Below are 60948 nucleotides of genomic sequence, written 5' to 3'. Positions count from 1 at the left end.
CTTCAGACCTCTGCCCTCCTGCCTCCAGAATCTGCAGCTGGGCCCCCAGCCCCTGTATGGGGCACTGGGGAGTGCTGGTCTGGCCGCTGCCCTGATGGCTGGTGACCGGTGAGCCTGCCATTGTCCACGAGAGGGCGCTGACAGCCCGCCCATGGAGGCTGGGAGGCTGGGTGGCGCAGGGAAGGGGCGGGAGGAGCCTGAGCAGGTTCTCGGGGCCTGAGCGGGATGTGCAGGTATGCGCTTGTCTACACAGATATGGGGGTCTGAGGGCGGTGGGCCAGGGCAGCCAAGGTGGTCCATGATGGGCACAGGTCAGGAGTGGGGTGGGCCCGGGGCAGGCGGCCCCCTCGGCACTGCCCTCTGCATGGCTTTAGTCAGGGACCCCACCGGCCTCCGTGCTCTGTGCGTGGGCCTGTGCTCCCTGGGCTCTGCCTCTGCCCCGCATCCCTCAGCCCCAGCACTCAGGGGCACGGCCCTGCTGCTTGTGGAAACCCCAGTTCCTGGGCCCTGGGGACCCTGCATCTGTGTTTGGGGCTCTCCTGGGAAGACTTGCGGCCACTCCTGGACATCCTACCAGGTCCCCGAGCCATCTGATCCCCGGGGATGCGGGGTGTCAGGCAGGGGAGGCAGTGGGAGCAGGGTCGAGGTTTAGCGGTGGTTGACCTGGGGCACAGAGACTGGCATCTGGAGGTGGTCCAGGCTGAGAAGTGCTGGTGGTGGGTGGGGTGGAGGAGGCTAGGGGGCACAGGGGCATCATTCCCAAGCCGAGTCTAAAGTCCTCCAGGAGCAAAGGAAACCCGAGGATGAGGGTGCAGAGGAGGTCCAGGGTGTGGGTCGGAGCGAGTCTGTGGGTGAGACAGACAGTGGGGTCCTCCTGGAAGCAGGTGCGGGGGCAGGTCGGGAGCCGGCACTGGATGTGGGGGCACCCAGGAGATGGGCCTGGGGTCACAGACTCTGGGGCAGCTCAGGGCCCCACGGTGCAGAAGGCCCAAGGTGGATGGCGGGTGAAGCACTCAGCACGCTGTCAAGCTGAGCACTCGGGAGGGGCCACCACCTGGGGGGTGGGCAGGGATGGGTCCTCGCCCTCCACCACCAACCTGTCCCCAGGGTGCGCCCCTAGCACATCTGTCCTCTTGTCCCTGGTCACACTGCCACTTAGTCTAGGTCAAGGGTGTCTGCGTCCCCCTACACCTGGTCCCTTCCTGGTGCAGCAGCCGCTGCGCTCCCCTGGCCACAGGCCACTCCGAGACCCCATCCTGGCTGTCGCCCCCATCCTGGCTGTTGCCGCCCAGTGTCTGCCTGCACCATGTCCATGTGCCTCGGCCCTCCCTGTGCCTGCTGGCCTCTCCGGCCTCCGGGGCTCGTGCTGTCTCTCTGTCACTCTCCTGGGGGCAGTTTCTCGGCCTCAGGATGGGCTTAGATCCAGGCCCATCTGCTTTGCCCGTACCTGGCATTTCTCCCTGTGGCCTCCATGTAATTACAGAGCTGTGCATGCGCTCCCCGTGCTGGCTGCCCCCCTGCCCCTGATGCAGTCTACGGGGTGGGGGTGGGGCCGTCTGCTCTACCCAGCCCCAGCCCAGCCCCCAGCCCCAGCCCCCAGCCCCAGCCCCCAGGCCCTAGCTCCCAGCCCTCAGCCCCAGTCCCCAGGTCCCCCAGCCCACAGGCCCCCCCGGCCCCCAGCCCCAGCCCCCAGGACTCCCAGCCTCCAGCCCCTAGCCCCCAGGCCCCAACCCCCAGCCCTCAGCCCCCAGTCTCTGGCTCCCAGCCCCAGTCCCAACCCTGGACGAGGTCTGTAGGCCCACAGAAAGATCTGTTGAACGAATGAACGGAGAAGCTCCCAGCGCGGTCAGCTCTCTGAGCCTCAGTGTCCCCACCTGTGAAGCTATGAGAATGTCATTTGTTGTGAGGGCCGAACAGTGATCCGGGTGGAGGCTTATGGCAGTGCCTGACCCTCAGTGCTCAGCAGCGTGGCCGCTGCCACCGTGACCTCTCCCACCGCCAGCACCGGCTCCCGCCATGGCCCGAGCTAGGAGTGCTGACCACGTGCCAGCTACTCGCTGGGCTGTCCTGGGGACGAGGCACCTCTAGGAGGCGGGGAGGGCCATCCCACAGTGTGAGCCCTCGTGGCCGTGGGCAGAGTGGGGACAGAGCTCCTGGGAGGGGCTGAGGGCCCCCGCTGGGATGGGCCCTGGCCCCGCCCCACGTGTCCCTGCTCTGTGCTTGAGCCAGAAGTGTGTCGCTCCCTAAAAACTGACTTGGCACCGGGCAAGCTAGAATAAGACAGCGCCTGCCTTCCCCACTGGGCTGGATTCCTTCCGAATGGAAGACAAATGCATTTTAATTTGTTCCAACTTGACACAACTTCCACCCCACCCCCACCTTGAGAAATTGGGTCACCAAGCAAAGAAGTCCTTAGCTGGCTCAAACTCACAATTTTTTCCCCCATGAAATGGCCCTTGTGCCTTTTATTACACAGAAGGCTCCTGTGGGGCTGACCCTCTGGACACTTGGTCCTGGGCTCAGAGAGTTCTAGAAATGGATGGGCTTTGGGGAGCTGTAGGGCAGCTCAGGAGCTCGTTACCCCGGGAGCTGGAAGAGGCCTCAGACAGGGCTTCACCTCTGCTCGTGCACTTAAGGGGAGTGGAGGACGGGGTGCAGAGCAGGGGCTCACCCCGGGTCCCTGGGTGTGGTGTCGCTTCCGGTGCGAGGTGCTTGGTCAGGAGGCTTCGGTGCCAGGGCTGGGAGTGGCTCTCGCCTCCTTTTCCTCATCACACCTTAATGAAGACAGGGCTGCTGGGGCCTGGGGGTCGCGCACGCAGGCTTAGTGACTCCGGGCTCCCACTCGGCCTCCCGGGGCGTCCAGGCCCCGGCCTCTTGCCCTGGCTCCAGGCCTAGGATTATCCCTCGGCTGATGTGCCGTGGTCTCCAGCCACCAGTCGAAGCAGCCATATACCTTTCCGCCCGTTGATCCCCCATCCATCCATCCTTCTGTCCACACTTCTGTCTGTCGGCTGGTCTGCCCACTATCCATCATCCATGTGCTCATCCGGCCCTGCACCCACCCACTCGCCCGCCCACCGCTCCCTCCTCCGTCGCCCCCATCCATCCATCTGTCCCTCTGTCCCCTCGTTCTATAAATGTTTCCCTTGGGCCAGTCACGATGCCACTTCAGGGCCGTGAGCAGGGAGGGAGGGACCCCGGGGGGACAGCCAGGGACCTGCCCTCACAGAGACAGAGGCTGGTGTGGACAGCGAGCCAAGTGGCTGCACCCGGAGGGGTCGGGGAGGGGCCTGGCGGAGTGAGGAGCCATGCCCACGAACCGGAGGGCTTCCCGGAGGACAGACAGCTGCGCGGAGATCCTGGAGGCCCGTCTCCCGGGCCACGCCGGTTCTCCCCACGGCGTCTCCCAGTATGTGTGGAGGAGGCAGCAAGGAGACGTCTGTGTCGCCCGCCCGCACGGGTGGCGCCACCAGCCTGCCCACAAGCCATCTGCCTCTTTCCTCTCCCGGGTGAGTGCGCTGGAGCCCGTGGGCTGCCTGCCTCCTGGCACAGTCGCCAGCTGCTCACGTGGGCCCTGGATCCCACCCCACGGAGCAGGGAGGGGGTCTCTCTTCCCGGTTGGGACGGGGCTGGGCCTGCAGAGCCCAGCGGCACCAGCGGGCTGCTCTTCCCGGGGGCACCGCACTTCACAGTTTAGGAGGTTCGCTTTTGTGACAGTCCGGGGAGAGGGCAAGGCAGTGACTGCGGCGGCCTGATGCAAGTGGAAACTGAGGATCTAGGAGGTTGGCGGCTTGCGGCCAGCACAGAGTCCCCAGGGACAGGCCGGAGGCTTCTTCTCCACGGGATGTGTGATCTGTGCAGCCCGGGCTGGGGGTGGGGCTTGGGGGAGGGCGAGGGGCACAGAGCTTCGGCGGGAGGGTGGCCTGGGGTAGGAGCGATGAGCCCTACCCTCTGGTGAGCTTCTCACACGTGTGTGTGTGTGTGTGTGTGTGTGTGTGTGTGTGTGGTCACAGGGACCCTGCCCGTAGCAGGAGGCCATCACTCAGCACTCAGTGAGGGTCGGCTCAGTCATTCACCACTTGAGCTCCTGCTGTGTACTTGGTCCCGGGTGGCCAGGCTCTAGCAGATTTCTCCCCCTCGGCTCTGTTGCTCTTGGGGGCTGGTCCTTCCTGGTCGTGGTTCCTGTGTATTGTAGGGGGGTGAGCAGCATCCCTAGATGCCAGGACATGGCCGAGTGTCCCTGGTGGTGAGCAGGGTCCCCGTTGAAAACTGCTGGTCTATGGCGGTGAATACCACAGAGCCCCGGCTGCCTTCCTGGAGCTCGCAGGCCGTGGCGGATATGGGAACACTCAGCTCGAGCTGCAGGGGGGCCCCTCAGTGGTCGGGCCTGAGGGCTAGCAGGTGGTGGGGCAGGGAGCTCTGGATACAGGGTCGGGGTGTCTGGAGAACAGAGCCTCTGCTGAGCCGGGGAGGCCAGGGGAGGTGCCAGGGTGTCGTGCACGGTATCCTGCATGTGGAGGTTCCTGAGTCCAGGGGGCAGGGCCTCTCCTTTTCCCTCTCTTGCCAGGTCACCTCTGCTCTGGGATGCCCCTGCCCTGTCTGCACAGGTGGGAGGCTGTGGAGGGGGGCAGCCGACTGCCCAGGGATCACTGAAGGTGGTGATCAGAGGCTCAGACCCAGAGCCTCATTAAAAAGGACACACAGCAGAAAGGCCCTCCCTGGGGAGCGTGATGAGCCTCCCGCCTCACGGCCCGGTCCCCGGATAAGGGCCACTGCCACAGTGGGCGGGCAGCAGGCAGGCTGGTCTGCTGGGCTGGGGTCCACCAGGCCTCAGGGGCATCTCAACACCTCAGGCTCCTCTGAGGAGCCTGGAGGGGTGTGGAGGGGGCAGAGAGAAGTATAAGGCAGGCCCCAGCTGAGAAGGAGCCAGGGGGAGGCTGGGCTGCAGGTCGTGGAGACCAGGGGCCCCTTCTGGTCCTGGTGATGTGATATCCCCTTCTGAGCTGCCGTCCCATCCCTCAGGGCTGTCCAGTGGAGATAGGGCAGGGCCAGCGGACTTTGGGGGACACCGAGCATTGGGGTTGTCCACCGCAGTGGAGACCAGATCGCCTCATTCTGCCTCCCGTCTTCCCTCCCGAGAGGACACAGGGTTTGCACAGGAGGGCTGCTCTGGGATCATGGCCTGGATCCTGGGTGGGGAGCATGGGAGGAAGGAGATGAGGGCAGGACACAGGTCGGGCGCCTGTCTCAGATGCCCCATGTCCTTACGCGCAGAGGGACAGAGGTGGGCAGAGCAGCAACCAGACATGGAGGCAGCGCGGTCGAGGTGCCAGGGGTCGGTGTGGGGGTGGGGCTGGACTCTGAGAGGGGACGGGTTTGGGGCACCGGGCTCTGGAGTTGTGGCAGAAAACTGATTTGGGTCAGTTCAATCTTTTCTAAGTATAAATAAAAGTCAGAATTTCTTCTCTTAATTAATTTTGGCTGTTGGACTGTGAGTCTTTGAGCGTGACTCTAGCCGAGACGGGCTGCCTGGGTCTCACAGCGAGTGTACAGCAGAGGGAAAACCTCGGCCAGGCCCAGGGCCTCCGGGAAGGGCTGCTCGCTTGGGAAGGGAGACACGGGCCTGAGCCACGTCTGCAGGGGGTGCTCTGCTTGGTCTGGGGAGGGCTTTCCTTGGTGGGAGTTGGTGTCTGGCGGGCACCAACACTTGGAAGGAGCTCAGGATTGGGGCCCCCCAAGCTGGGCCCAGCACTGTGTGCATTCAACCCCTGAGTGGGGCCCTGTGCCCCCCAAGCCCCCAGGCCAGAGGGGAGGTCTCCTGCTAAGGCCCCCCTGCTGGCAAGTGGCCTCAGCAGGATTTGAACTCAGCTCTGCCACAGTCCCTGCCCTCCACTAGTGGCCATGCCAGAGCTGTGGGCCGGCCACCCCGTTTCCACCTTCACGGCTGCCCGCCAGGGGTTAGGCAGTCTGCCTCCTCTTCCCCAGCCCCTGCCTAAAGCACCACCCATTGCTCCCTGACCACTCTGTGACCCTGCATGGGTCACCTCTCAACACTCCCATCTCTCACCTTTTCTGAGCCTGCCCTCGTGGCTGGGAAGAAGGCCGAAACCTTCCCAGAGGCCCTGGCTTGCTGCTGGGTGGTGCAGGGGCTTGGGAAGGATATCCTTCCTTGCTGGGTGCCGGGACGGGGGTCCAAGGCAGAAGGAAAGCAGGGCCCTTTGTTCACAATTATGAAGGAGTTCAGCATGCAAGAGCAAGACATGGCCCTGGGTGCAGGGACGCATGGCTGCCTGCCTCCCGGACCTGCCCGGCCCTCGCTCACACTCCCCAGGACGGCCTCTGGGGCCTCTTCCAGGGGTAGAAGGGCAGCACGGGACCCATCCTGCAGTCAGCACGGGCCCCACTGCTCCTGAAACCACACACAAAGGGTTTGGACCAACGGCCATTAGGGTGATGCTCAGTGGACCCACAGGTGGGAAGAAGGGTGGGGCCGGGGCCAACTTTTCCTCTGCCTCACCCACAAGGCTGGGGGTCCCCGCTGTGCTGACACAGGGGCTGAGACATGTGAGGCAGGAGCAGGGTTTGAGTTCACACACATTCAAGCCCGTCTCTGCCACCGAGAGCAGTGGGGCCTTGGGCAAGTCATGGGGGCTCTTGGGACCTCAGGCTTTTCATCAGGGAATCAGAAGCTGGACTGGTCCTGTGTGTTGGGAGGCACTGAGGATGACCCAGGAGCCAGGTTGGGTCAGAGCCCTGGAGCCCTAGAGGTTCAGAGCCAAGTCTGTACGAGGAGGGGGCTGACTTCCAGGCCGCCCCTCCCTCGGCCTCTGCTCCCTCTGTGGTCCCAGCTCCACAGGAGCTCTTCCCCGGACAGGACCTCCTGCTCCTCATGGCTCGATGGTCATATTTATTTTATTCTAGGCTTTGATCTATAAAATGCCTGTGTGTACCCAGAAAAATCTCCAGAAGGTGCTGGCTCCTGCCTCACATTTTAGTAGTGAAATATGGGGTTTAAACATTTTACAGGCTGGCGGTAACATTTTACTAGAGAGACCCATTGGCTGGAGGTCAGTGGCTCGGTGTGTCTCTCCTGGGACTCAGGGAGAGGCAGAGCCAGGGGGATGTGGCTGGCTCCGTGTCCAGAGACAGCCGCCGGGGGCCCCACCCCGCAGACCCGGGAGGGGTGGAGGTTGGGTGGATGACACACAGAAGGGCTGGCTGGGACAGCAGCAAGCTACTCATGATGATGCCTGTGATGAGAATATCACTGTGGGGACCTGGGGTTCCTCCCTGCACCAGGGCAGATGCCCCCCTCCCTTCTCTTTGGGGCTATCAGACCCTTCTCCTGGCCCCTGTCTAGCAGGTGCTGGGCATAGGATGGATGCTCAGCTCCACCATGGGGCTCTGTCTTCATGGTGGGACTGTGTACTCCCTCGCTCTGAGCCTGCCTGGCAGTCGGCTCCTTCCTCTGAGCGGCCTCAGAGACATGGGAGCGGTCCCCTGGTTCACCCTGTGCCATTCACCCTCTCAAGAGCACCAAGAGGTGAGGATGGGCCAGACATCATGCGTGAAGGCACAATTTTCAGGACACTGGACGCTGGGCAACAAAGGACAGTGATTTCTGGGGAGTGGAAGCAAACAGGGGAGCCCCTGACAGTGCCCACTCACACCCTGGATGGAGTTTTCAGGCCGTGACACAGGAGGAGCCTGCCCAAAGCCTTGAGTTGAGGAGGGGGCCCTGCAAGCCCAGGGAGACCAGGGTAGCTGGAGCAGATGAAGCAGAGCCCCGGAGGAGAGAGCACGTCCACAGAGGAGGTTTGCGGGGTCTCGGGGCCTTCATCTGAGTGCCAGTCACTGCGTGTGAGTGACGGCAGCTCCTGGGGCCGAGGAGAAGTCCACCACCTGAAGGATGGGAGCAAACAGCCTTGGGAGCCGACCCAGGGAGGAGCGGGGAAGGAGCGCGCCTTCCCACCAGCCAGACGGAAAGCCTCGCAGTTCCTGAGTCCCCAGGCACGCGCTCAGAAGGGTCTCGCCTCAGTTGCCGGGAATAATTAGACCTGATGGAGCATCGTTCTGGTCCTGCATACGAAAGCTTAAAAGGAAGACCAAAGGGTTCAAAGTGTTTCAAAATAAATGCATCCTGAAACAAAGCTCGAGACTGTGGATATGGATAAAAAGGATTCGGCACCCAAAAAGGTCAACGACACGATGCTGGGGGTTCAACAGGAAATGACCAGGCACACAGGAAGCAGGAAAACGTGACCCCCAAGGAGGAGAACCCCAATCATGAAAACCCCTCCCCATCCAGTGTTAGAGTTGGCGGGTGGGTGTGAAATCCACTGCCGGGATGGCTTTCCAGCCATCCGAAAAGCCAGAGGAGAAGCAGCAGCATCATAAGTAGAGTCATGGAAGCTATGAAAGGCCTGAATCAGACTCCCAGAGACAAAACCTGCAAAGTCCGGTGTCTGAGATGAAAAACACACTGAGGAATGAAACATCATGGAGAAAAGATTAGTGAACTTGAAGATGTATCGGTAGCATTGATCCGGACAAATGAAGAGCCATCTGAAATACGAGCAGCCCCTGAGGGGATTTTTGTCAAGTAGCAGAATACACACTCCACGGGGTCCTGGGGGGAGAGGGGAGCGAGGGGGCAGGACACATTTGGAGAAATCACAGCCCACAAATGTCCACGTTTGACCTCACAGATTCGGGGAGCTCGGTGAGCCCCAGGCACAGGAGCATGAAGGCCCCCAGCGAAGCAAATCACGAGCCCTCCTCAGCCCTGGGACACAGGGACGTCTGACAGGTAGTCCATGGGAAGTACGGGGACGAGAAGGGATCTGTCGTGGGAACCAGGAGGGACAGCAGAAGCGGCTTGGAAGCAAGACAGAAGGCTCATAGCCAGGAGTCTCTACCCAGTGAGGCTCCATCAGAGACGAAGGCGGGAGGAGGCCCATCTGGGAGCACAGTGCAGAGGGGGCTGGCCACCAAGAAGCCAACCGCAGGGAGCCCTGAGGCGACTGTCAGGAAGAGGGCCGGTGCCGGGTGGGACCGCAGGCCCAGCCCAAGGAGCCAGGACCGTGATATGGCGACAGCGAGGGTGAGCATCCACGTGTACAAAACGCACAGTGTGTATGGACACCGTCCTCATGGTTCAGGTCAGCAGAGTGCTGCCAGGGGCCCAGCCCCTCACATTCCAATTTCCACAAAACCCTGACAGGGCAGGTTGCAGTTCCTGTCTCCATCCTGCTGCTAAGGAAACTGAGGCTGGAGCGGTCAGGTGCTCTGGACGCCCAGCAGAACAGGCACCGGCCCAGGGATGAATCCAGCCCCCAGCCACCCTGTTCTCTGCTCCTCTTGCATCAATCTGGTCCCTTCTGTCCCCCGGCGCCCCCCATCTCGGGCAGTGTCCCCCCATCCCCCACCATGCTCACAGGCCCCTGGGGCTGGCCAGGGAAAGGCGGGATGCTGGGCCCTTTCCCTCTAGGCCCCACACTCTGTGGCACCGCCAGAGCCCCAGCTCTCCTGAACCTCCAGGATATGAAGTAGGGGCGGGCTGTTGCCATGGCAACCACTCATCACTTATTGATGACCTAAGGAAGCACTTGCTCCAAAGGTGGAGGGCGATTTGCAGGTGCTGCCTCCCTCTGGGCGGCTCCACTGGGGGCCAGCTCTGCTCGCAGGCCCTTCTGGGCTCAGGGTAGGCCCCAGGTGGGTGGAGGGCTGGGGTGGGGGGAGGTCGGAGACCCTGCTCTTGGCTCCTCCTTTCTGCTTCTCCTCCCAGTGCTTGGTCACACAGTGGGTCCCTCGGGATGGGTCAGACCCCCACCTGCGGGCCTGGGTGCACTCAGTACCCCAGGGTCCATGTCTGAGCCCCCCAGACCATCTGTCCATCTGCACCCCACCCGTTCCACGGGGGTGGGGGTGGGCTCACGCGCCTTTGTCCGTTTCCAGCTTAGAGAACGTGTGCTCATGTGGAAAACCAAGAAACAGGCAATTGAGTTGGAGAAGTGATAGTGGCCGGCCGTCAGCACCGGGCCAGAAATAAGCGTGCCCTCATTCGGCACACACGCTTCCAGGGAAGTTTTGACAAAAATAAGTACATGTGTAATGGGTTTATATAATTTTTTAAATTGTGGAAGAATGCAGATAACACGAAGTACACCACTCCAGCTATTTTTAAGTGTGTAGTTCTGTGGCATTGGGCCCGTTCACATGGTTGTGTAACCCTGTCCCCGTGACACGAGGCCCCCGCCACCCCCAGCCCCACCCCCACCCTCCTGCTCCTGCGTCTGCGGATCCCACTCCTTTGGATAACTCCTATAAATGGAATCCTGCAGGATCTGTCCTCTGGAGACTGGCTTCCTTCATTGAGCATGACGTCCTCCGGTCCTTCCATGCTGTACCGGGATGGCCTTCCTTTTAGAGGCTCCGTCACATTCCACCATACAGATCTGCCACATTGTGCTTATCCATCGTCCCCGGGGTGGATGCCTGGGCTCGTGATGGTCTTATTGGAAGAGCCGGACAGGGGAGGTGGGCCTCTTGTGCCTTCCCACCCTTTCCAGGCCAACTTACTCCCTCAGATACTCCTCTCCTTGCCCTGACGTCTCTCGCGTTGTCTGGCCCCATAGTCACACACCTCCAGACACTCATCCGACGTCAAGCCCTTGCTTTTTGGGCTGAGGTCCCTCTGGGCGGGGTGCAGTTGCTTCCAGGGGGCTGTCAGCTGATTCTCCAAGCCCTGCCTGGTCTCCCCGGCACCCAGCTCCAGCAGAGTCCAAGAGAGGCAAGGGGCAGAAAGGTGCCCTGGATGGGTGTACCTGTTGCCGGGGGCCCTCGTGTGGGTGCTAGAGAGACCACCTCTGAGGGTCTCTCACCTGTGGGGGATCTCTCCTTGACATGGGGAAGCCCCCTCCTGAGGTCACCTGGCCACTCCAAGTGGTCCTCATGGGAAGGGCCTCTTTCAAGATGACCCAAGCCCAGCTCCCCTCCTGGAGAAGCCCATTTGAGTCCTTGCCCCCAAACAGGGCCATGCGGTCCTGCCACAAGCAGTGAGGACTCTTTGCTCTCTGTCACAGGGGTGCTCCAGACACAGCCCCTGGCCTGGGATAGCTCGCGTGTGGGTGCCCAGCCCGGGGGTCCCCCAGCTTGACTCACAGTGACAGGAGGAGTACCTACCTCCCTGCCTAAGGTGGGGGGTGCAGGACACAGCACATGGTGATGTTTCCTGCAGGGACATGCCCATCCTATTCTCCTAACCCTTGGCAGGCTCCTGATGTCCTCTTACAGGGTCGGAGGTGTGGGAGGGTGGCAGGTGTAGGCCCCTGGCTCGAGGATGTGTGGATCACTTGGAACCTGTTACACAGGGGTTTCAGATGAATGCTCAGGCGATGGTTCCCATGTCCAGGTGCATGTGGAGAGGTCACATCCAGCCAGGAATGGGGTCATGGCACTAGCCAGCCTTGGAGAGAGCCTCACTCAAGAGTGGGTAGGACTCCTGGGGGCCGCAGTGGAGGCTGTGTTCAGGAGACAGCAAGGGTCACACTGTAGTCACCACGCAGGGAAACAGGTGAGTATTTCAGGAGCAGCAAAGGGCTGGCATGGCTGCAAAAGCCCTGGGGTCAGGAGATTAACTGGGGACGCTGGCCGCTCAGACTCTGCCTTTGGCGCTGTTTGCCTGAGTGGGACTAGCTGTCGGGCACACAGGGTGTTTGTGAGCAGAGGAGAGTCCGTGTGCCGGGGCCACAGGGCGGCTGGGGCTGAGCTCCAGCAGGCTTCCCGGCCAGCCCCGGGTGGGGAAGAAGACGGCCACCCTGTGCTGTGCTCAGTAGCCGGATGACAAATGAATCTGCAGAAGGGAAGTTAAGGGTCTTCAGGGAACCCACCAGATTTTTTTTTTTGCAAGGAAAGAGCCATAAATTGAGGCTGTAGTTTAGAGCTATTAGGGCCTAACTCCTGCCCTGGTAGGCACATGTGCCCATTCAGGGGGCCGGCTGCGGGTGGGGAGGAGGTGGAGGGGCCGAACAGGAGATGGAGATCCTATGCAGGAGTGGAGGCTGCACACCCTCCTGTCCTACGTGGAACCGAAGGTGAACACCAGGGCCGCTGCCCTCAGGTGACTGTGGCAGGGGGGTGGGCGTGGGGATCCCAGACCCAGATATGTACATACAGCCACACGGGGAGCCCCCAGGGATGCCCTCCATCCTAGATTGGCCGCTCTGCAGACCTGCAGAGGCACACAGTCTGGTGCGGAGACCCAGGGGAGCCAGGACCAGGGGGCACAGGCTGCAGCCCCAGGGCCTGGGGGTCCTTCTGGCTCACTGGGGGCCACGATGGGGTTGGGGGACCCCCGACCTGGCCAAGTAGCTTGGGTCAGTTACTTGTGCTGCCAGTTCTTTGCTCTCTTCCTATTCATAGGTGGTGTCAAATCCCTAGCCCCTGGGAATCTGGGTTGGTCCCCCTGACTTGCTTGGCCACCAGAAGGCAGAGGAGGCCAGGTTGTGGGACTTCAGAGGCAAGGTCCTCGGAAGCCCCGAGCTCCACCCGGCCTGCGGGCATCCTGCTCTCGTGGCCTGGGCCAGGCCCTAAGACTCATGGGGAGAGGCACCCACAGGTGAGCCGCCCTGTGGCTCACCCAGAGGAGGGCTTCGAAAGGCAGGAGTGAGGGAAGATCCTCCATGAGTGGAATTGGGCACTGCATCTGCTCATCCTCTGTGTAGGAAGACAAGTGGCCCAAAGAGGCTTACAGACAGCGGCAAATGGCCTGGCTGGTTTGCCTGTGGCCTGAGGGAAAAGACTGGGGGGTGGGGATGATGTGTCAGCCTGGCGGGCCAGCTGGCACCCAGGTATTTGGTTAAACACCATGCTAGGTGTGTCTGTGAGGGGTTTCGGGATGGGATTAACTAATTCGAATACATAGACTGAGTGGATCACCCTCCCCAGTGCAGGTGGGCCTCGTCCAATCAGTTGAAGACCTGGCTAGAACAGAAGGTGGGGTAAGGGAGAACTTGCTCTCGATCTGACTGTTTGAGCCGGGACATGGGTCTGGTCCTGCGCTCAGGTTGGAACTTATGCCACTGGCTCTCTGAGGCTCGTGGGACTTCTCGGCCTCCATAACCTCACGGGCCAATCCTTATCTATCAATCTATCAATCATCTGTCTCTCTGTCATCCATCTCTCCACCTGTCCTATTGGTTCTGTTTCTCTGGAGAAGCCTGTCCAGTACGACTGGGTCCTAGGAAGTCTGGGGTACGGGCATGTGGGGAGAAGATTTGGCAGTGGCCCCGCGGTCACAGGTTGAAGCCAGCAGAGGAGCCTCAGTATCCAGGAAGACAATGTGACTCAGCTGGGGGATGTCACGCAGCTTCGGTCATCAGCCATTCCAGCATTAGCACAGGGAACGCGAGGACCAGTGGCCGCCATGGTGGAGAGGGAGGCTACCCATGGGCCCTGGAAATATTTAGCTGCCGCCACCCCTGAATGTCCAACCAGCCTGCAATAAAGGTGGGGAGGAGCCCTGGGGTGACACCTGCTCCCTGGGAGGCTGACTGGCCACAGGGCTCGAGTTGACTCTTGGGAGCTCAGCTGAGCTGCGGGGTCACGAGTTCAGAGAGAGGAGCCAGAAGGAGGGAAGTGGCCCCGAGCTTACTGGCTCCTGGCCAGGGTATAAGGAGGGGCTGAACCAGAGAAAGCACCTAGTGGACAGGTGCACCCAGGGAAGCTCAAGCCGGGCCTTGGGGGGAGAACTGGGAGGTGGGAAGGCCTCAAGTCTCAGTGGATGGCAGTGTCCTCCAGGCCCCCAGAGGAGATCTGGGCACAGGGGCCTGGGAGGACCCATGCCCGAGGCCCACTGAGGAGCGTCCTGAGGGGAGGTGGGCAGAGGCAGGAATGTGCAGGAACAGGCCTTGCTGGCCGGCAGAGTCCTGGCCCGCAGCCCCCTCTGAAACCGTGGTGTCTGGCCTATCACCTGGTGTGGTGGTCCCTGGTCCAGCCCCTGTGGTCACCTGCGGTCGGGCCCGGAGAGTCACAGGGAAGGGATGGAGTTCCTTTCTCAATAGCAACAGAGCCCTGTTCCAGGCCTGGGGTCGCCTCATCCACCTACAAGGCCCTGCCAGCATCGCTGTCTGAGGATGTTGGAGTTGGTGGCCCACGGGCACAGGACCCCACATAATGTCCTGTCTGACCCGGTGCCCGTTTAACAGCAAAGGAGGTAGAGTGGGCAGGTACTCATGGCCCCTCGGGGATGAGGTCCGGATCACATCGCTGGCAGAGGGGTGGTGGAGGGTGAGGGGATGACGAACAGAGGGTGGGGAGGGGGAGACCCTGAGACCAGCTCCAGTGCTGTGGGCTGTGGTCCGGTCCTCCAGAGCCTCCTAAACCAGCGACTGGTGGAAGGAGGCTTGGGGAGTTAGAGGCCCCCTCGGCTTCTTCCTCTAGGTGCCTCCAATCTTTCCCTGAGCTAGAAAAACCCAGGCTGAGATCCCAGACTGACCGTCCTGACCCTAAGGTGGACTGTGCCTGCTGCCCAGTCACAGCGAGGCTCCCCCTCCCGGCTCCCAAGGAGGGGAGCTAACTGGCTGCCAGCAGGTGTGGCTGCAAGTGGATTTCAGGGTTTATGGCGCTGAATCCCCTCCCTGACCTACCTGACCCAGAGCCTCCCTTAACCCCCAGCTGTCCTGCTCTGATGGAGGTAAGCACAGGTCCGTGTGCCGTGAATTGGAGAACTGGCAGCAGGTGACTTGATGTCCTGGTGCAGACCATCGAGAACTCGCTGCTGTCACCCACGCTGGCAGGCGGGAGGGTGTATTCCGGGCCCTGAGATGCTCCAGGCCTCCAGGGTGACTCCCCAGGTCATCTCCAGCCTCTGACTTCACCCACCAACTCCCCTGTTGTGGGGGGAGCATCCAACTTTGACACCACTGGATGCACATTTCAGTAATGACCCAGGTTATGAGGCTTCAGAGCCTTACAATTGCATTATTAAAAAGAACTCTCTGAAGGCGCCTAAAATGCATCAAAGTACTCAATATTCCACATCTGATCATAATTAAAAGTAAAAAATACGGCCCAGAAGGGGGCTGCTTGTGACAGATTTGCTGCATGGGGCTAATGGGAGCATTATTAACGCGCGGAAATTGCCGGAGACAGGCCTGGCAGGACGCCCGGTTTCATTGTACGTGTGGAGGCGAGAGGCCGGTGGCGATGAGGACGGCTGACCCCCCGCCCCCCCGAGGCTGGGCGGAGTGGCAGCTCTGTCCCTCGAGCTCTGCCCGGCTCCCATTCTGGGGACCCAGGACCTCTGTGCTGACCGGGAATGGGGGTCACCGTAGTGGTAGGCCGTGCATCTCCTGGGAGGGTACCTGGATGAAGGTGGGAGGTGGGCGCTGGTGGGCAATGGTGGGTGCTTGCGGGTGCTGGCAGATGCTGAGCCATGCCGCCTGGGGTCCCCCTGTTGCTGCAGTGCCGGTACTCAACAGCGGCCCTCGGGGGTCCCTCTGCAGACTCGCCCTTGGCTAAAGAGAACAGCCTGGCCCAGTACCTGCCTTCTTCTGAGGGCAGCCAGCATCCAGCCTGGTGGACGTGGGGTGCGGACAGTCTGGGCCCCTCGCCCGGGCCTAGGATGGCTCTGAGCCCTTGCAGGGTGAGCTGCTGCCTGGGTCGAGATTGTGCCTTGAGCAGATTATGCTGCCTGCTCCATTCTCTGCCCGATCCTGCCTCCTGCCCCCCAGGGGCTCATCCTCGGGCGCCCCTGCCGACCCTCCTGCACACCCGCCTCTGACTCATGGACAGTGGCCGGGCAGCTGACCTGTGGCGGGGGAGTAGAGCCATCCTGGGCCCCGGTGGGAACGGTATCTGGGCAGTGGCTCGGGATGGCCAGAGGGAGTAGGGGTCAGGAGACCCTGGCAGGGGCCTGCCTTACCTGATCTCAGCCTCTGACAACAGGCCAGGGGGGCGAGTGGCTCGTTTCCGTGGGCCCCACCTTAGGCACCTGGTGCTCAGAATGAGCTTGCATCACTCCTCATAAGCCCAGCACGGCTGCCTGATTTCGGCTTCCCCGTCCCAGCTCCCAGAAGCCGAACCAACAGTGCCGACGCCGAGACGGGTGGCCTTGTGACCCCCCCTTCCCCCACCCCCATGCCCTGTGCACAAGGGCCTGGCACGTGCACAGATCCTAAAGCCAGAGTCCCGGTTCAAGTCCCACCTCAGCCACGTGCCAGTTGTGTGCTCCTGGCCCAGGTATGTTACTTCCAGCCTCAGTTTCCCAGTCTGGGGTATTATACGGGATTAAATGGTGAGGATGAGGAGGGTCATATGGGGAAGGGGGAGACACACGGTGAGTGCAAGGTCCTGGTGTCAGCTGCTATTGCTGTCAGCACAGAACTGAGGCCCGCATCCTGCTCTGCCTGGAGGTGCCCGGGCACCAGACAACCCTCGCCCGCACCCTGGGACCCGGGGGTCTTGTTAACACTCAGATTCTGATTCAGGGGATGGGTTGGTTTCCTGGGGCCACAGTAAGCTTGGCACACTAGGAATTGGAGATTTATTCTCCCTGTTGTGAGGCCACCAGTCGGAACTCAAGGCGTCACTGGGACTGTGCTCCGCTGGAGGCTCCAGGGAAGGGTCCCTCCTTGTCCCCTGCAGCTGCTGGTGGCTTGGGGTGTCCCTTGACTGGGGGCTGCAACCCCGCACTCCCTGGCCTCTCTCTGCTCCATCCTCTCGTGGCTTCTCCTCTCTGGTGTCACGTCTCCCTCTGCTCCCCGCCCCCCCAACCCGTTAGAAGGACACTGGTGGTGGCAGCCAGGAGTCACAGTCACAGGAGGACAGGACTGCGTGGGGCGGGGACTCTGTGATGGGAATCAGATGCAAAGATACACAGTGGCACTGTGCCCTCTGAAAATCGGGGGGGAGATGATTTACGACCACGGCTTTCCTGGCGGCTTGTGTCTTTGCTGAGGCTCCTGGAAGTGGATAAACAGGAAGAGGATTTAATTAGGTGCCAGGAGCTGAGGAGTGGTGATTAGCACACGGACCCTGTAATGCCTGGTGTTACATGCAGTTAATTACACAGATTGCAGGGGAATTAATGTCGGGCCTTGCTAATGATTTTTTTTTTTTGGAAGAATAATTTTATTTACACAACATGGGCTGAAAGACTTATTGAAAGGAGAGGACTGGGGACAGCGGGGGGCCAGCTGCTCCCAGGGAAGCGGTTCTGCGGTCAGACAGGGCTGGTGTCCTCTCAGCTCGGCCACACCTGGCAGAGACAAGGTGGCCCCAGGTAGATGCCTGCCTGACTGGTGGGCGATGCTGCTCACCGTCCTGGGTTTCTCCAGGAGCTGCCCAACTCAGGTCCCTCCGTCCTGCCCCCTCTTGCCACTAGCGGGCATGTGTCCTGGGCGCCAGCACCTGCAGGATGCTGGGGAGACCAGGGTGGGAGAGCTGCGGTCCTGCTCGCAGGGCATTTGTTTTGTAGCCAGAAAGATACAGAGAGATACGCTGCTCGGTACGGGTGATACGGAGCGGTAGAGACAGAAGCAGGTCTGTGCGGGCAGATGTCTCAGGGGAGGGTGGGGTGGGGGGCGTGGGGTGTCTGGGTCCGCAGGGCCCTGCATCAGCGGAGCTCAGTCAGCCAGGCCTTGTCCCCAGGGAGCCCGTGGGTGAAAAGGCCGCCTCAGTGTGCAGCGGTCCCCAGCCCCGGCCTTCCCTACAAGAGGCACAAGAGGGTCTGTCTCTGCTGCTCGGGATGGGCTGGGGTCTGCAGGCTGAGGGGTTCCTAGGAATGAGGAGGAGCCCAGGGCCAGGAACCGACCCAGGCTTGGTTACACTCCCGCCAGAGTCAAACAGAGCACCAGGGTCACCCTTGGGCAGGACAGGCCACAGACCTGGGGCAGGGTGGCAGGAGAGGGGCAACACCAGGGCCAGAACCTGGCGCCCAGAGGTCCAGACAGGCACGTGTCCTGCATCCCTGAGAAACAGCCTTCCCAGGGGTGCAGTGGGGCCAGGCTGGGAAGCTAACACCCTGTGGTCTGGGCCAGTCCTGCCTGGGGTGTGGCCTGTGGCCATGAGCACATCCACGGAGCTGGAGCCGGCCGCTGTGATGTTCTTGCCTCCAAAGGGAGCAGAGACGCAGGGAGGAGGAGACGCTGGCTGGAGCCAGAGCTGGGAGCACCTGCCAGAGCCCATCCAGTCCCCGGCCCTGCTGGCCAGTGCTCCTGCCTATCCCAGCTCTGGCAGGTTGGGTGTGAAGGCCTGAGCAGGTGGGTGTTCACCCCTCCTTCCTCTCTGTGTTCTCTGTCCCTCCTCCCCTCCCTCCATCCTCCCCCTTCCCTTCTCCCTCCTCCCAGCATCCAGCCCACTATATGGACACTGACGGGACCAGGATTCTCTCTTCACTCACCCCACCGGGGTCCCCCCACGCTGACTTTCCCCCACGCAACCTGGCCCCGTGACCACTACCGCCCTCTGCCCTGGAGCTCTGAGCGGGGTGTGTGTTCCGTGTCTCAAGTGGCATGCTCTGAGCCATAGCACCCACCCAGGCAAGTTGGGTGGGCCACCTGGAGGGGCATCTGGTGTGTCCTGGAGTGCAGGCTGCACCACCCCTGGACTCGCCTGGTGTGGTTGTGGTGCATCCCTCAGTGGCAGTGGCAGGAGGGGGACCCAGCAGCTGTGACGCCCTGCCAGGTACCCCTCCAAGGGTTGGAAGGAGTACCCCTGGGGGCGGCTCCTGCCTGGGGGACCCTCTTCCTCCTCGGAGCCTTCCTGGGTCTGGCTTGCCTTGTCTCTGCCCAAGTACGAGGTGGAGGCATTGCTCAGGAGCAAGCCGAGAAACACAAATCAGGTCATTTCTGTGGTTTTACATGTGAGTAAGACGCTCGGATATAACAATCGGAGAAGAAAGAAGGAAGAATGGTCAAAACTCATGCTAGTAATTTACATTTAGGATTTTTCTCAGAATGACATTAAATAGCAAAACACATTGTGTGGAAACCAAACAAAACTCTGGATTTCAGCCCCACTAATGGCCCATTTTCCCACTTTGTTGGGCTGGAACCCTGCATTTTCATTTTGCTCTGGGCCCCTGCACATAGGCCTGACCCATGTCCCCACCCTGGGCTCACCCCTGTCTTCATCCCTCCCCACTCTGCCTCTTTCCTCCTTAGGCTCCTGCTCCATAACCTTTCATGGTTCCTCCCACTGTCTGGCCTCACTGTGAGCCCTCGAGGATACCTTCCAACAACACTGTGCTCCACTTCCCGCCGCCTCCCTGTTGACCCCTGGACCCCACAATTTATAAGGGAGAAGGGCCCCTTTGTCCTCCTCATCTCCCAGACAGGGTGGGATTTGGCAAAGCAGAGAAGGGAGCCCGGGACCTGCCTGGTGGTGCTGATTCCTGGCTCGTGTCCCTTCTCTGCACACATCATGGAGGAGCCCCTGCGGTATTGGGGCCTGGCAGTCTCTGCACATCTCCACTGTGTGACCCAGGGAGCCTCCCCCAGGACACTTAGCCTGCTCCGTGAACGCCCTCCTCCCAGGACCACTCTGGGGCCTCCAGATCTCGTGGGAGGCCGCACATGGTGCCCCTGGCTGCCCCTTGGGGACCTCTACTACTGGCAAGAAAAGAGAAACTGGTAATCGGTGCTCCCAATGTGCATGGCAATGCCACTGGCTGGCCAGGACCTGCTCCCGGCGTTTGAAAGGTCCCCTGAGCTCATCTGCTTGTTCATTTGCACTGTCTATGGAGAAAGCAAATGTCAACTTGTGCTGCCCAGACCGCTGCTTGCACTCCCCTCATTAGTGGTGTCTGAAATCATAGAGTTTCTCTGTGTTCTCGTTATGTGCAAATGACCTCCCAAAAGCACTTCCGAGGGGCATGTAGACCCAAGACGGCCCCTTCTAGAGGGGCTTTGGTTCTTGGGACGAGGGTGCCTCTGCCTTGGGGAGGGACTTCCAATGGATCGAAACTGGAGGGAGGGACCCAGCGGGGGGTGCCTAGGATCCCGAGTTTGGGAGACCCTTGTGGGCACACCTGCCTTGAAGGGCCGGGACCTAGGGGTTCCCACGCAGCTGTGAGGGGAGACAGAGGTGGCAGGTGCAGGCTGATTCCCACCCCGGGGAAGCTCATTGTGGAGGCACACGTAGCTCACCGTAGCCCCTGCTGCTCAGCTACGCTGGATATGCCCAGTCTGCGCAGGGCACTTCTCGCTCTCCACTTAAAAGGATGCGTTTGGCAAACCTCAGGATGTCGTTAAAATTTCATGGGCTCCCCCTAAGCGGAGGACCATCGGCCGTAACCTCGATCGAGTCAGATCTGTGCCTGGTCCAGGTGTGTCTCCTGTTGGCGAGCACATCTCTCCTCGATGTCACAGAAATGAGACACCATCCCGGAGCTGGCAGGACAGGTTGGCCGGGCCCTGACTTGCTGGCGGGGACACTGTCAGAATGAATTCATTTCCAAATAAAGCATTGTTAACACTGCTATTAAATGCCTGATGACTCTTTTTTCCTTCTCCAAACTATATTTCAGGGCCAGGCGTATGCCAGCCATGATGAATATTTCATTGTAAAGTGAGCTCTCGCCGCTCCTGCAGCAGTGTGCACATCATGAGGCGTGGGGAGGCCACGCCAGCTGGTCCTGCTCCCGCTGCCCTGAGTGGGGGGCCACCGGCCCACAGCCCGCATGATCTAGATGCGGAGGCCCCCACCAGCCCCCTGACTCTGTGGCCGCCAGCCTGCACCGGCCACCTGAAGGGCTCACTGTCATAGGTGCCTGGGCTCTGCTTGCCACCGGGGGTGCCATCCACCAATCCTAGGGCCGGTCCCAGCCTCCCCATCCTGGAGTGCAGAGCCCCCTCTTCAAGAAGCACTCCCAGACCCTCCCGACCCTCCCACAGCTCAGTCCCTCTGAGCCCCAAGTGAGCAGTGGAATTGAACACACGTGAGTGCCTGAAGTCTGTGGATGCGTTGATTCATAAATAAGCGTGTGGGCTCATTACGAAGGTGCTTGGCGCATAGCAGACGTTCATTAAACACTTGAAAAATGCACCCATGGCCGATGAATGAATGCACGAATATGAATTAGTTAATTAAAAGGCATGGATGAGCAACTGGATGTCTGTTTGTCCTCTGCAGGCAGTGGTCACCAGTAAACAGTGTTATGGGCTGGGATGAATGCCAGCTGACCAGGCCCGTGACCCCCGCCACTGCCGAGCCGCCCCTGCTCCAGCTGGTGGACCCACTCCTGGAGGTGTTCTGATGGGTGCCAGTGCCCGGGGAAGGCCAGGGGCTGCCCCTCCTGGGGGCTGCTTGCCTAATTGACCTGCTCCGGGCTGCTCCTCTGAGCAAGAAGCACCTTCCTGGCAGGTGGTGGCCCTGCCCACTGTACTGCAGACAGCTTCTCTGAAATATTTCCCCAGTAATGAGAATCTGCAAAACCTCATTAATCCTGACAGCCATAATTAGGGTTCACAGACATCGTGTCTGGGCCTAGCTCAAGCCACTATTTGCTTGCTTCTCAGACAGGAAAGGGCTGACTGCAGGAGTCTGTGAATCAAGGCCAGGCACTCGGCCGGCGGGTGCTCCGTCAACGCTCTGAGAGAAGGAGCATGCTCGGGTGCCTGGGCACCGACTAGGGAGGTAAGTGAAGTCCTTGGAGAGCTGTGTGGTGGCTCTCGGGTCCTCTCACCTGGGTCCCCAGCCCTCCCATGGTCCTCACGGGAGACTGCTTGATGGAAGACATTCCAGGCCCACCTGGGTGGCACCAGTCTTGGGCAGTGCAGAGGGCCAGTCACCCACCTGCTGCCTGAAGTGTCACCCCTCTGGCTTCTTTCTTTTGGCTTCTTTCCTACAATTTAATTTAATAGACTTGTGTGTGTGTGTGTGTGTGTGTGTGTGTGTGTTAAGCAGTCTTGAGTTCACAGAAACATGAAGGCACATTTATAGACGGTTGTATGGCGACATGCACCTGTCACGACACATCACAGGGATGGCTTCTCTGTCCTAAACACCCTTGGTGCTCCATCTATCTACCCCTGGAAACTCCTAATCCTTTCACTGTCTCCAAAATGTGGCCTTTCCCAGAATGCTGTAGAGCCACCAACACACATGCTTGGCCTTCCCATGCTGGTGTCTCAACAATACACTCGTGAGTTTCCCCCATGTCTTTTCGCGGACTAATCGCTCGTTTCTTTTTAGCGCTGAGTACTATTCCACTCTCTGGATGGACCACGCTGTATTTATTCACTCACCTTCTCAGGGACATCTTGGCCACATCCAAATTTGGGAAATTGTAAGCAAAACTACCATCAAATTCCACGAATGGGGTTTTTTGGCAGATATGAATTTTCAACTAATTTGGGTGAGTGCCAAGGCGAATGGTACGGGAATAACACTGTCCAATTTTGTGAGAAATTGCCAACTCGTGTTGCAGAGTGCTGGAGAGTGCTGGCCAGGCTCCGCGGGCGCCCCACGCTGACCGTTTGCCCCTCGCAGCCAGCATTCTGGAAGCTGGCTGTTCTCAGAGGTGCATGGTGGGGTCTCGCTGTTGTTCTGGTTTGCGTTTCCCTGAGGATGGTGACGTGGAGCATCTCTCCGCGGGCTTGTTGGCCACCTGTGTATCTTCTTCACTGTCTGCTCAGATGTTTTGCCCATTTTAATTGGGTTTTCTGTTTTTCCTCATTGTTGAGTTTGAAGAGCACTTTATCAGACACTCTGTGGGTATTTTTCCCATCTGTGGCTTATCTTCTCATGTCCTAACATCGTCTTTTGCAGAGCAGAAGGTTTTAATTTTAACAAGGTCCCGCTTTCATGCAGAGGCGGTGCCTCTCATGCTGTCGCTGAGAAGTCATTGATGCGCCCAGGGTCTTCTGGGTTTTTCTTCTCTGATCTAGAAGTTTTCAGACCTTACGTTGAAATCTGTGATCCATTTCAAGTTGACTTTTATGAAAGGTGTTAGGTCTGTGTCTAACTTTCACTGTTTTGCATGTGGGTGTCCAGGGCTCTCCTTTTAAAATGTGGTCCTTGCCCTGCCTGCACACGGCCATCCTGCTCCCGGCCCAGCCTGGAGGCCGGGGAGGGGGCATGGGTCACAGCCTTCCCTGGGGGGCACGCCTGCACCCTGGTGCCTGGTCTCTGCCCCTCAAGATGAGAAAAAAGCCCAATCACCAGCCCTGTGCTCAGTCCTCGTGCACACATGTGGCTGGGGCAGTGGACCCACAGAAGCCGGTGTTTCGTTCCTGTTCCCTTCCAGGCAGGTGCCCGTGGGCTGTGCAGGCCCTCATGCTGATGATGCTGGCTGGTGGGGTCCAGGCTGCCAGCCACTCTTCCCTGGGCCAGGCCCCTGCTTCAGGCCACAATGGGTCTGCGGAGGAGACACTCAGCTGTGGCATAGCCTGCTGGGGACCCCGAGAGGGCTCAAGGATGTGGGGGCGCAGACACAGATAGGAAGCCATTTGGGGGGGTAGGGAAGGAGGAGGAGGTACCATCCAAGGGAGACTTATGGGCCAGAAAAAAATTAGTTGAAAGTATCGGTGAGAAGAGAGGGGGACACGGAGACATCTCAGTACTTCCCTGGAGGAGGGTCCGGCAGGAGCACATGTGGCAGTGCCACAGGATATGGTGTTGTTGGCTGCTTCTGCCAAGGGCCACCAGGGGTTGTACAGCTCTGGCTCATACTGGCATTCACAGTGAAGAACCCACATGCCGGGGGCCTCTGGGGCGTCCCCGCACAGGGTGTCAGAAAGGGCTAGTAGTGGGACTCAGGCTTGTGTTAAGTGATTCTGGGAGGTTCAAGGAAAGTGGGGTTTACTCTGCATTGGGTGCCATCAGAAGGCAGGTGTGGGGGGGGTTTTGCTTGCAAGGCAGTGTTGGGAAAGGCCAGGGGGCCTGGGATGCCTCTGGGTGGTTGGGGGGACCCCGAGGGCCTCAGTAGAGCTGACCAGGGGCAGGGAGCACCAGAAGCCCCCTCACTCTGGGGTGGAGTCCCTGTGTCTAGGTTCTGGGAGCTGTAAGGAGGAGAGGCTCTCGGGGCCTGCCTAAAAGCAGCCACCTGGGGCCTTGCTCTCTGGGACCAGCTATGCAGCGTCAGGTGCTGGAGACACAGTGGGGAGCTGGACAGAGCCTGAGCCCTGGGCTGAGGCTCTGCGTGGACACTTCAGCCTTCAATTCCGGCATAATTTTATTTATTTTTATCTTAATGCATTTTTTTTCATGGTTGAAAACACAGTCTCATATCGCCCACCATGAATTGGCCCAGCAGGTGTGGTCATCGGCCTCTCTGGGGTCTCCTCTCCTGGAAGCTCAGGGGCACAGTCAGGCAGGCTGGGCAGCTGGGTCCCAGGGTGGCCATCCTCACCCTTCCATCGCCAGGTTCCCCAGTTCTCACTATCCCTCCCCCACCCCCGTGTGCCTGGAACCCAGGACCGGATGGTTCCACACTCACATCCCGCACCCCTTCCTTTCTTGTAAAAACCAACAGTGATTGGGGCTGAATGGAACTGCACTGGGCACTGCGTGTGACATCCTTGCTGTTCCTGCGAAGGTAGGTGATGCCTTCCCCACCTTACAGATGAGAACACGGAGGGTCGGGGTCGAGAGTTGGTGCCCAGGGCTCTCTTTCCTCTCTGCACTGCCTCTTGGGCACAACTGGTGCTTTGATCGTACCTGAGGCGGGACGAGGGGGGCACCCTGTCCACCCCAGAATCCCTGGTGTCCCGTTTTTCCCGCATCGGGGGGCACTCCTGGGGACTTGCTTCATGGCTTCCAGAGCTCAGCTGCAGGGGGGTGAGGGCTGTGGGGGGGTGAGGGCCACGGGAAGGCAGCCCTGACTCCGGGCGGCTGGCAGCAGTTCCCTCCAATTAGCAGGAACGAGCAAGCGTGGCACACGAGGGACCTCCGTGGTTAGGAGGTCATTATCTTGTTCCTTCTTTTAATTACCTGTGGGCAAGGGCTGTGGCAGCAACACCAGGGAGGGCTCTCTGCTCTGAGGCAGGCCACATGGAGCGAGATCTGCGGGCTCAAACCTAGGTGGCGCTCTACTGTCTCCCAATGTGGTCTGGGTGGGGGAGGACACAGCTGGGCACCTCGGGGCCACTTGAGGCCTGAGCCTCAGGGCTGTGGTTGTGAGACCCTGGCTGGGCCGTGGCCTGATGAGGCCTCAGAGGCCCCTTAATGCTCCTCTTGCAATGACCTGTCCATCCAGGCCCTGTTCTCAAGGAAGCTCCTGAGCTAAGGCGAGCATGAGTGTCTGGGGAACATGTGGGCCTGGAATCATGTGGATGCCTGTTTGGAACCCAGCCTGTGCCCGGTGCTTCCACACGTGGACACTTGTCTTGCCAAGACTCAACAAGCTGGCATCGTTGTCATACTTGCCCAGAGTCACCCAGTTATTGACTGTGGAGGACCAGATTCCAGCCCACGTCTGTGTGGCCCCTTGAGCCTGTGTTGCACGCGGTGCCACCCACAAGTGAGGGCAGTCCTGTTTGTTCCACTGGCTTTGGGACCCCGGGCAAGGAAGCCCCTCCTTGGGCGCTATGGCTGACAGTTGCTCCCAGGGATACTGGCTGGGACTTGATCTTGGGGCCTACAGGGACCTCAAGAGCTGGTGTAGGGACCCAATGACTCACCCTAACAGGGTCTGCAGGGCTACACCCAGGCCACGCCCCCCCCCCCCCAATTCTACTCCTTGGTGTTACTGAACCCAGGAAAGCCAGCACTTCTACTCACGAGGTCACATGCAAGGTCAGTGCCGAAGTCTGGCCCACCCATCGCGGGGTGGGGCCCCAGTAGGGCTGCTCTGGGGACGCCGTGGCTACCCCGCTGAGGCCCGAGTGAGTTGCCCAGGGCAGTGGGTCAGCCCTGTGCTGACTCTCCCCACCCCGTTGGCTGATGGAGTTGGCTAAGCAAACAGCGGCCCCAGAGAACCCTCTGGAGTTCGGAAATTCCGATAGCATTTCTGTAAAGTGTCATAGCTGATGCAGCAGGTGCCTCTGATGGTTTCAGGGGGAGGAGAAAGTAATTTGGAGCAGAGAAATAGCTATTGATTGAGGCCAGAAGTTACCACCGCCAGCCATCTCCGGGTCCCTGGCTCAGTCTCCCGCTGCAACACCCCCATCCAAGGGTGTTCCCAACACAGGCACGGCTGTGAGGTCGGCACATGCCGTGCCAGCCCCACTTCTTAGGCGAGGAATCCAAGGCCCGGTGGGCTCTGCTCTCCCCGCACCTACCTCTCGGGTCCTCTTGCGCCAGAGACGTGTTGACCCGATGCACCCGGCAGGTCTCGGAAGTTTGACACTTGAACTGGAAAGGCTGGCGTCCGTCTGTGTGCACGGACAGCAGGCAGTGGGCAGCACAGCAGCCCAGTCTCTTCCCGTAATGTTCTCCACATATGCAAACCACAGGTGGGTCCAGGGTAGGGGGGTGGCATGGAAGCCTCAGCAGGTTCTCTGCTGGGTGGGGGGTGTGGGGAGCCCCAGTTTCTGCTCTGCACAAGTTCAAGTTTGCATGATGAGCTGAAATATCTTCATCAAGAGCAAAGGCCGTGTTCTTGGCCCATGAGGGGGTCTCTCAGGGTCTGTGCTGCCCTGGCCGTGGGTGGGGAGGGGCAAGGGGCGCTGGGCTGGGGGCAGCGAGGAAGGGTGTGTCAGGTCCCCCTGCTGCCTCTGCATTGGCTCCTTTAAACAAGCATGACCCAGAGGCAGGAGGCACCACAGACCACACGGGACACTCAGGAGGGCAATTGCAGCTGGGAGTGCAGTAGGGAGGCACTGGGGCGGGGGGGGGGGGGGGGGGGGGGGGGGTGGCACCCAGGACTAGGAGGTGCTTGTTTCAGGGCCCTGGCAGAAGGGAGCTGCTGTGGGGGCATCACCTTGACCCTGGCCTCCTCCGGGCAGGATGGGGGTCCCTATAGGCTCATGGTGATGCCAGGGTGTCCACCCAGATTTCCTCTCTGGGCCCCAGCACCCCCCCCCCCCAGCTGCAGGGCAACACCTGCTGACACTCCTGGTCCAAGGTCACTACCCTCTTGGGTCGGGGGGATGGCAGTCTGTGCCAATGATGCACGGGGCACAGAGGCCTGTCCGCCTTGCCTCAATTCGGGGTGAGTCTGGGGGGGCCTAGCTCCAGAGACTGCCCTGGGCCTGTGTAGGTTGGCTGCAGGCCAGCTCAGCCCTCTGCCTGCCCTGCCTCCCCTAGCTCCTAGCAGGTGAGCCTCCAAGGACCTTCTCCCCCAGGAGCCTGCTTCTTGGGAAACCAAGAGGGGACAGGCCCTCCGCCAATGGGCAGGCTCCACTTGTCCTCTCCTCCCCAGAGGGCGCAGGCCCAGCTGGGAGCCTCTGCCTGTCACCCAGGAGCTTCTGCACACCCCAGGCTGCCCTGGGCTGTGCCCTCGGACTCTGCCTCCCTGCTCTATCAGACTGTCAGAGGAATCCCCTTCCCTGCCTCGCCGGGGGACATCTGCAGGGGTCTGGAAGCCTGTGGCCCAGGGTGGAAGTCCCATACTCAGCCATCCGGGACCATTTGCCACGTGCCTGGGAAGGCAGGGTGGCTGGTGTGCGGGGCACAGCTCTGCAGATGACACCTTCCCGGGTCTCAGTGCCCCCATCTATAAAGGAGGGACGCCTGACTGGTGCAGGGGTAAAGGCAAAGGTCCCCCTGAGCAATCAGTAAGCGCTCAGTTAACGTCAATGATGTTGCTCTACTTGCTGCTGTCGCTGGCCCTCAGTGTAGTCTGCGTTGCCATCAGGATGGAGCACCCCGGCCTCATCCCCCTGCCCGACCCGGGGCTGCTGTCTAGGTGGCAGGTCCTGACTCTGTCCCTTGCAGTCTCCTTGGCAGGGCCATAGAGGGGAGGTGGGCCTGGGGCTCGGGCTGGCGAGGAGGGTGCCCCAGCTCAGGCCGGGCCCCGGGTGTTGAACGGGGCTCTGTGCCTGCTCCCAGTGCTTCGCGCTCCTCGGGAGGAAGCAGATGGGGCTGTCAGCTTTGCTTATGCCCAGCCTTCCCAAAACCAGCCAAGCGTGCCCCGGAACAGGGGAGCGGCTCCTCAGAGCAGCTGGTGGGGCTCCAGGCTGGCATCTCTTGGGGCCCAGTGACGCTGATTAGCAGGAAATAATGTGCAGGCAGAGGGAGCGGGCCCAGCGAGGACCTGCTGGCCCGGGGCCCAGAGCTGTCATCAGGGCCGGTGTGCCCAGGAGGCCGGGGGGGTGCGCAGCCGGCTTCCCTCACCCACAGCTGGCCCCTTCCATCAGCGTCTGCCTCGGGCCCGCTGGGGCTCAGCCCCAGACCTGGGATTCCAGGAGGGATTTATCACTTACATTTTGTCCATGACGGAGGCCCCGAGAGGCAGGCCTCGCCGGGGGCCCCACGCCAAGTGTGTTCTGCTCAGCTCTGCTCACCCGGAGCTCACTTTGTGTGCTCAAAACAAAGCCACGTTTCTGTGCGCTCCGGCACTTACCTGTCTTCCCCTCCTGTCTCCTGCAAAATGTAACTCACTCCAGTTTGATGTACCGGTCACACAGGTCATGACACAAAAACCAGAGAATCCTCAGAATTGGAAAAAAAAAAGAGGAAGGAATCCTCCCGAATCTCTTGTCTGGAAGGGGACCTTGTGTATGATGTGGTGACCTAGCTTCCATGCACGTGAGGCAGGTGACTTTATGGCACCCCCACGTGCTGTTTGGTACTCGCTGATATCACAGCAGTTTATCAGGAGCCCCACACCCGCTCCACAGGAGCGTCTCCACCACATGGCTCGGCCTGAGCAGCGTTCCGGGAGTGCATACGTGTGTGCCCACATGTGTTCGAACCTCTCTCCTTCGACATTTAAAGTGGTTTTTAAAGCATTAAACAGCTGTGTGCACAGCCTTAATTATTTCCTTGTGAACAATTCCTAGAAGTGAAATTGCTAGGTCAGAGAGGGTACACATATGTGTGTGTTTTCTGGAATAAAGTGTTATTGTATGGGGTTTGTTTTAAAAATGGTTTTATTAAAAAAAAAACGGTTTTATTGGGACACCTGGGTGGCTCAGCAGTTGAGCATCTGCCTTTGGCCCCGGGTGTGATTCTGGGGTCCCGGGATGGGGTCCCGGGATTGAATCCCGCATTGGGCTCCCTGCATGGAGCCTGCTTCTCCCTCTGCCTGTGTCTCTGCCTCTCTCTGTGTGTCTCTCATGAATAAATACATAGTATCTTTAAAAAAAAAAACCAGTTTTATTGAGATAGGATTCATGTGCACATGGTTCTGTGATTTTTAGTGTCTTCACGGGGTTGTGTGACCACAATCACAATCAATGTGAAGACATTTTCATTGCCCCCAAAAGGGAACTCCCATCCCCACTGGACTGCCTTGAACCCCCGTGCCCGCCGCCCCCTGCTGTGCCATCCATCTCTGTGAACCTGCCTGTTCTGTACGTTCCTATGAATGGCATTCTGCAACATGTGGTCCTGCGTGCCATTCTTGAGCTCATCCGTGTCATAGTGTGAACCAGAACCCCGTGCCCTGGTGTTGCCTGGAATCTCCTCTGGAGGTGGCACAAATGTTTTTCAGGCTTCATGGTGCTCCCCAAAAGCTGCATCTCCTCCAACGGCTAGCGGGAGATGGGGGTGTCCACTGGGCCTTGGTCCTGTTGGGCTTTCTGCGCTGGCGTGCAGACAGGGTCCCAGCTAGGGTCACATAGAGCCCCGGGAAGGCCATCACTCTCTCCACACTGTCACAGCAGTCTTTAGAAAAATCTTCAAACCAGAGAAATTTTAATTCACTTTAATTTTAAAAAATGCCGTGGGATAGAGCAGCCCTTTTTGGGGGGGTTGGCATTGGAAAAATTGACATCAATCTCATCACACTTAACACAATAGAAGGTGGGATACTTTTTTAAAAACTGTGGTTGCTATGACAACATGGGAGGAGGCCAGTTGCATTTGCTGCCTCCGAGGGACTCAGACACTGCCCCTCCTTTGAGGCCATCCAGCGCTCGAGGGACTCAGACACTGCCCCTCCTTTGAGGCCATCCAGCGCTCGGCAGCCTTAGGGGGGCAGGGACTGCCCCTTGGAGGCCGTCATCCTCTGCCGGTGCTGAGGCCCGCATCGCCCCCCTCACCAGCCTGCACGCTGATGGTCAGCTCTGCAGCAGCCTTACATGTGACTCTGTGCCTCTCGCGTTGTCAGGCCAGCAGTTCACAGGCAGGGAATGAGGCCTGAGGAATGGCGTTCCCACCCCGGAACCCTGACCCCACCTGGAGCTGGCCTACCTGGACTCCTCCTGGCCCCAGAAAGACAGGCTCCTGGGCCCCAGTCAGTGGAGACGAGACATCAGCCCTGGCGGGGGCTGGCCACTGCACCTGGAACCATCCCATCCTGCATGCCACCGTGACTGGAGCTGGCTGGAGGAGGGGAGCACGTGGGTTGCCAGCTGAATGAAAGGAAGAGAATGGTCAAGTGCTGGAGGGCTGCTCTTGGGGTCTGGAACGTTCCAGGCTATGGAACAGGCCGTCTGCGTGGGCACCTCGCAACAGAAAAGGCAGCCTCGAGCCCCACCTCCCAGGACACAGGACCCCCCCTGGATGGAGACCCATGAGAATGGGTGCTGAGCTCCCCTACACTTACAGGGATCTCCCTCTTCTCTGGAAGTGGACTGGGAGAGGAGCCGCAGTGTAAGCCAGCCGCAGCCAGAGGGCCAGGGCCCCAGGGAGCAGGGGGCTCTGACCTCGTCGCAGGGACAGGAGTCTCACCGGTCACTCGGCCACGTGAGAGAAGGTGCAAACAAACCTCTGTCTCTGGTCGGGGCCTGGGTGCGATTAATATTTCATACCCCAAGAAGGCGCTGACATTTTGCTGGATGGCTTCAATTAGCTCCCGAGCCTCGTTCCCGTGCTGATAATCAGCCTGCTTATCATAATGGTTTATTAATCTGTTTCGCAGTGTGAACCAGTCACGCGGCATGCTTCGCGGGTCCCTCCTGCTGCCGCCTGGAGTGGACAGAAATGGCTTGGGCCCGCGGTTGCTTGTTAAGGGCGGGGGTCCCATTCTTGGAGGGCTGGGCCAGGGAGCGGGTATGCAGGAGGCTCACAGCATTGGGGAGGGGGCTGCCCCCGTGTCCCTGAGCTCAGGGGGCCCTTCTGGACCAAGTGCAGGGGTGGGAGATCCAGGCCATGGTGTACCCCTCTCTTTTCTGCCTCTGCCCCTTGCTGCCACCCCTTGACCCTCAGGGGAATGCTCTGGAAGAAATCTCTACATGGGAAATTTGAGATGGGGTGAAGTAGAAGGGGAAAACAGGAGACAGTGGGATCATTTGAGTGGGCAGCTTTTTGGTTCTAGAAAGGATTTTTATGCAGAGGCTGTCACATTCTGTGTTCTGTGGACCTGCTATCCCGGCCAGGGTGGGCCGCATGACCCCAAGGAGCCCCTGCTAGACACGCCTCGAGGGCTGGAAGCAGGGCCTCCCGGGGCAGTGGGTGTTGGGCTCCCCCTTATGCCGCGTGGCCAGGCAGGGGGGTGAGGGTCCTTCCTCCTGTGTCTCCCTGGAGCACCTGTGAATGAGCTGCTTGCGGAGGGACAGAGGGCCAGAGGGACGGTCAGAGAGCTCTGCTCAGTACCGGTGGGGGGCTCAGGGCGTGGGGGAAGGGCTGGGAAAGGCAGAGGCAGGGCTGAGCCACTCGGGGAGCGGGCGGGGGCCAGGGGGGCCAGGCCAGAGTCCAAAACAAAGTGTGGCTAAGGAGGTGCTTTCTTCACTTGGAGTGATTTCAAAATAAAAACAGAAGTTGTAAAGCAGGACGGGGATGCTCTGTATGGCTCCCCTGTCATGTCACAGTCCTAGGAAGCACGAGTAAGAACTGAGTTGGTGTGTGACAGTCTGGAGGCCTCTGAGGTCGGGGGTGGGGGTGGGGGTGGGAGGGGCTCACCTGCTGGGTGCCGGGTCCCTTCCAGCCGGACCACCTCCCGCCCTAGTCCCACCTGGCCTTCCTTTGGGGCAGCGCCGGTCCCTTGTTCTATAGAATGTCTCACAAACTGGGTTTGTCAAACACTCTTTCACGACTGGATGGACACTCTATGTTTCCGCAGGAGGACGGGGTGGGTCGGGGTGGGGGGAAGCCAGGGGTCCTTCTCGGGGTGGGGGAGACGCCGGGGCCATGTGTCTGTGTGCCATTCCTTAAGCTGCTGCCTTCTGGGCTTCTCCACTGCAACTTTTTCTCTTGAAAAATTATTTCAAAATATTTTCTCTTAAAAAATACTTTTATTTTTCTCCTTATAATTAATGAAGGGTTTGAGGGAGATGCTTCAAGCCTATACAAATGCATGGCTCCTTCCCAAACCTTCATTTGTTGTTTGGGGTGCCCGTAGGTGGATCTTGCTGGTGGCCAGTCTTACCGTGATGCTTGGATGCTGTTCTGCTCCCTTGTCCCCTCCACATTTAGTAATTAGAATCTTCTCTAAGGAAGAGCCATCCCTTCCCCTTGGTTAATTATTCAGGGGTTTGTTTCTGCCAGGATCGGACCAGTGGACGTGTATTTTGCTGTGGGGTAAAATGTACCATTCTCCATATTTCCGTTCTTGCCAGGATCGCTCCAGCCTTGGCCGCAGCAGCTCCATGGCTCTGGCTCCCGTGCCCCAGCAGCACGCCTGCACCGGATTTGTGCACAGATTCCCCGACATCACAGGATGCTCCGAGCTTGGCTCCACCCCTGGAACCTGCCTCTTCTCCAGGGAGGCCAAGGGGATTCTAGAAAAGGAGGCCAAATGTTTAGCTTCGGATCTTCTGCAGTACAGCTTCCATGCCCCCGCTTCCACCCGGGGGTGTTACCGAGTCACCAGCCAAAGTCCAGGCCCTGTCTCGTCCAAGGGGCTGAGTCCCTCATTTGTGTTGGCAGAAAGGTGGAGAGAAGGAAGCCGGTCTGGCAGGTGGAGACAGAGAATGGATCTAGAGACTCAGGGATGGCTGGTGGCGGCCAGTGGGGGCTGGTGAGGGGTCTGGTCATGGGCAGTGGGGTCAGTGGGGGCTGGTGGGGGGTGTGGTGGTGGGCAGTGGGGTCAGTGGGAGCTGGTGGGGGGGTGTGGTGGGGGTCAGTGGAGGTCAGTGGGGGGTGTCAGTGGGGGCCAGCGGGGGGTTTGGTGGTGGGCAGTGGGGGTCAGTGGGGGCTGGTGGAAGCAGGAACTTGAGGCAGAGAAGACTGGCACATGGCTGAGCCCCTGTGAGAGGGTACTGGGTGACCTGGCTGTGGGGGTAGTGAGTGACCTTGTCAGACTGAGGAAGGGACCCTGGCTGAGTACACGGAGGAGAGTTCTCCCGCCCATGAACACTGTCTGCCCCACGACACTGCTTTGGCCACGGCTGCGCTTCGCACGGACCCTCCTGCTCGGTTCTCTGGGCTCCTCGGAGGCTTCATCAGACCTGAGCTCAACCTTGGGCCCCAGCGACTGAGAACTCCAGGTGGAGCCCCTGTCCCTCCCCGTAGCTGGTCTCTGACCCTTCCCTCTGCTTGAAGCCTGAGCTCCTGACCCTGCTGGCACTTTTCTTAATCACCAGTAAATCCCTGTCACGTGCAAAGCCTTTCCTCATACACCTGGGAGCACACACCTGTGAGCACACACCTGCAAGCTTTTGTCTGCCCACTGCTCCCTGGGGACCCCTGAACCATTTTACTCCTGACTGACCTGTGGGGTTTCCCTGACCATGCCTGTTCTGATGCCAGCCCGAGAGCCCCTCCCGATGCCTGGCTCCTGCCCTCACCTCTTAGCAATGTCACCAGACTCTCCTTCCACCCCAGCTTCCACCACTAGACCAGCGGGGGTCCCCCGGGGCTCTGGGAGCTCATCTCTGTAACCGATTTCCTTCCTCACTGCTGTCGACTTGCATCTGACTTTTAGTGCCAGGCTGCAAATCTCGGCAAAGGCCGCCCATAAAAGCCACCGAGGCTTCTGACAGTAGCTTGACAGCCCTCCTCCTCAGGGCTTTGCAGGGGAGACGGGAACAGGGAGCTCTGGCTGTCCAGAGGATAGAGGGAGGGGAAAGGAGTGGCCCCGGTCCAGGCTTGTCTCGGGATGGGATTGAGGCCACCCTGGCCTTGGCACATACTCTCAGATACTGGGACTTGGGACCTGACCAGAAACTGGGCGTCTGAGTTTGCAGAGAGAAGGAGTAGACAGGGAGGTTTGGGGAGGGAGCCCAGGGTGGGAATCAGTGAGGCATAGAGGGCCAGGGAACACACTGGGTCCCCCCTCCCTGAGCTTTGGGTTGCCCATCTTGAGTGGAGCTGTGTGCCCAGGCTGCTGTGGTGGGGAGTGGGTAAAATACTGTGGTGAGTGTGGGCAAGAGACCAAGGTCAGGCAGCTGTCAACAGGGGTGATGCACGACCGCGCGGGACTCTTTGCGGGCCAGGCTGGGGACAGGGCCTGGGCAGGATGGCACGGCAGCAATTCCCTCTCCCTTGCTCCCATGCATGCAGGCCCCTCTGGTCTCCTCTTGTCCAGACTACAGCGAGACCTCCTCCTTCTCCCATCCTGCCCATGGCTCATGACCCCCACAGCCCCAGGGATCCTTCTCTTGCACAGCAGCTCTCAAAGTGTGGTCTCTGCCCAGCAGTACCAGCTGGGAGCGTGTTAGAGATGCGCCTCTCAGGCCCCACTGCACACCTGCTTAATCGGAGGCCCCTGGGTGGGGTGGGGGGCTGCGCTCTGGGGATCCCGCCACACACTCTGGAGTGGGGGGCACTGTGCCGGCACAGGTCAGGCCAGCTCCGTCCCCAAGGGATCCACCATGGGTTCCCATCACAGCAGGGGGATTTATCAGTGCTTTCCATGGGCTGGGAACCTGCTCCGTCCCTGTAAGTCTCACAGATGGTGGACAAATAGACGTTGTATATCTCCTGTTGTGGGGTGGTGGAGACCCAAGGCAGAAGGTGGGGGCGGCGGTGGCATGTTCCAGGTAACCCAGCTGGCTCCTCCTGTCCCTCCTGGGGACCGAGGCCTGGAGGGGAAGGGGCAGGCCCTGTGTTCGCTCCATCTGCCTAAGGCTGGCCGCCCTCCCTGCTGCCCCAGCTCCGACCTTCACCCGAGTGGCACAGGATGATGGGTTTAGGGCTGCATTCCGTCTCCCCACGCAGCCCGCAGAGACAGCCCCATGCCGCCTCCTCAGTGTCGCAGGCATTTAAATTGCCGTTTTATTTAAATTTATGTCCAAGGATACAGGCGGAGAAAGGGCCATTTCAAAGTCAGTTTCTGCTTTATGGCTTTACAGGGGATCACATCGGGCAGCTGTTGGAAATATCTTGCTGCTCCCAGCACAACACGGAATCACGTGGCTCGCACAGGCTCTAGCGATTCCCGGGAAGAGATTCCACCTCCCAGCCGGGGAGCTCTTGCTCTGTACCCCAGCTCCAGCCTGACACCTGTTCCTCCCTCCTGCTGAGCCCTGACCCCAGTCCCAGGCTTGGCCCTGACGTCAGCCCCAGGTTGAACCCTGACCCCAGGCCCCAGGCTCAGCCCTGAACACAGCCCCAGGTATGGCCTTGACCCCAGCCCCAGGTATGGCCCTGACCCCAGGCCCAGGCTCGGCCCTGACCTGGAGTACATTAACTCTTTACAAGGCCACGTGATTGCATGTGAGGGCAGTAGGGTCAATGGGAGCTGACACAGTTCCACAAACAGCTTTACTTATTTATTTATTTTTTAAGATTTTATTTATTTATTCATGAGAGACACACAGAGAGAGAGAGAGAGAGAGTCAGCGACACAGACAGAGGGAGAAGCAGGCTCCATGCTGACGTGGGTCTCGATCCCAGGTCTCCAGGATCCGGCCCTGGGCTGAAGGCAACACTAAATCACTGAGCCACCCGGGCTGCCCCACAAACAGCTTTAGACCGACCTACTATGCAGAGGCTCAGCCCAAACGCTTTGCGGTTCTGGGCAGCTGATTTCCACAGCTGGAGGAACATCTGCCCACGTACCCCGAGCTGATGAGGCTGCACACGGTTGGCCGCTCCGGACTCCCCTCCCTCGTGCGCGGAGCAGCAGCTGCAGCCCACGGGGCCCGGCACCCGGGCAGCCAGGCTGAGACGGGGCTCGGTCTGCACCTTGCAGGCAGAGTGCGATCACATATGGGGGAGTGCTTCATGAACCCCGTGAGGGGGGCTCCTGGAGTCTGTCTGGCACCTGAGAGGAGGGAGCATGTGGCAGACGCCAGGTCACGATGTTCCAGAGGCGACCTTGGGTTCCTCCAGCGCTCTGTAGCAGAAGCGCGTTCCTCCAGCACCTGTGAAGGGTGTACCCAGGGGCAGGGGGCTGGTGTGACGCACGCTGGCGGAGGAGGCCTTCCTAAGGCGGGGTCCTCGCCCCAGGCTCCAGACCCCATGCTGCTTCAGCGGCAGGTGCCTCAGTGTCCCTGCCTGTAGAGTGGGCGCAGCCCGGGGCAGGGGCAGTGTTTTCTTCCTCTGACCCAGGCGTGGGCTGGCTTGGGTGAGGAGGCCTCCCTGCACGTATGTTCCTGACCCTGGGCAGCCCAGCTTGTACCCTGGGTGGGGACTGTTATGAATCTGTCCCCCCGGCTCTCTGAGCTCTCCCCTCGTCTCCAGAATCAGTTCGGCACCTGACCAACTGGGGGCAGGACATGGACACCTGAAAGGATGGTGTAGACCAGGGAAGGCCCGTCAGAGGCTGTGAGCCTTGGGGCAAATTGTTCCCTCGCTAGTATCAGGGTCCGTGCACCGTACACGCACGTCCCTGCTGGTCGGAGGGACGCAGGAGGCCTGGTGTCCCCTGGAGCAAGGCCAAGTGCGTTCTGACCCAAGGGCCTCCTGCACCCCGGGCTTCGGGGCAGGGCTGAAGGCCTGCTGGCCATCCTGGCTCATTGTTCTGCCTCCCCTGCCTCCCCTTCCTCCCACTGATGATTCCTGACTTTGGTCCCAAAGATGCGGCTGCAGAGAACCAGAGACTCAGTTGGCACCTGCACTGTGTTCAGATGAACCTAGGAAGGTGTGAAATTTCCTAGGGGAGCCCTGCAGGAGATGTGGTGGGTAAGATGCAGGGGGAACTGAAGGTGGGAACCCACAGCTGTGCTGCCCGGTGACCAGGCCTTCTGGGAGGAGCAAGGGGCTTATCCTGGTTCCTAAAGAGGGCAGTTGCCTGGGCACCAAGACCCCTGTGCCCTGTCCCAACTGGGGCAGGGTCTCAGTTTCCCTATCTGTGGTTTTCAGCTCAGGGACTGGTGGTAGGGATCTGAGTGCCCCTCCCCCCACCGCCACCACCCTGTGTCCCCAGGGTTCCCTGGGTGCATCTCCTGGGGGAAGCTGCCTCACTGTGGGTACTGGAGGCCCTGGGCTGGGAGCCCAGAGTCTGGAGGACCAGGGGCCAGAGCAGCAGGATCCATCTTGCACTGGAACCCTGGCTCTGGCCTGGCCAGCTCTGGCCATGCACGGGGAGGGCACGGGGATTTGAGGGGTTCAGCCCCACACTGCCCTGCCGCAAGCTCTCTGAGCCCAGGGGAGTTTCTCCTTGGGCCCGCAGTCTCGAGGCTGTTCACTCCTCCTTTACTCACTCAAGAAACATTTGGCGAGTGTCTGTTGGGTGCAGGACGCAAACCCCTGGTGGCACGGAGCAGAGACTCTAGTGCAGGGGAGAAGGGAAGAGGACACAGACAAAAGCAGAAGGGAGTCTGAGGCCGCAATGGACAAGACCCTAAGGCCCGGCCCGGTTCCGAGTGTGGGGCCCGGGCCTTTGCCGAGGACTGCGTGGGAGAAGGTGTCACCATGCCTGGGCTGGGCCATGTGCCTGGCAGGGAGGCTGAGTAGGCCCTCCCCTGCCCCTTGCCCGTTGGAAGAGTCGAGGGAGGCCCTGGGGCCCGAGGTCTGGGAGGGGTCCCGACAGTGGGCGCCGGACAGATTGACCAAGGAAGAATTCCCAGTCCAAGCCGAGATGAGAAGGTACATGGAAGCGTCCAGTATGTTCCTGGGTCCTGCAGGTGCTCTGCTGGCCTGTTCGTGCTCGGTGGTCTGTCCTCACCATACTCCAGCCTTTGTCCACAGGATGGCGGGTGGTGGGTCTGGCCCGGAGGGTGTGCTCACTCACAGGTGAAGCACGTCTGCAGAGCACCAGGTGTGCCCGCTGCAGGCCATGGGGGGAAGGATGTGACCGGCCCCCTCTGACGGCTCACCCCAGGAGCATCCCGCTGATTCCGGAGTTGGGAGCGCACCAGGGGGAGGCCACCGCAGCTGAGTTCTGGAGGACACTGGTGAGCTGGGTGTGGGGGGGAAGAACTCTGGCAGAGGGGACATTGTGAGCAGAGTCTGACCGTGGGAGTGAGTGTGGCTGCGGTCAGGGGTAAGGACCATGGGGTGCTGAGGTGCCAGGAGCAGGACCTGAGGCTGAGGGGTCTGGCAGGACACAGGGTGTGTCCTGAGAAGAGGGGTGCCCAGCAGGGGAGCAGCAGGGAAGGTTTGTGCGTGACGGGCTCCCCACGTGGGTGGGAGGGGACAGGGTGGAAGCAAGCAGGGGTGATGGGGATGGGGAGGGAAGGGACCAGCTGGGCCTGAGAAGGGGGCCAGCAGAAGAGGGTGATGGCCTTGGGGGCGGATGGTGGTGACAGGGGAGCAGCATCTGGACTGTTGGGTCTCTGTGAGGAGGAGGAGCCCGAGGGAGGGTCCTGAGCGGAGCCCCCCACAGAGGATGATGGCAGGTGGAGATTCCCCCAGGGGGAGGGGCAGCCAGGCGCAAGGCCCCATCTGGGGACGTCACCCCAGCCTGCAGAGGGGTGTGCCGGCGGTCATCCTGGGACTTGGGCAGTGTGGCCGAGGGGGTCCAGAGGGCCAGGGCAGCTGCCTGGAGACAAAAGTGCTTGGAATCTGGAAGCCAGATTGGAGTGGGCCGCGGAGTGAGGGGGCGGTGAGAAATGAGACAGTGGGTGCCGCCAATCCTTCTGACTTTTTTTCTTTTTTCTTTTGTAATTCTACTGTTTTATTTACACGATCAGTGAAGGGCATATTCTGGAACACCAGCTTTCATCCTCTTCAAATCCTTCATTAGTATAAGAAGCCAAATGATAGTGAAAGATAGCAAGCCCCTGGCATGGAGGCAGGTGGCAAAGTCCGATGCCGGAGGAGCAACTGAGCCAGCGGCTGCCTGCACACAGCCTGCGTTCGCCGGGGTCATCAGCGCTGCTGCACCGCGTGCCCAGGGCCGCCTTTTGCAGCAGCTCGTAGTCAGGGCTGCCTTGCAGATCGAGGCACAGAAGACATGATCCATGGAACAGATCCTGTGGGTCTCCATGGAACCTCGGTACTCGGTTGTGCCAAGGGGAGGAGGGGCAGTGGCAGGGTGGGGGGCACACATGGCTACAGGTGAGGTGCTGGGGTGGGGGGCATTCTAGGCTTCACAGGCTCCAGCGCCCCCACCTCACAGGGTGCTGGGCCTCCACTTGGAGCTGCTCTGAGATTCATATGCTTGTGCACAGGTGAGTGAGTACACACACCCATCCATGTGCATGCACACAGTTGTGCACACATACACACACGCACAGGCACACACAGGTACCGCCCCCCCACACCCGCACACCCGACTGCATGCACAGGCGCCATGAGCAGGCTCTCAGGCCCAGACCTTGCAGGGGGATAGATGAGCCTCATCAATAAGCTCCTCTTTCCCAGAACCAGGGCTGAGACCTGCCCCTACCCCAGGTCTCCCAGCCATTTGTCCCTAACCAAGCAAGTGATGTGCTAGCCTCTGCTGTGACCCCAACAGGACATGAAATGCAAGAGGAAAGGGATCAGCTTTCATTTTCCACTACATGTAGGCCACCCTGCCTCCCCCAGCCCCGCTTTAGTGCCAGACAACGAGGAAAGGGTGGGATCTGGTAGGAGCGCCACAGGCAGCGGGCTCTCAGGTCTGGCATGTTAACATCTTTGTCTCTAATATTTGACAGTGAGACAACTAGCCCACGCCCATCGTGTCTCTCCTATCGAGCCTGCTGGTATCAGCTTTCCCCCATGTCTCTGAGGTCCCCGAGAATCGCTGGGCAGCGCATATGTGGGACCATAGCAATGGTATCTGAAGGGCATGCTTACATTTGCACAGGAATGAGGGTCCCAGAGGTGGTGGGTGTCCCACCCGTGCTAGAAGGCATGCCAGGGAGGGTGCCCCACCGTGCCCCATCATCGATCCCCTCTCTGCGCCCATAATGGTGGTGAGGAAGGCCTAGAAAGGCGGGCCCAGGGTCTCAGGGTGAACACAGATGCTCCCCGCTGGGCTGTGCTGGCTCAGAGGCCCTGGGCCACCCACAGCCCTGCAGCCACTGGCCAAGAGTTGATGGCTCGTCCAGGGGAACGCCGTTGCACTTGCTGCTCGAGCTCCCTGTGGGGGGCCTGGACACCGACCCAGACCGCTTCTCATCTGAGAGCTGGTCCTTCTCATTCTCTGCCCTCCCCCTCCCAGTGACCCAGTGGCCAGGGTGCCATGATTTGGCTGGGACCAAGGGAGGGGACAGGGTCCTCGATGCACCTAATGCCTCATCCACCTAGCCCTGGCTCCCAGGCGTGTGACCAAGGATTTTTAAAGGATCAAGTTTTAAATTAGGGAGAAAAAAACCCCACACTAGTCCTTTCAAGCACTCAGTGTCAGCCCCGTGAACAGACCTCAGGGCTCCATTGACCTGGAGCCTTATATTACTGTCCTGTGGTTTGCAAGGTTCGTGTGACAGAGAGAAGTGGGTGTTGGGCTGGCTGCTGTCTGGTGCCCTGGAAGGACGCCGGTTCCTGGCGTTCTCAGGGCTCTTCTGTGCGGCTGACCAGGGCCAGGGCCACCCCCACCCCCAGGCGGTGACATTCCCGCGGCCACCTCCCCTGTCTGCCTGCAGGCCCTGCTGCGCCCGCAAGGTGGCGCTGCCCCACGCCCATGTCCTGCTGACCCAGCACCCGGAAGGCAGGGGAGGCTGGTCTCTCAGGGCCTCGGTGGCCTGGCGGGGACAGAGCCCCCTTTCCTGGGGGGTGGGGGTGGGGGTGTGAGGCCACATTGTTGTTCAATCCCGCTGGGAGAAACAGTTCTGACCAGGACACGCCCTTCCTTGTCTTCGGGGCTAGGATGAGTGCAGGTGTGCGTGCACCTGTGTGTGCATGCGTATGTGTGCGTGTGTGCAAGTAAGAGGGCTGTAGGCATGGGAGGCAGTGCACTCTGGGCCAGGCCAGGGTCCATGGTGTGGGCTGGCCTCACCGAGACTTTTCTCACCCTCCCTGAGACCTCTCTGAGCCTCAGATTACTCACCTGTAAGATGGAGGTGCCCTGGACCTGCCTAGCCTGCTCCCCAGGTGTGGTCAGGCCCCCACTGAGGCCATGGGTGGGGGAAGGGCCTCTCCAAAAACTGTAGCATGACGTAAACTGCAAAGTGACACAAAGAGATGCCTTCTCCACAGTGATCAGGGGTCTGATGCCAGCCCTGAGCTGCCAGAGGGCCTGTGGCGTCCCACTGTTCTAGGGTGCTGGACTGAGGCTGGGAGAGCCCCAGCTTGTCCCCAGGGCCCTTGCACGGCAGGCCAGAAGGGAAGAGGCATACAGGATGCCCCCTGGGGTGGGTGCAGAAAGCTGTCATCAACCTGACGGTCCATCGGACACGTGGCCTAGGCTGGCGCTGGCCTGCGGGGGACTCATTCCCCCAGGAGCACCCCCTGGCTCCATCACCCCCAGGCAGGGACCGGCTCAGCCACACAACCTCCTGGAAAGGCCAGACCCCTGAGGAGGCCAGCTAGCGTTGCCATGAGACTGGGCCTCTGTCCAGAGGTCGGCTTATCCTGGCCCAAACGTGGGGACCCCACAGCAGAGCCGCCCTCATGGGTGGAGCTGACTGCCAGAGCCTGGGCTCAGCAACACCCTGGTTCTCCTGCCCCTGCGGCTCCCGGATGCCAGTCAAGGCCCCTGAGCCACTTTTTTTTTTTTTTTTTAAAGACTATTTATTCATGAGAGACACAGAGAGAGAGGCAGAGACACAGGCAGAGGAAGAAGCAGGCTCCACACAAAGAGCCTGATGCGGGACTTGATCCCAGAACCCCAAGATCACGCCCTGAGCCAAAGACAGATGCTCAGCCCCTGAGCCACCCAGGTGCTCCCCCTACTCGAGCCAGTTCTAGGAGAAAACAGAAGTTCAAACCCAGAGATGGGTGACTCTGGAGGGGGGTCGAACTGTGTGGGAGCAATACATGACCTCTGTGGGGTTGGTCCTGGGGAGGCCCGACATCAGGCTTGGCCATCTTGAGGGGGCAGGGAGGTACAGATGCATAGATTTCCTGGTTAGATAAGCCTTATCCCCTGTCCGCCCAGCAGCTGGGGTGTCTGCAAACCATCCTGAATGGGCATGGCCCAGGTTGTCTGGCCAGTGGCATCCTCACGCTGCCTCCAGAGCCAAAGCCAGCCAAGTGTCCCTGGGCAAGGGGGAGGGTGGACAGACCCACTAGGCACAGCGGAGGCAGTGCCCAGGGCCCATGAATGTCATGGGGTGGACCTGGGAGTGCCTCTGAGGAGCTGGGGAGCTCTGATGCCGTTGGGTGGGAGGTGGGGGCGGGGCAGGCCGCCTTTCCTAATCTGCACAGAGGCACTATGAGGGCTCCCCAGGGCCCCTGTCCAGACAGCATGACACATGGACGTGACGTGTCCTCAGTTCCTTGGAGTGAGGGGAATCCAGAGCCCCACGCTGTCCTCAGGGCCATCCCCTGCTTTGGAACCACGGGCTCTCGGGGAAGCTGACCCCTGCCCTGGGTCCTGCTGGGCTGCGGTGGCACAGAGGAGAGGAAAGAAGCAGAACACCGGGAGGGTCCTGTCACTACCAAGCTGGGCCACGGCAGTGTCCTCCAGTCTCTAGGCAGCTCCCCTTGGGGCTGGGGCGGATCTGTGATGATCCCATTTTATGGAAGATAAATGGAGGTGCCCTTCTGAGGCCCTGGCTGCTGGGAGCTTGAGGGGATCAGCTCATCAGTGAGAGAGCAGCCTCAGGGCCCTCCCTGCAGCCCTGCTGTCTGCACCCCGGGCCTGCCCCGCCCGTCTCACCCCGGCCCTGACCCCCCAGTGCCCTGGGTGGCAGGTGTGCAGGGAACGGTGTGGATGGACCAGTCTGCACAGATGGGAGGCTTCTTGTGCACATCCTGGCTTCCCCATGGGTCTCTGCATCTTGTCCTTCTCCGCCCCCCAGGCCAGGACCCACATGTGCCCGTGCACCGCCTCCCTCTCCCCCCATGCCTGCCAGCAGCCAGCAGCTCCTTCCAAAACCTTCCATCCCAGATTAGGTTTTATAAAAGCCTGTACAGGAGCCGGCTGCCTCCCGTACAAACAGGCCTCCATTAGAGACTGCGGAGCAACAGCATCTCCCCGCTGCGCGCAGGCGACACGTTTCCCCCATGGAGCCAGCGTCCCCAGGGAACCGGCTCCTGGTCTGACAAACACGGCTCAGAGCCGACTTGTCACAGTTTGCAGCATGCCTGCCACCATCGCAGCCGCAGGTCGGCCCTTCTCATCTTCTGCGGGGCTGCCGGGTCCAGCACCTGCTCTCAGTGCCCGACCCCCCCGCTCCCTGCACGCTGCAGGGCAGCAAGGGACTTCAGGGTGGCAGCCACACAGCACCCAGGCCAGACGGGCCACCTGCAGCTGAGAAAGCACTCATCGCCCCTGTGGCGGCAGTCACGCCATAGGATGCCCTGTGCACGGCACCGCATGGGTGCCAACAAGCCCTGGGCCCCTCGATTGCTTCCTGGGGACACCGCCAAGTGGTGGAGGGAGAGGCTGTGGCCTGGGTGATCCCGGGGTGTCCGGGGGCCCCCACAAACCTGGTCACCGGAGCAGGGTGGCGTCCAGCAGAGCCACGGGACACAGACCCCTGCCACGGCTTCCAGGTTCCGCAGGAACCATGGGGGTCCCCACTCTGGAGCCTGCTGGGACCCACCTGCTCACACTGGGAAACCATTAAATGGGATTTCTCAAAAATTCATACTTCGATGGCATCTCTTCAGGAAGTTGGATGGGTCTTTTCACTAGTTAAACCAAAATGAATTGCCCAGGAGTTTGGTGTTTATGAATTTTTAAAACGACACGTCTGTATTTATCTGGCATTTATTTTATTTTAATTTTCATCTTCCTGCCTTCCTGTTTGGGGGCAGTGCAGCTGCGGGCCGGGCTGTGCCTGGAACCTTCGGCTTTGGCTGTCTAAATATTTTATTCGCCAGTTGCAAATGGGAAATGTAATCAGAAGCCCGATTCCTAGCCGCACCAGGACGGGGGGCTCGGCCGGGCCTGGTTCTCTTCCATCTTTGGAGTTTGCAGCGTTCGGATTACACAGCCACAGGGAGCAGGCTTTTTATTTTTTATTTTTGACTAGAACAGAGGTGAAGGTTTCTGCAGATATGAAGTCCCCTGAGGGGCACTCGGGGGGGTCAGCCAGTGAAGCCTCAGCCCTTGGCTCAGGTCATGGTCCTGGGGTCCTGGGATGGAGCCCTGAGTCAAGCTCCCTGCTCAGCGGGGTGCCTGCTTCTCTCTCACCCTCCACCCCTCCCCTCACTCATGCTCTTTCTCTCATAAATAAATAAATAAATAAATAAATAAATAAATAAATAAATAAATAAATTCTTATAACAACAACAACAATAACTCACACCCATGATCTGAGAGCGTCGGATCCAGCCCCTTGGGGTTGATTCTGCCCACCAGGTTGGAGGGCACAGAGGCAGAAGGCAGGAGCAGAAGGGGCCAGCTGTGCAAGGGAACTTTCTGGAAATACTGAAAGGAAACAGCTGGGAGCCTGCCTGGGGCTGATCATTGTCAGCAGCCCCAGAATGACTTGCCCTCCTGCTTCCTTCATGTGCCTCTGGGGCCGCAGGGCTGCTTGTCCCTCGCAGAGTGTCCACCCTCGGGGGAATCTTGGTCATCCAGGGGTGACACTGTCCAGGCTGCTTCTAGACATGAACTCCTGTCTCTGTCTGGGCGTCCAGGTTGGACACATGCTTCATTCACGGCCTCATGAGAATCAGTTGTAAGCCTTTACCATCGTTCACACGAACTGTCTTTTGTGGCCAAAGGTGAGGCTGTTTCCAGTTTTTACTTTCCTAAACAACACCAGAGTGGACCAGGCTGTGTTCCTGGATGTTGGCGTGCTTGCCTGTCCCCAGAGCATCGTTGGAGGTTGAAGACGGTGCCTGAACCTGCTGGAGTGGCCGAGGGGCCTGGGGAGGGGCTTCTCAACCAGGGGTTGCTGCGGGAGCTGGGACACAGCTCATCTCAGGGTTTCCATGTATGGCTGTGCAAGTTGCACACTGCGCTTCTCTAGTGATCACCGTCTGCTGAGATGTAGCATCATTGGTGTGGCCTAGGTTGTGCGCAGTGGTGGCCCAGCTAGGAAAGGCTGGGTGGGGAGGAGACCTGGAGATTCCTATGGCTTCTGCTGATGGGATTGTGAGCCCAGGGAGGCAAGGTGCTGGCTGGGTTGACCACCCTTCCACCCCAAGTCTGGATGATTGTGTCCCTGCCTGGGTAGTGTGAACATGTGTCTGGAAGTTGTTGGCCTTACAGGTATGGAAGGTTCTGGGGGAGGAATGAGGGCCCTCTGGTTTCCACGTGGGCCTTCCCCTCTTTTGGCTTTTGCTGCAGCCTCTATCCTGGATGCTCCCCACTCTTGACTCTCAGCCAGCTCTGGCTCACCCTCCAGACCTAGACCAGGGCCCTCCCAGATGGGTCGGGGACGCCCTTGGAGTTCTGAGAGCTGAGGTGTAGGAACCTAGGGTCCTCCTGGACTACCAGCTTCTCCAGGTCCTGGGCCTCCTCCCCGCCAGCCAGCCCCCCAGACACACGGGTCCCGGGAACATGGAAGACCTGGGTCCTGCCACCATCACACCAGTGACTTTGTGTGCATTTCAGTCCGGCTACTTGCGGCTATTTGAAGCCTCCAGGAGGCCTCCTTCGACAGATAGACTGGTAGTTGGCAAGTCAAACCCCCAGGCTCAGAGACGTCTTCTGCTTCTATGGAAACGACCTTGTGCCTCAAGCACAGTAAGTGCTGAGCCAGGCTCTTGGGCAGGTGAACGTGACCCACAGCAGTCTCATTGCTGCCATTTGTCTGGCTGGGAACTGGACTCCCTGGTGACCATGTAAGAGCTCTTTCTTCCAAGACACTTAAATGGCAGCTTGGCACTTGCCCAGATATTTACATATTTCATGGAAATTATTGATCTTTGGCTGCTTTACAATTGCATCATTGCTAATCATGCCCTGTCAGGGTGGACCTGCTGAACCAGAACCCTTGATCCAGGGATAGTTACCAGTTGGTCACTGGTGCTATCACCCTCACCTCACTAGGCCTTCCCTACCATTCTTTGTGGCTAGGATATGGATCTTGATTGAGCACTTGTCCATCCATCCATCCACCCAGCCAATCACCTTTCCATTCATGCACCCATCCACCCATCCACCCACTATCCATCCATCCATCTGTCCATCCACCCATCCACTCATCATCCACTTGTCCATCCACCCATTCAACCATCTACCTATTCATCCACCCATCATCCATCTGTCCATCCTCTCGTCCATCCAACCCCCCATCATCCATCTACCTATCCATCCACTTTCCCCCGATCTGCCCATCCATCCATCTGTCTATCCACGCATCCAACCACCGTCCATCTGTCCATCCATCCATTGAAACCTCCTTTAAGCAACTAGTCAAACCACTTCCTCTCTGGCCTTAATTATGTCATTTGTGAAAAAGGAACAAGGATACCCAGCTCACACAATTGTCATGAAGATAGATGAAATAGCGCCAAGTCTATAAAAGACTTGGAACAGCACTTGGCCATTGTAGCATGTAGGGTGCTTGAGTTATTATTATTTTTGGAGGCATCCCAGCATGTCAGCACCTGGCATGGTAGATAAGAGCCTGGCATTGCAGTGGGTTTGTCTTGGCTTTGGCAGCTGGCCAGTGACCTTGGTAAGTTCTTGATCCTCTCTGAGCTTTGGTTTCTATGCCTGGAAAAGCCTCTTCAAGACTTGGTGAGACAAGTAAATGAGGTATTGAAGGTGCTCATCCCTGGATCAGGCATATATGGATTGTTCTTCATCATCATCATTACCATCATCATCGCTATCTCAACAGAAATTTATTGAGTGCTGTTATGGACTGAATGCCACCCCTCTGAAATTCCTATGTTGCCTCCTAACCCCCAGAAGCTGGGAGTGTGACTCTATTCGTAGATGGGGTCTTCAAAGAGGAGATTCAATTAAAATGAGGTCATTAGAGTGAATTCTGATATAATGGGATTGGTGTCCTTAAAAGAAGAGGAGAGTGAGACACAGACATAATATAGGAAGACTGTGTGGAGACACAGGGAGAAGACGCCATCCACAGTGCCTTTGGAGGCCTCTGAAGGTGCCACCCCATAGACAGACACCTCAATCTCGGGCCTCTAGCACCCAGGACTCATGTAGTGCCTTCCTGTTGTGTCAGTCCCAGCCTCCCGTGCTCTGTCACAGTGACCCTCGGAGACACATACAAGTGCCTACTGTGTGCATCCCCCATGCGAGGTGATGGTGTGCAGCCATGGGTGAGACCCACCCCTTCCCTCCTCAGCGTGGGAAGTTCCGACATCCTGGCGTCACTAGGGACACTCATGTCCTGGAGGATGTCTTCCCCACCCCTGGAGAGTGAGCTCCTCTTCACAGATGAAGGAGGATCATGTACAGATTTTCCCAGCACTGCTTTCCCTGAGCACACCTTCTGGGCTCCAGAGACAGCACCACCGACCCAGCCCTGACCTAAGGTTTTTTTTTTTTTTTTTTAAATTTTGTTTTATTGTGCTTCTAAGGCTTTCCTTTATTGTTTTAAAAGATTTATTTATTTATTCATGATAGAGAGATAGAGAGACGGAGAGAGAGAGAGGCAGAGACACAGGCAGAGGGAGAAGCAGGCTCCATGCCGGGAGCCCGATGGGGGACTCGATCCCGGGACTCCAAAGGCCGGCACTAAACCGCTGAGCCACCCAGGGATCCCCCCTGACCTAAGTTTTAACAAGCTGGCCACAGAGCTCAGAGGGACGGGGTCTGAAGGGATAACTCACGATTGTGTTCAAGAGAAGGAGTGTGCTGATGCCTGGCTCTGCCAGTTTCCTTGCTGGTGGCCGGGGGCCAGGTGTCATTGCCTCCCTCCCCCCCCCCCCCCCCCGCCCAGCCTGAGGTCACTGTCTGACCACAGGGGCCCAGGTGTGACCTTGAGCTGCCCAGCTCTCCTGCCATGTTAGACATCACAGACATGGCAAGAAGAAGGTCTTGAGCAGTGCTGGTCCCGGGGCTAGGGAGACTCACAAGTCTGGCTCCCGCCTTGGCCCCTCCCCTCTCTCTTCTTCCTGGGGCTTGGGCCTTAAAGAATTGCCCGAGGTGGCTGGGGCTCATGGAGTTGAACCCCTGCCCATAGGCCAAAGCAAGGCTGGGCCACACTGTGCTCTGTCCTCGTTGCACCCGGGCCAGCAACCAGAGAATCTGCTCCCTGGGACGGCCCAGCCGCCTGCCTTCTGGCCGAGGAAAGGTCCATGTCCTGAATGCTGCAGGGGCTGAAGCTGTGTCATAGCCCGCTACCTCAAGACCGCCTGAGCAGGCTACCTAGAAATTCTGGAAGCTTCCACCTGCCCAGAGTCACATGAAACTCAGGTTTGGAGTGTAGCTCTTACCCTTCCACGTGGCTGAGATCTTGGAGGAGAAAAATGTGCAATCTTTGCTCCAGAAAATGCCTCGAGTGTGAGCCTCATCTGGTGGGAGCAGCTGAATGGCCCGGAATGCTGGTAATAATAGTAACAAGCCTTCCAGGACACATGCCACGCCTACTCACCCATGTGCTGTCTGTACATTAATCTGATTTATTCCTTGGTACAAGCCTGAACTAGTTGCGATCACATCCCCATTTTACAGATGAGGAAACCCACACAGAGAGCTTGCCGGGCCCAAGGCCACCCCCACTGCCACTGGGGTCACACTCACTGCTCCCGGCTGCTCTTAGGCTGCAGAGGGACACAGACTAGGCTTCTGGGTCTCAGCCTGGGAGGAGCTGCCCCAACAGCCGCTGGCCACAGCGGACTCAGGCCAGAAGCCAAGCTGGGTAGTAGGCCACGAGATGTCCGGGGTTGCCTGTTACCCTGCATAACCGCCCGGTCCTGATGAATCTGCTGGTGTCCATCCAGGGACCTCCTGTTGGGACGACCACGTCTTCTGATGCTTCTGGTGAAGCTGGCACAAAATGGACCCTCTTTCCCCGGGAGTCGGGGGGCCAGGCCCAGGCTCCACAGGTATGGGAAACAGGACAGGGGAGTGTCCATCGGTGATGTGAAAGTCGGGGCTCCTGTGGGGACCACAGGTATCAGTGTGAATGTTTAAAAGATCCACAGAGGCCAAGGGCTGCCCGGACCCAGCCTCCCCACGAGAAGGGCTCCTGCCTACAGTGAAGAGAACCGCCCAGAACAGAGCCACAGGGCTCAACCTACCCCCTCAGGATGCGCAGACCCGCGCTCGCACACCATCTTAGAAGTGGATCTTTCTCCCCGTTGGCATTAAACACCTGAGCGGCCTGCTTACAACGCTGATGTGTGGAGCCTGCACATCAGCACCTTGCTGTTGGTGGAGACGTTGGTGGGATTGAAAGGGTCCGAAGGCAAACCTACCACTTCATTAGGGATGATTTATTCCAGATTAGATCAGAGGAACAGTTTATGAGGTTTAAAGACAGACATGCGTACGTGCACCCGCTGGTGTGATTACCATGCGCACATATACAGGTATCTGTACGCCATCGGGGGGTGGGAGATACTCTGCAGCATGTGGAAACACAAAACCTGTGGGCTTGCAGGCAGCTGCTGGGGAGGGGGCGGCTGGCCTCGGGGCTCGGTGGGTGGAACTGAGGTGCTGGGTTGATGGTGTAGATGTGGCTGGGGGTGTAGACGTGGGCAGGGGCGCAGACATGGCCGGGGGGAGAGCTGGACCCACAGTCCGCAGGCTCAGTCATCTGTTGCTCTGGGCACTTCCTTGAGCTGCAAACAAATACTGGAGATTTGGATCATTGGAGGAAGTTAGGTGGGAGGCGATGCCCAGAGGGAGGCTTGGAGGAATTGGAGCCTCAGGGGACTCCAAGGGCTCTGAGCACAGGGAGAGGCAATTCTTCCCCTCTCAGTGGCAGCCGGGTGTTTGCAAAGCCCTTCTGTCCCCGTTTGCACATTTATTGGCTCCAGGAACTTTACAGTCTTACAAATGACTGGATCCTCCTGTGAGGGTTTGAGCCCTGGCCCAGCCCAGCATGGCTGTGTGGTCTTGGGAAATTTCTTTAACCTCTCTGTACCTGTTTTCTCATCTGGTCCTCAAATGAGGACCATCCTGATGCCTACCCACCTCTCCGCCTGTTGAGAGGATTAAGGCACACAGCATGGGTGGTGCGCTAGCCCAGGGCCTGTCAGCTCAGGATAGTGGACCATCGCCATCACGATCATTTCTCCTTTTTTACGTGTGTGCTCTGCACTTCCCAGTGAGGAAATGAGGCTCGGAGAGGTGGAGCAAGGTGCTGAAGTGCCCCGGCCTCTGCACGGCCCGTGGTCAGGGGGTCTGTCCCCTGGCCTCACTCTGGCACCACGGTGTGGCCCTGGCCCCCAGCTTGAGCCCCTGGCCTGTTCCCTGCTCTGTCCTCTCAGGATTCAGGACCCCCAGGGAAGCCCATTTGGGCCTTCCCTCTGGGGTGCCTGCCTCCATGCCTGGCTGCTCTGCCAAAATGAGCTCTTTCTCCTCCGGGTCCTTTAGAGTTGGCCACGTGGGACCGTCACCGTGCAGCCCTCAGCCTGGAGGTGTCCTATGTGTGGCCTCAAGCTTGGCTCCCCAGCCAGGCCCTGTGTCTAGTGGGCGAGGTCAGCTGGCATCCAGCGACCCTGCCTCAGGTGGCACCCGGCACATGTGTGTGTCTGTGTGTGCACATATGTCTGTGTGTGTGTGCGTGTAGGTATCAGTGTGCACATGTATATGCGCGTGTGTGTTGTGTGTGTGCAGTGTCCCTCCTGGCCGTTCCCACTGTAGCCAGGCCTGGGGAGGGGCACGGTCCCGAGGGGCTGAGTGAGGATCACCCTCGGGCAATATTCGGGACCTCGCTGCCAGAGCAGAGCTGGCCGTATGTCACTTCATGGAGGAACAGGGCCTCCGTCATGGCTGCTGAGAATCCTGGTGTCCACCAGGCAGAGGTGGGGACACACTGGCATGTCTCTCCCATGGCTGCCCCCTCTTGCCCAGCTCCCATCTCATTCCAAGGCCAGAAAGCTGGGAAAGACAGGGGGGTGTTGGTCCCCAGAGAGGGGATGCGGGTCCTGAGGCAGGACAGGGACTTTGCCTCATGGAAAGACAGCACACGCTCTGATGACCCAGAAAGGCCACTCCTCCTTGGCCCAGCTCCCCGAGTTCACCTCCTGCTGCCGCCGGGGCCTCCCGGGCCCAGGGGGTGCCCCCTCGCAGGGCTGTAGACGTTTATTCAGTAATGATCACACCAGGTCTGCACACTCGACACAAAGCACTCAAGTAGTCAGAATACAGTCTTTTTATGGGCAGCAGATTGGAAATCCATCAGCATGTACCCATCTATCACCAGCGCTGACAGAAACCAGCGGAAAGAGAAAAACAAACATAAATAAGCTTTGTCCAACTGGGGTTTGCTGGAGGCCGCCAAGAGATCCCAGGGGGCTCCCGATGCCTGCGCTGACGCCGGCCTTGCTGATGGCCTCTGGCCCCACAGTGGGCTGGAGGTCTCGGGGTCAGGCCAGGAGCAGCCCGCTGGCCCCCCACTGCTGCGCCTGCACCCGGGGGCCCCGCTTCCTCCAGAGTCGGGTGGGGATGAGCTGACCCGCCGGGTGCACCCAAGGCGGGGGCCAGGAGTCCAAGCTGCCTCCCGGTATCCATCCTCTCAACCCAATGTCTTGGAAGGAAGCTCTTCCCCAGAGGGGCTGTGTCCCCATCCTCTTTCATTAAGGTTCCAGAATGTTCCCATCTTCTTGCAGAGACAGGAACAGTGACCACAGGCACGGTGGGGCACAGGCACGTGGTGTTGTGTTCCCCCTCGTCCAGTGCCAGAGGCCAGCCAGCCATCTACCGGTGCCCTCCTGGGACTCAGCCTAGAGCACGCTGCCCTCTGCCCTCCCTGACCCTCCCTGGGTCTCTGCCCTCCCTGCCCTTCCTCGGGTCTCAAGCGGAGACTCAAGAGGGCCCGCACTGTCACCACCATCCCAACACCGAGATTCTCCCGGCATCTGTGCTGGGAGATCATCACACCCACGTGGGGTCAGTGGCCGTCATGACTGCAGCCCTGGGCCTGGGCCTGCGGTCGGCGTCAGAGCTGGGGCCGAAGCCAAGAGTCCTGACCCCGTCCACAACAACCGGGAGAGACGGAGGTGACTCAATACTAATAAACTAGAAATCAATGCACACATTCATTCATAACTCAACGCGTCCGTGTGGCAGCGTGTGGCTGCCCGTGGCTCCCCGTGGCTCCTCCCGAAGGCTGAAAAACATCTCATCCTATGCCTAGACTACGATTTGCGTGTGTTCAGCTACTGGCAGACCTGTGGGTTGATTCCACCCTTTAGCTCCTGAGGACGCTGCTGCTGTGAGCACGTGCACGGGATGTTTTCGCTTCTCTTGACAGACCCTGAGAAGTGGGGCTGCTGAAGCCAGTGGTGACTCCACACCTAACTTTTTAAGGAACCGCCACTCTGTTCATCGCGGTGTCTGCACCATTTTACATTCCCGCCAGCAACGAAGGAGGGCTCCAGTCCCCCATGAACCTGCCAACTCCAGTACCTGTCACTTTGATGCCTGCCAGCCTGGTGGTATCTCACTTGCTTTCGATCTGCATTTTCCTGACTACCAGGGATGTGGAGCTGCTTTTTGTGTGCGTGTTGGTCACTCGAGTGTCTTCTCTGGAGGAATGATTCTTTGGGTCCTCTGCCTGTTTTACGGCTGGGTTATTTGTCTTTTTTTCTTACAAAGTTGTGCAAGCTCTTCATATCACATGGGTACGAGTCTTTGGTCAGATATATGCCTGGTCACCTTTTAAAATTGCATGTGGGGGCAAAGGAGGGTGTGGAGCTCAGGTTCTGCCCCAGCCAAGTCCCGCGTCCTCGGGGAGCGGCTCCTCATTTCCAGCTGAGCCTGGGGATGGCTCACATCTGTTCAACCTGGAGAAGCCCCTGTCCATTCCAAGCTTGTACCGTCTCCCACCTGGATTAGCGCCTCTCACCCCCTACACCGCCTGCCCTGGCTTCCCTCTTGGCCTTGAGACAAAGCCACCTGCTCTGAGGGCTCCCAGGGCTCTCTCCTTCTGGACTGGGCCACCTGCTTGGAGGCCCAGGCTTCCCCAAGCTTCGCCACGTGCCCTGGCCGTGTGCTCCAGCCACACGGATCCCCAGCCCCCAAAGCCCTTCCTCCCTTCCTCCCCAGCACTCGCAGGGGGCCGGGGTCCCTTCCCACCTGAGGTGAGGGAGCTGCAGCCCTGAGCCCAAGCCCAAAGTCATGCGGCCCCCACAGAGCTGGATTCAAATTCAGGTCGGGCTCCAGCCCACTGCTCAGCCTCGGGAAGGCTGTGGCCTGCTGCCTGTTGCCTCAGGCAGGCCCCAGAGAGCATTTAGCTCTGTCGGCAAGAAAATGACGGGCCAGGCGTTTATTTTTCCTCTCAGCCAGAGCGGCCCTGTGTCTGTCACAGCTGAGCAAATTTATATTAGCAGCTCAACTGGCAGACCCACGCTGCACACGGGCTTCCATGGAAGCTGTCCTTGCATGGCTTTCAGCTGATTAATAAATTAAATTAAGCCCATCAATCCGCCCCACAGCAGCTAGCCTCCTTCCTCCCCTCCTCATTAGATGCACTGCCAGCCTCATCGCCGCGGGGCGCGGGAGGACAGGCCGGGCACGGCGGGCGGGGCCGGGGCCTCCACCCCAGGAGCATTTAGGGCTGACTGTAAGTGATGCTGTGGCGTGTGCATCCCGTAGCAGCTGGTTCCAGGACAGGACGGAGGCCCCAGGGTGAGATTCTGGCTCGTCGGCCGGATGCGGCCGTCGTGGGGCAGCTCTCCTGGGTGTCGGGAGGCTCACCTGTTCCCATGGTTTCACGTTTCCTTTGGGATCTCACAGGGCTCATCCCAGCCACGGTCCCGACTGTCACTGATCCGTCTTTATTTGAAGATTTTGATATTTATTCATGGATTTTTTGGCATTAATTTTGACTTAAAATGTCTTATGTTAAAATAGTATCTATTGTGTTGATGGTCTTTGTGGCTCTTGCTTTAGTTCCTTGCCTGAGGTATGTGCGTGGCTCTGCCCCACTACTCGGGGTGCTGTGTGTGTCCACGGCTCGTGGTCAGCCTGGGAAGTGGATGGGCGGTGGGCAGGTGGAGCCCTCAGGGACTTGGTGCTGTCCCCCAGAAGCCAGTGACACTACAGGTCCTGCAGAGGAGGCTGCTGCCTTCCTGGGGAGTGAGGCTCACCCTGGCCCTGGAGTCAGGGACAGGAAGAGGAGGCGCTAGTGCCAATGGGACGTGGGGACCACGGGTGTTCGCGTGCTGGCTTCCAGATCGGTTACGCACAAGGTCGCTCAGGCCACGCTGGAGTCCTGGGGACGAAGTGCAGCCAGCAGGGCTGAGCAGGTCCAGTGCTGGCACAGAGGGTGGGCGATTAGGAGATGGAGCCTCAGTCATGGCCACAGGGCTGCAGTGGGTCAGAGAGGGCTCCGACTTCAGGCCGGCCCCCGGAAGCCCAAGAGTCACCGCATGATGGCCATCCCTAGGTGGCCTCAGCCTTGTCATGCGTGGGGTGGCACCTGCCTGCTTGTGGGCAGCATAAGCTCCCTGAATGCCCAGCCACTTGGCTGCTCGCTAGCCGACCACCGGGCCATTGTGCCCGTTCTTATCACCCCTTCCTGAGTTGCTGGCTGCCTTCCTGCAGGCAACCCTCCACCCGGCTGGGGCCCTCCCTGACTCACCTGCGGGGCTGGCCCCGCCCCCCCATCCTGTGCCCATGACCCCCAACAAGTACAACCTGCCCAAGGTGGCTCACGAAGACGGTGTAAGAGCTTGGCCTCTCCCCCTGCCCTCCATCCCTCTGTCTCTCAACAAAATAATTTGAAACAAAGTTGTAAATCTCATAACATGTGAAGAGTCCGTCCCTAATAGAAGACTCCACAGTGTATTATCCCACCTGGTTATTAACAATTCCCAGCCAGAAGCTGGTCCACAGATGCCCGACTTGTCCCCACATGTCCCTTTATGGTCATTGTTAGAACTGGAGCTCGGCTACGGTTCACAGATTTATTTGTCTATGCTTCTTGGGTGGCTTTTGGTGCTGGGAACGTTCACCCCCTTTTTGGCATAACATCGACTTTTTTATTTACAAATGTGATTTCTATTTTCTAAAAGCCCAAAACTGTTGCTTACTGACCAGGTACATGAAAGGACACTGGGGTTCAAATCCTAGAGGATGGAAGCTGTGCACTCAAGATACGAAACCACAGCCTCACATTCTCTTTGCAAAGAGCACCGGCTGGGTTGGGTCTCCGGTGGGGCTGAGCTGTTTCTCATCCCCATGCTCCCTGAGTCACGAAGCCACCCGTGAAGCCTCTGCCACATTCAAGTGGCCCGTTTCCAGCAAGAGGACTGGATGGGACTGGCTCGCAGCCATGCCGCACGCGTCAGGGTGTCCAAATGCCAATGCTAAGTGTGTCATGTGACTTGGTCCTTGGAAAGATGTGATTTCCTTATCACCTTGGCAAATCGTCTGTGGGGTGATCCTTATTTTTCCCCATTTGATTCCATTTTGTTTTGGGGAAGATGTAGATCAGAGATACGTGAAATGTGTTTAAGAAAGGTGTATTTGGAGGATCTTTCCCTTCTCCTGCCTCTTCGCTCCTGGGAAGCACCACCGTGGCCATGCACATAGCCCTTGGCACCTTGCCTGGCAGTTGGCCCTCACTCAGGCGAGCCCTGTGTTGTGGTCATCCCTTAGCTGGGTTGGAAGCTTCCAGGAGCAAGGCAATGTAGTGTTTGCTCCTTCCTTCGTGCCCTCCCCTGTCTTCTCTCTGCACCTGTCACCCCTTCCCTACCTGCCTGGTTGGACACAGAGCAGGTGCTCAGAAGCCTGAGCATTGGGAAGAAGCCACAATGACCCCTCTCACCTCTACTGTTACTACCACACTGCCAACAGCCTGGTGATGGGGGACGTGCTTCCCACAACTTTATCTCTCCTCTTGCCACACAAGACAGACGCTGGAGAGGCAGGAAGCCTTGGGGCAGAGCAGCCCCAGTAAATGGTGGGAGTGAATGCAGGGGTGTCTGACCCATGCTGACACCACCCCAGGAAGCCCCCTGCACCCCGATGGACCCCTCTGCCTGACAGTGGGGTTTGCCTAGGCAGTCTAGGTCTGAGTGGTATGTCTGGGCACCTGCCTGCCTGTGCTGGGGAATAGCAGGTGCCTGTCCTTTGGCTGTGCATGTTCCCCTGCATGTGAAGGCCATCTGGGGTGTCCCAACTGCTGGATGTTGGCATTAGTGCCAGCCACAGTGTGTGAAGCAAGGGGAGGGGGACTGGAGGAGGACAGCATGGCAACATAGCTGTGGTCTTGCTGAGGGTGCCCTGTGTGGGGCTGTGGGGGCGCATTCTTGGAGGTCCATCCCATTCCCACGCGGTGGCCCAGGTGTTTCTCACATGGCCAGGCGGCAGACATGTGGGGCAGGTGAGGTCTGGAGCTTTGGTGCCAGCACGTCCCTGGGGAGGTGGGGTCCCTGGAGGGACCATGCAAAGTTGAGCAGAAGGGGATGCCAAATCCCCGACTGCCAGAGCCCAGCCCCTTGCCCCTGTCCGGCTATGGGACATGTGTGCCCCTGGCTGCTTCCTCACCTGCGGGACACATGGGCGGGTGGGTGGGATAGAGTGGCCTTTCACCTGGCCCGAGGGGACACCAGCCAGAACCCGCATCACCCACGGGGAGGGCTGGGTGGGTGAGGGGCCGCCCGCGAGGCCCGCTGGCTCTGGCCTCTCCCCGTCTTTTTCTCTCCCGGTCTGATTGGCATTTTTCGATTGAGTACCAGACATTTTGTATGAAAACTTGTCGAGGCTCCGGATAAAATTGTTGGGGCCTGGTGTTTTCTTTGGGGGAAGACAGTGAATTATGAATCCGGTGTCTTCCATGGTTAGAAGGCCATATGGCTTTTCTATTCACTGTGGAGTCAGGTTCGGGAAGGTGATTTTTAATCTACAAGATTTGCCAAAGCTTTCAAATATATCGGCAGAAAGCTCCTGGTTACTGAGAAAACATCCTCTCAGCTCAGTAGCAATAGTCACACAGGCAATCGTGTGTTCGTCCCTGATACTTACCTGTTTCATATCTTCTTTGATTCTGGGTCAGTATTTGCAAAGATGTGTCTGCTTTATTATTACTTTTTCCCCACAAATTGGTTTTGGTCTTTGTAATGCTATCCGCTGCCTGTTTTTCTGTTCTGTTTGAGCCCCGTTGTTTTAGTCTGTTGTTCTTTTATTTATTTATTTTTAAGATTTTATTTATTTATTCATGAGAGATGCAGAGACACAGGCAGAGGGAGAAGCAGGCTCCATGTAGGGAGCCCGATGCAGAACTCGATCCCAGGAACCCGGGATTAAGACCTGAGCTGAAGGCAGGCATTTGACCACTGAGCCACCCAGGTGCCCTAGTCTGTTGTTCTTTTGATAATATTTCAGACAGATGCATTTTTGTCTTTTCTCTTTCCCGAAACAACTGCTCGGTGCTGCACACCCGCTTGTACCTAGAGCCACGGTGCTCCTGAGTCATGGAGTAAGCCCTGATCCCATACCTGCTTCAAGCCATGTGAGAAAGCGAGAGCTTCCCAGTGGTTTTCCCTGAGTTTGGGGGTTTCTCTCATCCCCGACTGCCTACCTCATTGCTCTGTGTTCAGAGGATGCAATCCTGGCGTTCCTGGAGCTCGTTTTCCCACGTCGCCAGTTTTTACAAGCATTTCCTTTTGTGCCTGGGGAGTTATGGGAGGATCGTGTCTGCCGCCCACCAGGCTGCGCGTGTGTCCCTGTCATCTGAATCCCCTGCATCCCAGGGACTGTCCCCGGTGCTGGGTCTGCCAGTGGCAGGAGGCCTGTTGGTGTCTGTTTCCGCGTTGTGGATGGCGGCACAGTAATGCCTCTGTCACGGGGACTGTCACGGCCTCTGGAGGCGAGGCCTTTCTGTCTCTGGCGGCACCAGCTGCTGTGAGGTCTCCATGGTCTGGCGGGTCTAGTGTCCGCACTGTTTGGTGACGGGTCACTCCAGGCTCCAGCCTTCCCCTGAGTGAGTGTCTCTGCATCCCGAGTCCCACAGTGTCTCCTCCATACAGCGATGTGCAGCCACTGTGTGCTCTGGGGACACCAGTGCCTGCCAGTGTGCTGGGCTCCCTTCACCGCCAACCTCTCCTCCTGTCTTTCATCCTGCTCCTTTCCTCAGCTTCCTGCATCTGTCGGCATTCTCCCCCAACCCCTCCCCAGGTTCTGATTTCCTGTCTGTGTGTCTGGGCGCAGTGCTCTGTGCTCTGAGCTTCTGTTCTCTGGCTGTCTGGTCAGCTTGCACGCTGTAGCAGCGGTGATGTCCCCATGACAACTTGGGGTTCAGTGCCCATGTGCTCTCCTGCTCTTGCCTGTGCCACAGCTCTCATGTGGCTTTGGGTTCGGGTGGGCCCCAGACACATCTTGGCTGTGGATATGCTCCCCAGGGTCGCTCGGGTCTGGCCCCTGGCAGATCACATGTCTACCTGGGACCGCAGCCTTCCAGGAGGGGAGGGGAAGTCATCCTCTAGAGACAAGACCAGGGTGAAAGTCTTCCAAAAAACTTTTCCTGAACCCGAGTCTCTCATAAGAGGAGGAAATTCCTTTTTCCTTCACTCCTACTGTTCTAGAAGCTTCTCTGGGAAGGCAATTTCCTTGCATACCATGCCTCCCACAGTCTTATGGGTCCAGATCAGTCATCCTCAGGAAAGCATGAGCCGGAGTTGCCTCCCTTCTGGGTGGCCGTGTGGCTGCAGGGCAGTCACCCAGCTCCTGCCTCCTGTCCCCTGGAGGAGACTCTGCCTCCCGCCACCTGCTTTCAGAGCTTCCTGGTGCTCTGGGCTCCGTGGGACGGAGGGCCTTCTGTGCTGCCTCACCTACCGAGGACGTGCCTGGAGAGGAGGAGGAGGATGCGGAAGCCGAGGCTGGCAGCATGAGAGTGGCAGCCAGAGGGTGAGCAGGCTGCAGCCCCAGGTGTCCGCATGGCCAGGTGACTGAGTAAGCAGAGACACAGAGGTGCATTCAGTGTGAGGCCTTCTGCACAAACGTCGAAGTGCCCAGGGTGGTGAGACATGGTGTTTATGGATACACATGCGTGTGGCGACAGCACAAGCCCTCGAGACAAGAGACACGGGTTCCCACAGAGCTGGTCCTTTAGAGAACCTGGGGGGACGGGCAAGGGACAGGTGCCGTGGCTAACGCTCTGTTTCTTTCCAAAGAGAGAGAATTGGGAACAGATGGCAAAATGTTAACATCTGTTAAATCTGGGTGGTGGGTGCATCATGGGTGTTTTTCATGTTCATTCCTGAGCACTTGAAGTATTTTGTGATCAAAAACATTTTAGAAGCTTTGAGGGGGAGAGCAGAGGGACGGGGCCCCACTGGGCAGCAGCATCTTAGGTCAGTAACCGTGACGCGGCCGAGCTGGGCCTGGGGACGGTCCACATACCTGGGCAGAGAGAGCATGTAGGGGCTTGGCATTCTGACCCTGGCTTTGCCCCCCAAGTCCCGGGCCCTCCGGGCAGGGTCCTTGGCTCTGAGCCTCGGTGTCTGTAAATTGGGGCTGACCTGGAGGAGCGAAACGACACAGGAGTCTGTGGAGCGCTGGGCACAGGGCCTGCCTCTTGCGGGCACATGAAGGTTGCAGTGGCCACGAGACACATGTAAAGGGGGAGGCCGTGCTACCTCCCTAGAAAGGACGACGTCCAGAGGCTTGCAGATTACATCGCAGGGAGACGTCCTTACCCCTTGCTGGCTGGCACGTCTTACAAAGCTGGTGTTGCCTGGTGAGCAGGAGGGTTCAGTCCCCACAGAGGGGGCAAAGGGCCATTTGCCTGCTGTCCCCTCCCACATCACCTTGGAATCATGGTCCCCAGGGTGGGATGTGCTGGACGCTCCTGGGGACAGCACCACATCATCGACACCTCAGTTGTGAAGGAGGGACGTTCCCGGGGAGTGCTGTGCCCATGACTGGGGCTGAGAGGTTGAGCATGGTGGCGACTGACATTCCAGGGGACCATGTGCACGTATGATGGTGACATGAGGACACAAGACACTGGTTCTAAGAAACACACGCCGGTGTTTAGGGGTGAAGAGGTGTCATGCTGAACAGTTTGCTTCCATCCATGTGCTTCAGAAACGAGCCACGCGTGGAGGGCAGAGCAAAACCCTAACCTCGTGTGGGGCCCACATGCGTGTGCAGCTACTTTATGGGATCCTTGCAACTTTTCTCTGAGTTTGGAATTACATCAAATACAAATCCCAAATAAAATAAAAAGTTATCAAAGAAAGAACAGATGATGACAGAAATGGGAGCATCACAGGGCTGGAGGGTCGTTGGGCAGACCTGCATGCTGGGTGGGCCGGTGTGTCTGTCTGTCTGGTGACCTTCTGGTGGCCACGGGAGTGCAGGGGCCGTGAGAACGGGTCACGATCCCCTGGCGCCCCCCTCGGTGGAGGCCAGACTGCCAGCTGTGCCCCGGGGTCCCTGCAAGGGGGGGTCGGCCGGGTGGGCTGCCCGGGGTGGGAAGGGCTGGGGGCCCGGGGAAGGAAGGTCCTTCTTGGCCGAGGCCCAGGGTCCAAAGCAATTCCCAGACGGGCTGGTTTTTGGAGGTCCCTGAAAGTCACGTGACATGCCAGGGGAGTGACTGGGGG

At 59.1% G+C, this 60948-nt stretch overlaps 1 long non-coding RNA gene across 1 annotated transcript; it reads left to right on the top strand.

Annotated features, from left to right (window-relative positions):
- Window positions 1-207: 207 nt before the first annotated feature.
- On the top strand, window positions 208-20411 carry LOC106559330. The gene is made up of 3 exons (XR_005364076.1): window positions 208-233; window positions 18122-18263; window positions 19167-20411. It is a non-coding gene; the product is annotated as an uncharacterized LOC106559330 (long non-coding RNA).
- The last annotated feature ends 40537 nt before the right edge of the window (window positions 20412-60948 follow it).

This window comes from Canis lupus, chromosome 9 (genome assembly GCF_011100685.1).
Source record: "Canis lupus familiaris isolate Mischka breed German Shepherd chromosome 9, alternate assembly UU_Cfam_GSD_1.0, whole genome shotgun sequence".
NCBI lineage: Eukaryota > Metazoa > Chordata > Mammalia > Carnivora > Canidae > Canis > Canis lupus.
Note: the sequence above shows the minus strand (reverse complement) of the source record. Positions and strands in the feature narration are given on the sequence as shown.